The sequence below is a fragment of the Ovis aries genome, chromosome X (genome assembly GCF_016772045.2).
Source record: "Ovis aries strain OAR_USU_Benz2616 breed Rambouillet chromosome X, ARS-UI_Ramb_v3.0, whole genome shotgun sequence".
Taxonomy (NCBI): Eukaryota; Metazoa; Chordata; class Mammalia; order Artiodactyla; family Bovidae; genus Ovis; species Ovis aries.
The window spans coordinates 132317666-132378613 of NC_056080.1; the positions used below are offsets into that span (position 1 = coordinate 132317666).

Genomic DNA, 60948 nt, shown 5'->3' on the forward strand with positions numbered 1-60948 from the left:
AGCATGTTTATGTTTTTCTGTGTAATCTTATTAATATATGGTTGTATTTGTGGAAAGGCACATATATGTGTGTCAGTGAATGTAAGTGTATTTATGTCACTGAATTTGTGAGCTTCCGAGTGCGCTTTATTGTTTGTGTGCAAATGAATACCTGGGTATGTTCTTCATTGTGTCACTGTTGGCCTGCATGTGTAAATGAGTGTGTCATTGTGGGTACACAAATCTCATGAGTGTGAGTGAGTTTTTGATCCTGTGACTGGGGGCAGTAGGAGAAGGGGACGACCGAGGATGGGATGGCTGGATAGCATCACAGACTCGATGGACATGAGTCTGAGTGAACTCCAGGAGATGGTGATGGACAGGGAGGCCAGGCGTGCTGCGATTCATGGGGTCGCAAAGAGTCGGACATGACTGAGTGACTGAAGTGAACTGAACTGAACTGATGCACGTCAGTGAGTGTGTGATAATATTCATGTGAATGAGATCTGAGTATGTTTATGTGAGTGAATGTGCCAGTGTCTGCACGTGTGAGTAGTACTAATCACAAGGGTGAACATATGAGCTTGTACATGTCAGAGTAGGCTAAAGCAATGTTTGAGTGTTGAAATGCCGTTTGTGTGTGTTCAAGTGTGTACCTGGATTTGCAGCCATGTGTATGGATGTTATTAGCACTTCCCTGTGAGTCAGTGAATGTGCATCATGTTTCCTGCTGCAAACTACGTAACACGTGCAGTATTCTTGCATGAGTGAAATGTGAGCATCTGAATGGAAATACACATGGGTGTATTTTCTTTATGAGGGGATACTTGTACTTTGTAGAGGATGTGCACATGTATGTAGGAGAGCATCCATGAGAGCATGTTCCTGACTATGAGAGTGCTAATGTGCATGTGAAGGTGAATGTCTGGGAGCACCTGAGTTTATATATTCAGGAACCTGTGTGACTGTATTTTCATGTGATTGAGTGATTTTTGTGCAAGTTTGCATGGGGTGATTTTACTATAGTGTGACTAGTTATGTCTATGTATTTCTATACATCTATGAGCATGTCCATGTGAGGCAATGATGGTGTCAGCACATCTGTATTAAAGAGTGAATGTGTGAACATGTGCATGTGAATGTACATGAGTGTGTCTGCACGTGAATAATTTGTCAGCATGTTCATTTGAGTGAGTAAACAGTAAACATGTTAATGTAAGTGACTGAATGTGGAGCACGCACATACATGTGAACATGTATACTTGCACATACTACCTGTCTCCTGCGAAACCTTATGCAGGTCGGAAGCAATAGTTAGAACTGGACATGGAACAAAGGACTGGTTCCAAATTGGGAAAAGAGTACGTCAAGGCTGTATATTGTCACCCTACTTATATAACTTACATGCAGAGTACATCATGAGAAATGCTGGGCTGGATGAAGCACAAGCTGGAATCAAGACTGCCAGGAGAAACATCAATAACCTCAGATATGCAGATGACACCACCCATATGGCAGAAAGCGAAGAGGCTCTTGATGAAGAAGCAAGAGGAGAGTGAAAAAGCTGGCTTAAAACTCAACATTCAAAAAACTAAGATCATGACATCTGGTCCCAATGCTTCATGGCAAATAGATGGGGAAACAATGGAAACCATGACAGACTTTATTTTCTTGGGCTCCAAAATCACTGCAGATGGTGACTGCAGCCATGAAATTTAAAAAGACACTTGCTCCTTGGAAGAAAAGATATGACCAGCCTAGACAGTGTAATAAAAAGCAGAGACATTACTTTACCGAAAAAGATCCGTCTAGTCAAAGCTATGGTTTTTCCAGAGTCATGTATGGATGTGAGAGTTGGACCATAAAGAAGGCTGGGCACTGAAGAATTGATGCTTTCTGAACTGTGCTGTTGGAGAAGACTCTTCAGAGTCCCTTGGACTGCAAGGATATCAAACCAGTCAGTCCTAAAGGAAATCAGTCTTGAATATTCTCCAACACCACAGTTCAAAAGCATCAATTCTTCTGTGCTCAGCTTTCTTTATAGTCCAACTCTCCCATCCATGCATGACTACTGGAAAAACCATAGGCTTGACTAGATGGACCTTTGTGAACAAAGTAATGTCTCTGCTTTTTAATATGCTGTCTAGGTTGCTCATAACTTTCCTTCCAAGGAGTAAGCATCTTTTAATTTCATGGCTATAATCACCATCTGCAGTGATTTTGGAGCCCAGAAAAATAAAGTCAGTCACTGTTTACACTGTTTCCCCATCTATTTGCCACGAAGTGATGGGACCGGATGCCATGATCTTCGTTTTCTGAATATTGAGCTTTAAGCTAACTTTTCACTCTCCTCTTTCACTTTCATCAATAGGCTCTTTAGTTCTTCTTCACTTTCTGCCATGAGGGTGGTGTCATCTGCATATCTGAGATTATTTATATTTCTCCCGGCAATCTTGATTCCAGCTTGTGTTTCCTCCAGCCCAGCGTTTCTCATGATGTGTTCCGCATATAAGTGAAATGAGCAGGGTGACAGTATACAGCCTTTTCCTATTTGGAACCAACCTATTGTTCAATGCCCAGTTCTGTTGCTTCCTGACCTGCATACAGGTTTCTCAAGAGGCAGGTCAGGTGGTCTGGTATTCCCATCTCCTTCAGATGTTTCCAGTTTATTGTGATCCACACAGTCAAAGGCTTTGGCATAGTCAATAAAGCAGAAATAGATGTTTTTCTGAAACTCTCTTGCTTTTCCATGATCCAGCAGATGTTGGAAATTAGCCGCGGCAGCAACGGCGCAGGAGCGGTGGAGAGGAGCTACCTCAAAGTCAGGGACGGCGGCCGAGAGGAGCTACCATGTACCTGAGTATATACATACATATATATAACTGAGTCACTTTGCTGTATACCTGAAACTAATGCAACATTGTAAATCACTAGACTTCAAGTAAAAAAACAGGATAAAAATAAAATTTAACGTATCAAATGTTCAGCATTACACAGATGTGATTAACTAAACATTAAAAAAAAGAAGGCCGGGAGGCTGTGGCAAATTAACTTAATGACAGGGAATGTGGCTATTTTCTCATGGACTTGCAATACTCTAGTAGGTCCAGGTTTAGCTCAATCCAGCACATACATTACCATTTGAATCCAGACCTCTGCTTGTGTGGGAGGAGCTTCTGCTATCACCCAGGGCATAATAGGAATCTCAACCCATAGCGTAACTGGCTCTGCTCCAGGAGAGCTTTGAGTTTCAGTGAGGGCTCAGCGTACCTCTGGAAGCTGCCTCTCCATGGGCCAATACTTTTGGACTGAGTCTGCAAGTTGCTTACGCCAAAAACCCATGGACATGTGGGCCAGTGGATCCTAGAAATGAATTTCGGGTGGCCGAAACTTCTACCTGCAAGTCCTGTTCTCTGAGCACTAATGGGAGAGCTGAAACGATAGATTTCTTTAGTTTATCTAGTGTCTGTCGTTGCTCGGGTCCCCACAGATAAGTGGATGTCCTGAGGGTGACTCCATACACAGGGACCAGCAAATATGGGAGGTTGGCACTGGAATTCAATGTTCCTACCAAATGTTGGATCTCCTTTACCAACATGGGAGGTTGCGGCATGAGAAGCTTTTCTTCTACCAAATGCGGACTAGTTTACCCTTCTGAGTTTCAATTATAGGCCAGACATTGAACAAACTAGGAGGTTCCCTGTAGTTATGGAGGGCAATTGCCCATCCCCTCAGTGAAGTGTTTACTCACAGTGGTGACAGTGTGTGACACAGAGTCATAGCCAGGTCCAGGGACAAGGATGACATCAGTACAATGCCAGAGCTGTGTTTTTGTGGGAGGTGACTGGTGCAGAGCAGGAATCTAGATCCAGACTGTAAATTCCCTGTGAAATCCCAGAGGTATTCATGTACCCACAGGCAACTGGGAAAAGTGTACTGTTGATCCTCAAAGGGGAAGGCAAATTCTGATCAATCATCCTATGACATATTTAACAAAGAGAACATGTTAGACCAGTCTAGGACTCTGGACCATCTACCAATATTAGTTGAGTGTCTGCCGGGGTCCAGCCCTGGTGGATTCAGGGTAGTTCGAAGGGGAGACGGAGCAGGCGAGGAAAAACTTATTTATTTAGAAATATAAACAGAGATTAGGAAAAAATAGTGTAGTAGGACAATTAGTGGAGAAAAGAGGCTGAATACCTTGGTTTATGTGGAAAACCAATAAAGTTCCAGACAAGGAACTTGCACCGTCTACATTAGGCCACCGGCGCCCACTTGAATAGCGGAGGGTGCCCCGCCTTGGGCTCCTTCTCGCGTGGGTCTTAGAAGCCAGGGCAAGTAAGTAGACTCGGAGAGGCTCCACACCCCAGATGGCAATTCAGCCTGAAAAGGAGAGGGAGGGAGAGGGAGAGAGAGAGAGAGAGAGAGAGAGATTTGATATGGGGGAAACCAGTCTTTCCAGTGACTGGCCCATCCTTTATTGTCCGGAAAAGCCTTTTATACTTTTGGTTGTACATAGAGATCAATGGATAATACAAAGTTATGCAGCATCAGCAGCCCTGACTCTTATCGAGACCAGGCTTTCTCTCTGCATACCTAGCTGTATACACAAGTCTTAGGTGATTTACACCTTCTGGCCAGCAGGCCAATTAATATTTTACGGCCCTTTTCTGAGAAGGGTCTGTCAACCAGAGAACTTATTTGCCTTAATAGTGTTGTTCTTCCCAAAGTCTGGTGCCACTCTCAGAAAGCACTAAATAAAGGTACATTCTTACATAGCAAGGACACAACAATTTATAACAAAGAAAGGAGTACAGTGATTCATAACAAAGAGAAAATTAACTCAAAACGTCTAGTGTTGCTAACATCAAAACTACTGTATTCCTTTTTCTATATCCCAATTATATTGATTAATATCCTTCAGGTGCCTAAAAGATAAAGAATATGGAGGCCTGGTGGCAAACATTAACTCAACAATCAAACTAATTCTTAGCTCTAAAAGGCTCTATATCATTAAGATGTTTTAAGCTTCGTGCCTCTCACGGTTGGGGACTGTAAACAATCACAAGTTGTAAAAGTCTCCAACTGTCAGGCAAGTTAGACAGCCATCAGAGGGATTTGAGCTGAAACATTCCTTTCATATGCAGGAGACCAGTTGGAGCTCTAAGATAACTTTTTCCAGAGAAAGGTGGTCGGGGAGAGCCCCCTGTAATGTCCGAAGAGTCTAGTGTAGCAGACAGTAAACAGACAGATTTTGGTTTTGGGGTAGATGCTCAGGCAGAGGATCCCTTGAGACCGGACTCGCCTTGCCCATCAGGTCTCTCCACATGACCCTGTCATGGGTGGGATCTCCTGTGCTGGCTCCCAGCAAGTGTCATTCATTCCAGTATGAGATTCATAATGTCAATACCTAGTAGAGGGGCTCTGATACAGGGAACAGCCTCCTTTAATTCTCTCTAGTCCATAGATAGCCTCTACGCATTAGTAGTGGCTTGAGGACAGGCCACAGCAGGAAACTAAAAAGTGGGGATCCATATCCTTTCACTAACAAGGCTAAGACAGGTCATAATCCTTCAATGCTTTACTTTTAGTCAGTACCTCTCACATGGGTAGAGGAAAGTTCAGTAATTTCCACTGGCCAGAGCCTACCAGCAGAATAGAAGCCTTAGGATTGTTTCATGGGGTTATCTGCTGACTGAGGAAATCCATTCCAATAACAGGAAAGGAGGTAATTTCAGAGAGAACAACCAGGGCAGAAGCATCTTTTAGCAAAATTAAGTCAATTTTAAAACCTCAGTAGACAATCATCCTTTCATTTAATTATCCTCCCAAGCCAGTCATCTCCTGGGGGAATCCCTTTGAAGCAACAGTCACAAACATTTTCGGCACCAGGGACTGGTTTTGGATTGACAATTTTCCCGTGCACCAGGGTCGTGGGGGATGTTTCAAGTACGTTACATTTATTGTGCCCTTTAATTCTATTATTATTACATCAGCTTAATCTCAGATCATCAGGCATTAGATCCTGGAGGTTGGGGACCCTTGTTTTAAAATATGAGTGCTTACTAGGATTAGGCAGATGTGGCCATTGTATCCACCACAGCCAGCCAGTGTTGTTAATATTTGGGAGCCCACACCACAGTTCCTGTGGTAAGAGGGCAACAGTCTGCCAAAAGAGGCCTGCTTTGAGAATACTGGGTCCTGATGTGGGGGCGGCATCATGTGAGTGTGTGTGTGTGTGCACCTATGTGTGTGAAGGAGTTTGAACCCACATTTGCATGTGTGATTGAATGTGCATGTTTGTGAACAACTTGAGGAGGAGTGTGTTCATGTATGTAAATTTATGGCTGACACAGTGTATGTGAAGCATACTGAGGTGTGTGAGTGAGTGCATAACTAGTTTAGATTAAGCATATTTGTATTTGAATGAACTTGTCCATGTGTCAGCGTATCAATGAAAGGGAGTAAATCTTTGAGCATGTTCTTTGAATGAATGTGTAATTTGTGGTGTATGTGAGCTTGTCTCTGTGTAAGAGTCAATTGAGCCTGTTCATATGTCAGTGTGTTAATGTGCTTTTGTGCGTTTCTGTGTGTTCACATTTTTGAGTGAATTTGTAAGCACATCCATGATGGTAGCACGTTTACCTCTGAGTGAATGTGTAACCATGATGATCTGTGTGAGCTTGTTAATGTGTACATCTATTTCTGCATCAATGCATGGATGTATGTGTGAATGCTGATCATACTCATGGACACAACTGTTTTAATGGGTGTACTTGTGAGTTTGTGATCAGGTTCACTGTGTGTATATGTGAACATGTTCATGTTTGAGTGTAAATGCCTGGGTTTATACATGTGATCATATTCCTGTGTTCGAATGAATATGTAAGCATATCATGTACTTTCATGAATGTGAGTAGGTATGCTTTGTATTTGTGTTTTTGTACATTTGTGTTTGCGTGAATGTGAAAAAAGTCTGTCTTTAAATGCATGAGCATGTATATGTATACAGATACATATATACGTGCATATTATTAATAGACAAGCATAAGTGGATATAGGAACATGTGTGTGTTAATGAATGTGTAAACATGCTTGTGTTTGGGCATGGTGATGTATGTGTTCTTTTCTGTGAGTGAATGTGATTATGTCTATGTGTGACTAAATGTGTGTTCACTTGTGTGGAAGTGATAATGTGAGTGTGTCTATGTACAACTGTGAGCGAATATATATGTGTGTGAGAGATTGTGTAAATGAATATGAATATGATCCTGTCTAAGTGTGGATGTATTATCATGTCCAGGTCTCCGCATGAGTGATTTTGCAGTGTCTGTGAATGTGTTAATACACGTGTGTGTTTATGAGCATGCAGGCTGTGTGAACATGTGAACTTGCTCATGTGTCTGAAATTGTTCATACATGAGTGATTCACGTGTTAGCATGTTGTCTGTTAAGTAAATGTGAGAGTATGTCCATGTGTGAATGTGTGTGAGAGGTCGGAGGGAGTGGATGTAAGTGTGCAACTCTGTCAGTATACAAGCCCATTAGAATATGTGTACTTCTGTGGGAATTTAAGTGACAGTGTAGACTTGTTAGGGAGATAACACGTAAACCTGCTTTGCATGTCTGGGAATGTTCACGTTTAACTATGTTCATGTATGAGTGAACATCTGAGTGTGCCCGTGAGGGTTAGCATGAACATATGTAAATAAAAGTGGGAACACATTTGTGTTTTGAGCATGCTAATGTGCAATAGTGAAAGTCTGTGTGTGAATGTTTGTTGTGTAATCATCAGCTTAAAAGAAAAAAACTTTAAAAAAAAGTCTGTCCTTTTCTCCTCCTTGAAAACACCAGACCCCTATCTCTTCCTTGATAGCCCTAGCTAGACCCCTTTCTCCTCCTCGGGGACCCCGGACTTCTTATCAACCTACCTAGGAATTGGCTCTCTCAGTATGTTGATGTGTGTGAATGATGTGGGAGTATAAATGTACACTATTGTGTCCATCAGTGTGTGAGCACGTTCTTTGGGTGACCCATTTAATATGCATGTATATGTGAGCATATTTCTTTGTACGAACGTGTGAATTTGACATGTGAGTGATTTGAGTGTGCATAAGTGTGAGCACATATGTTTCAATGAATATGCAAATATCTCCATGTGTGAGCATGTTCAGGCTTTCCAGCTGGTGCTGGTGGTAAAGAACCTGCCTGCCAGTGCAAGAGAGGTAAGAGATGCGGGTTCAAACCCTGGGTTGGGAAGGTCCCCTGGAGGAGGGCACAGCAATCCACTCCAGTATTCTTGCCTGGAGAATCCCATGGACAGAGGAGCCTGGCAGGCTACAGTCAATAGAGTCGCACAGAGTCAGACACAACTGAAGTGGCTTAGCACACATGCATGTGAGCATGTTCATGTGTGCGTGAACCTGAGTGTAAGAGTCACCTTGTGTGTGAATGTACCAGCGTGTTCATGTGTAAAAACGTGAGCATGTCCACATGTGTTAACATGTTGATGCAAAAATGTAAGACTGTGAGTAAGTATGTTCATGAGTGAATGTGTCAGCATGTATCTGAGTGAGTGAATGTGTGAGAATTCTTACGTGTGTTACAGATTTAATGGGAAAGTGTGACTGAATGTGTGAGCATGGGTTTGAGTGTGTTTCTTCACCCTGGGTTTTTTTTTCCAGGACTGCATGTCCACATGGTGAAATGCAAGGCATTGTGCACAAATAAGCTTTTCTTCTCTATTGGCTCAAAACTGTCTATAACCAGCTGTACAGCGAGGGCACATTATTCTCTGTAAATAACATCCCACCGCTCCTATAGAAACATGTGTGACTCTCATGAGTCAACCTGCTGGCTTCACTGCAGGCTAACTGCCCAGAAGCTGACCTGCAAAGAGAGAAATAAGGTATCCCAAGTCTAACACTTTAGAAAGCAAAGTGCTATTGGGAATAATTGTCTGAATAACAACTGAGAAGTAAATGGGGCTCTGTGTTAGGTCAAATCCCAGACACTAGCATTTAGGGTTACCATGATCAAGCCCCAGCAAAGTGCTTACGGGAGTTGCTATTAACACAGCCCTTTATTACAACCATTCAGACCCCCCCACACACACACACACACATGCCTTTAGAGAACGGAAGCTATGTATGTCAGTTAACAGAATCTAGCAAGGCCAGGGAGCCAGGGACCCCACCGACCCCAAGGTCATACTTCTCATTCTAGACCATTCAGTGCCACTCAGACAGCCATCCCTTTTGGTGGGATCCAGAAGACCCTAAAGGGCCAGCACAGAGCCTGGTCGAGAGACTCCCAGTGATAAGAGCAAATGGGAGCTGAAATACAGTCCACATTCTCCTCATCAAGCTGCGTGCCCTGGCTCTCAGATGCAGCCCAAAAGACGGGAGACATGTTCTACGTCATCTTCCCAGAGAGGACGCCTCATGTGCTAGAAGGGATCTGCATGAGAGCTTAGTGAAAGTATCCATACATCTCCCAAAGGCAAATTAAAAGGGTTATGGACTGCATGTTGGTGTACTCCAAATACAAATATGTACAGCCTGGGGGGAGTGCCATTGCTAAGTGCACTGGTAAGGTGCAGCTGGTTTGCTGCATTTCAGCTCTTTAAACCTAACACAAAATTCTTAAGTGTCATGACTTCCCTGGAGGTGCACTGGCTAAGACTGCACTCCCAACGCACAGGGCCAGGTTTGATCCCTGGTCAGGGAACTAAATCCCACATGCCACAATTAAATACTATGCCACAAGTAAAGGTCCCACATGCTGCAAATAAAGATCCCACATGCCAAAACTAAGGATCCTGCACACCACAACCAAAAAGATCCTGCATGCCACAACTAAAGATCCTGCATGCCACAACCAAAAAGATCCTGCATGCCACAACTGAAGATGCCACATGCCACAACCGAAGATCCTGCGTGTTGCAACTCAAAAGTCCTTGCATGCTGTAAGCAAAAGATCCCACATGCCACAGTAAAAGTTCTGATGCCACAAATAAAAAGATCCCACATACCGCAACTTAAGATCCTGCATGCCACAACTAAAAGACCCCACATGCCACAATGGAGATCCCAAATACTAGAAAGAAAAGATCCCACATGCCACAAGAAAGATTCCACATGCCACAACAAAGATCCCACATGCCACAACAAACATCCCACATGCCACAACAAAGATCCCAAATGACACAACAGAGATCCCACATGCCACAACAGAGATCCCACGTGCCACAACAGAGATCCCACATGCCACAACAGAGATCCCACATGCCACAACAGAGATCCCACATGCCACAACAGAGATCCCACATGCCACAACAGAGATCCCACATGCTAGAAAGAAAAGGTCCTGCATGCCACAACAAAGACCCACGGGCCACAGTGAAAGTTCTGATGCCACAAATAAAAAGATCCAACATACCACAACTTAAGATCCTGCATGCCACGTCTAAAAGATCCCGCATGCCACAACAGAGATCCCACAGGCCACAACAAGGATCCCACATGCCACAACAGAGATCCCAAATGCTAGAAAGAAAAGATCACACATGCAACAACAAATATCCCACATGCCACAACAAAGATCCCACATGCCACAACAGAGATCGAACATGCCACAACAGGGATCCCACATCCCACAACAAAGATCCCACATGCCACAACAAAGATCCCACATGCCACAACAGAGATCCCAAATGCTAGAAAGAAAAGATCTCACATGCCACAACAAAGATCCCACATGCCACAGCAAAGAACCTACATGCCACAACAGAGATCCCACATGCCACACCAGAGATCCCACATGCCACACCAGAGATCCCACATGCCACAACAAAGATACAACACGCCACACAAAGATCCCACATGCCACAAGAGATCCCAAATGCTAGAAAGCAAAGATCCCAATGCCACAACAAAGATTCCACATGCCACAACAAAGATCCTACATGCCACAACAGAGATCCCAAATGCTAGAAAGAAAAGATCCCACATGCCAACAAAGGTTCCACATGCCACAACAGAGATCCCGCATGCCACAGCAGAGATCCCACATGCCACAACAGAGATCCCACATGCTACAAAAAAGATCCCACATGCCACAACAGAGATCCCAAATGCTAGAAAGAGAAGATGCCACATGCCACAACAAAGACCTCACATGCCACAACAGAAATCCCACATGCCACAACAGAGATCCCACATGCCACAGCAGAGATCCCACATGCCACAACAAAGATCCCACATGCCACAACAAAGATCCTACATGCCACAACAGGGATCCTGCATGTCACAATTGAAAAGATCCCACATACCACAACTTAAGATCCTGCATGCCACAACTAGAAGATCCCACGTGACACAATAGAGATCCCACATGCCACAACAAAGATCCCACACGCCACAACAAAGATCCCACATGCCACAACAGAGATCCCAAATGCTAGAAAGCAAAGATCCCACATGCCACAACAAAGATCCCACATGCCACATATAAAGATACCTCATGCTGCAAAAAACACCCTGCATGCCACAGCTAAAACAAACTCACATGCTGCAACTAAAAAGATTTCACATGCCCCAACAAAATGATCCCACATGCCACAAATCAAAAGATATCCCACATGCTGCAACAAAGATCCTACACAGAACAATTAAAAAGATCCCACATGCCACCACTAACAGTTCCCATATGCCACAAGAAAGTTACCACATGCTTCAACTTAAAGATACCACAGCGAAATGGTCCCACATCCTACAACTAAGATCCCATATGCTGTAAGAAAGATCCCAATACTACAACTGAAAGATCCAGCATGTAGGACTAAAGATGCCACATGATGCAACAAAGATTACACAACTAAAAATAGCCTCAGGTCAGTAGGCTCAGTTCAGTTCAGTCGCTCAGTCGTGCCACCTACATGCCACAAATCAAAGATCCCACATGCCACCAGCTAAAAGAGCCAACATGCTACAACAAAGATCCCAGATACCACAACCACGATCTGATAAATCAGAAATAGAAAAGATTGCACATAGCACAGTGATGACCCTGCCTGTCGCCATGAAAAGACTCCACATGCCACAACAGAGATCCCGCATGCCACAGCAGAGATCCCACATGCCACAGCAGAAATCCCACATGCCACAACAGAGATCCCACATGCTACAACAAGATCCCACATGCCACAACAGAGATCCCAAATGCTAGAAAGAAAAGATCTTACATGCCACAACAGGGATCCTGCATGTCACAATTGAAAAGATCCTACATACCACAACTAAAAAGATGTCACAAGCCCCAAATTAAAGAGCCCATGTGAAACAACAAAGATCCCCTATGCCACAACTAAACAGATCTGAAATGCTGCAAGTAACAATATCTTGTTTGCTGCAACAAATGATCACCCATGCTGCAACGCATATCCCACACACACACCACAGTAAAAATCACGTGTATCACAACTAAAAACATCCCACATGCTGCAACTAAAAGATTCCTCATGCCACAACTAAAACCTCCCACATGCCAGAAATAAAAAGATCTTGCATGCTGCAACAAAGATCATACATGCGACAATTTATAAGATCTGCATGCTGCAACGAAAGATCCCACATGCTGCCAAAAGAAAAAAATTCTCATGCTGCAAAAAGATCCCACATACCACAATTTAAAAGATTCCATGCCACAATAAAGATCCTGCCTGTGACAATTAACAAGATCCCACATGCTGCAGCTAAGATCCCACATCCTGCTCAAATATCCCAATACCACAACCAAAAGATCCTACATGCCACAACTTAAGTTCTCGCATGCTGCATAAAGATCCTGCATGCCACAACTAAAAAGATCTCACATTCTGAAACTAAAATATCCTGCATGCCACAAAGAAAAAGATTCCCCATAATGCAACTAAACATCCTGCCTGCCACAACTAAAAGATCCACATGCCACAACGATCTCACATGCCACAATTAAAAAGATCCCTCAGCTGCAACAAATATCCTGCATGCCCCAGTTCAAAAGATCCCACATTCCACAACCAAAAATATCTCACATGCTGCAACTAAAAGATCCTGCATGCCACAACAAAGATCCCACATACTACAAATAAAGATCCCATATGCTGCAATAAAATCTGAGAAGCTGCAATGAAAATGCTACATTCTGAAATTAAAAATACCTCGCATGCTCCAACTAAAAGATCCCACATGCAGCAGCAAAGATCCCACATATTAAAACTAAAAAGATCCCACATGGCACAACAGAGATCCCAAATGCTAGAAAGAAAAAGACCTTGCACACCACAACAAAGATCCCCCCTACCATAACTACATTTCCACATACTGCAACAAAAATCCCTCATGCTACAACTAAAGATCCCACATGTGGCAATGAAATCCTACATGCTAAAAAGATCCCGCATTCTGCATCTAAAAATACCTCGCATGCTCCAACTAAAAGATGCCACGTGCTGCAACAAAATGATCCCACATGCCACAATTATGATCCCACATGCCACAACTAAAACATCCTGCATACTACAACAAAATGACCCGCATGTCACAACAAAGGGCCCCGCTACCACAACTAAAGATCCACATACTGCAACAAGATCCTACATGATGCAATTAAAGACCCCGCATGCCATGCCGCAACAAAATCTCACCTGCTGCAGATAAGACACCACAGGCTGCAACTAAAAATATCTCTCATCCTCCAACTAAAAGATGCCATGTGCCACAACTAAGAAATCCCACATACTATAACTAAATGACCTCACATATCACAACTAAGATCCCACGTGATACAACCAAATGACCCTGCTTACCACAAGAAAGATCTCACAGCTGCAACTAATAGATCTCAATAACCACAGCTAAAAGATCCCATGTTGAGGTCCTTTAATGGACCAGAACCTGGTGGTCTGGAGTCGACTGATAAGAAAGTAAAGCAGAGAGAAAGACGCTGATATTCCCTGGTTTACGCAGAAAGCCAATAAAGCCCCTTCACGGGGCTTGCTCTGTTCACAAAGGCCTCAGGCGCCCTCTCAATGTGGTGAAGGCACAGGGTGCCTTCTCCAGAGGGTCTTAGAAGCCCGGGCAGGAAAGTGAACTCAGAGAGCCTCTGCGCTCCAGGGGATCAGCCTGAAAAACAGAGAGAGGGAGAGAGGGAGAGAGAGAGAGAGAAAGAGAAAGAAAGACACAGCGACCAAAGCTCTGATGGAGCAAAGGTGTTTTAATCAACATGGTGTGGGCATATACACTGTCTTACAAAGTAGTTATTCTCAGCAAAGATAAAGATTAAATTTCCAGACTTACAAAACATAAGCAATCCATATTAAACAGAGAGAGAGTTGTAAATAATCACTTTAACTGTATAGTTCACAAAAAGGAAGAGGGTACTTATCACCATATAGAAACACTAATGAAGGAAATGCCTGGATTTCTCTGTCCCGGGAGAAATTAATTGATTCAGGAATTAATAAGGAACAGAGAATTCCTGACAGATCCAAAACAGCACACAGGAAGCCTCCTATTAAATGCTTCTTGACAATCCCACATGCCGCAACGAAGAGATCCTGCATGCCACAACGAAGATCCTGCATGCCACAAAATAAAGATACCCCATTCTGCAACTCAAGTTTCTGCATGCCACAACTAAAAGATCCCGCATGTCACAATTAAAAAGTCCCACACCACAACTATAAATATCTCATATTCGGCAACTAAAAAGACCTCACATGTCCCAACTAAATTATCACACATGTCACAATTAAAAAGATCTGTCATGCTGCAAAAAAAAAAAAAAAAAAAAATTCCAACATGCTGCAACAAAGATCCCACATACCACAACAAAGATTCCACGAATCACAACTAAAAACACCCCATATGGCACAATGAAGATCCTGCCTGCCACAATGAAAGACTCCAGAGGCCTTGACAAAGATCCCAAATGCTACAAATAAAGATCCTACATGCCACAACAAAATCCCACATGCTGCAAAGAAGATCCTGCATTTGGCAACTAAAAATACCTCACACGATCCAACTAAAAGAGTCCACATGCCACAAGAAAGACCCCACATGCCGCAACTAAAAGGATCCAATAACCACAGCTGAAGATCCTCCATGCCACAAATAAAAGGATTCTGCACGCTGTAACAAAGATCCTGCATGCCACAATTTAAAAAGTCCCACATAACACAACTAAATAGTTCTCACATGCTGTGACTAAAAATACCTTGCATGCCCCAACTAAAAGATCCCACATGCCACAAATAAAAAGACATCCTGAATGCCACAACAAGATTCTACATGCCACAATTTAAAAGATCCCACAATCCACATCCCACATGCTGCAACAAGTATTCTACATTCCAGAACAAATATCCCACACACCACAACAAAAAAAGACCCCACATGGAACAACGAAGATCCTGCCTGCCACAAACAAAAAGAGCCTGAATGCCGCAATGAAGATCCCACATGTTACAGCTAAAGATCCCACATGCCTCAACAATATTCCAAAGGCTGCAACAAAGATCTTGCATTCTGCAACTATAAGTATCTCACATGCTCTGACTAAAAAATGCTTCAAGCCACAACTAGAAGATCCCACATGCTGTGACAAAGATCCCACATACCAAAACTAAAAGATCCTGTATGCTGTCATTTAAGATCCCCCATGCCACAATTAAATTCCTGCTTGCTGTAACTAAAAGGATCCCACATGCCCCAACTAAAGATCCTACATGCCACAACTAAAGATCCCACATGCCGCCACCAAACAGCCTACATGCCACAACTAAAACATCCCCCATGCTGCAAACAAAAAGTTCCTGCATGCTGCAACAAAGATCCTGCATACCAAAACTAAAAGATTCTGTATGTAGCAACTAAAGATGCCCCATGCCACAACTAAACATCTTGCTTACTGCAACTAAAAGATCCCACATGTCACAACTCAAAGTTCCTACGTGACACAACAAAGATCCCACATATCGCAACAAAGATCCCCATAACACAAGTAAAAGATCTCACAAGCTGCAACTAAAAATATTCCTCATTCTGCAACTAAAAGATCCTACATGCAACAACTAAAAGATCACATATGCTGTAACTAAAGATTTACATGCAACTACAAAGATCCCACACACTACAACTAAAAGATCCCCCATGCCACAACTAAAGATCCTGCATGCCACAACAAAATCCCACATACCAAAGCGAAAAGATCCCATAAGCCACAACTAAACAACCCACAAACTAAAAATAAATATCCCACATGCCCTAACTTCAGAGATGCTGCATGTAAGCAATGAAGATCCCATGTGCCACAACTAAGACCCAACATAAGCTAATAAGTTAAACACATTTTTTTAAATTTATTTACTTAAATTGGAGGCTAATCACTTTACAATATGGTATTTGTTCTGCCACACATCAACATGAATCCACCACGGGCGTACACGGGTTCCCCATCCTGAACCCCCCTCCCACCTCACTCCCCATACCATCCCTCCAGGTCATCCCAGTGCACCAGCCCCAATGATCCTGTATTAAACCTGGAGTGGCGATTCGTTTCTTATATGATATTATGCATGTTTCCATGACATTCCCCCAAATCATCCCACCCTCTCCCTCTCCCACAGAGTCCAAAAGACTGTTCTATACATCTGTGTCTCTTTTGCTGTCTCGCATACAGGCTTATCGTTACCATCTTTCTAAATTCCATACATATGCGTTAGTATACTCTATTGGTATCTCTTCCTGGCTCACTTCACTCTGTATAATAGGTCCAGTTTCACCCACATCATTAGAACTGATTCAAATGTATTCTTTTAAAATTACAATTTAAAAGTCATTAAAAATACCCTCAACTGTCTACAAATGAACTTATCTATGAAACAGAAACGGACTAGCAGACATAGAGAACAGACTTGTGGTTGCCTAGCCTGGGGTGGGGGGAGGTTGTAGGGGATGGGAACTGCTATACAGAAAATGGACAAACAACAAGGTCCTACTGTATAGCACAGGGAATTATATTCAATATCCTGTGATAAACCACAATGAAAAATAATATAAAAAGAATGTCTATATATGTAAAACTGAGTCACTCTGTTGTGCACCTGAAATTAACACAACATTGTAAATCAACTATACTTCAAAAAAAAAACAAAAACAACCCTCAAGTGCCTAGGTTTCCTCTTTTATGTGGACTAAGATGGACACGATACCCTGTCAGCAGCCTGTCAAAAATCTACACAAGCTTCATTTGCAAGGCTTTTGCTGAAACAGAGAAGTCACTGGTTATCAGTAAACATCACATAGTTTCCCAGAGAACAGACAGTAGAGAATACCCCAGCTGTCACCTTTGGGGGGCCATGCCTTCTCCGGCACACATACAGAGGTGTATAGTCGTATGTATGCACATTCTCTCCCCTGCTCCCTTCTCTTCATATGGTGAGTGAGCCAGAAGCACGCACTGAGGCAGCCTCTTCCTCTTCTCCTCTCCAGCTTTTATCCAGAGGATGGGGCACAAAGACTGGGTCAATGTCGCCAGGGAGGATGAGAGGCTGGGATAGAGTGCAGGCATTTTGGCAAGTGGAGAGGAGAGGAAGCAGGCAGAGGGCAGCCTACAGAAAAAAAGCATTACTTCAACCCCCTAAAGAGCCCCATCTGGCAGTCAGCATGGACACAGCTCTCCATGTTGGTGGGGATCCATCCAGAGGCAGCTGATTGCGCCAGGAAGAGTAATCTTCCACCCTCAGTGTCCTCCTGAGCTGAGCTAACAAGTCTACATTCTCTACACTCTCTTGCACAAAGTCACATTATCTGAGCTGGGAATTTTGTTGTCCCAGTTGAGGTAAAGAACTCTGGGAATCACTGGCCTTACAGACACACAGAATATATATCAAGATGTTATGGACTGAATCCTATTCTCTCATAATGTATATGCTGAAGCGTTAACCCCTATTTGACTGTGATTGGTGACATGGATGTCATACGCATGGAGCTCTAATCCAATAGGGGGGTATCCTTATAAGAAGAGGAAGAGATCCCACAGAGCTCTCTCTCTCCCCCCACACTAAACAAAGAAAAGGCCATGTGAGGACACAGTGAGAAGACAGTTGTCTGCCAAGGACAAAGGTCTTACCAGGGTATAAATTCTTTTAGCAGATTCTAGATTTCCAACCAGATTAAACTGTGGGTCTTTGCATCAATGTAAATTCATTCCTCCCTCTGTCTTTAGGTTTTCTGATTTGTTTCTCTCTGATCCTCTTTGCTTGTTTGTCACTGGATATACTTTCTGTGTGTGACGGGGGAGGTGTCCTCTCGACTGTGCTCACATTTATGCACTTTGTCCTTCAGAGAGCCTCAAATCAGTTTCATCAGGGTAGGGGCCTCCTCTATGACAATGGTTGCTTAATGAATTTAAAGTCTCTAGCTTGAGTTGGGTTTGAATTCATTTCATGACTGTGTCACAGAAGTGCTATGGTCATTTTCGCCTGTATCTAGGATGATCAGGGCTTTCACTACATCAGGGACAAAGGTGACAGAGTGGCAAAGCAGAAGATTGCTGGGCCCCGAGCCCGAGGGGTACAGACTGAAACCATCTTCTGCTATGTGCTGCCACTTCAGTTGCTGGATATTTTTGTCTTTTGTCTTTTCATCTGTACAAATCCCCTCAGAATATTTCACATTCCTAGCAGTGCAAATTTACAGCTTTGGATTTTTATCTCTCTATAGTGCTCCAGACCTTCTGGGTGGTTACGGGGATAGTTTGGAGACACAGTGACTCACTTCCTGGGCAGGACATATGGGAGTTGCATTCTGGAGCAGAGTGAAGCAGAAGGGGCTGTGGGAAGAGGGATTTGCACTATTTGGAGGGTGAGGTAGCCCCTGGTTCCTGAGCAAGGATGTGATTGGTTTCTTTGAATAATTCTGCTGGCTGACAAGGAAACACTATACAGCGATATTAAGCGGGAATGCATCTGGTGCATTCAATATGGAGGTTCGTTGCTACAGGACCCTATCTGGTGGAGCAGAGTCGGGAGAGAAACTTGAGACTAGGCCATTCACGGCTCTCTCAAATATACCACATGTCAACTCAGTGCAAAATATTATTTTTAGCCATCATCCCACAACTGGCCCCTCCCTGCTTACACGCACAAACACAAACACACATACACCCATAAACACAGAGGCCAGTGCACATGACTGAGGAGAACTCAGTCCCTGGACATGGATGGGACAGACCCTGGGATGGCAGTTCCCCAGCCCCCGTGACCAGGGCACTGGTAGCTACCCCAGCAACATAGGCACTAGAACAAGGGGGCTCCGTCTAAACTGCACGTCCCCGTCTTCATCACCAATTCCTCTAGGAACTGGCCGGTAGGCAGGGTGCATGGGCAAGGGTTTAAAAGCCCAGGCCCACATCTCCCCAGCCGTCTCCTCCTCAAACTTTGTCCATTCATCCACCGCACTCCCAGTTCCTGGCAGCCTGGCGACCTCCGCTTACCAATTAAAGAAGTCCAGAATGACGTCAGGAACTCAGAGGAGGCTGGGTTGGACGTCAAATTGGAGTTTCCAGGTCGTATTGCAGTTGTTGCCCCTCAAGAGCAGGATCCTGTTGAGCAGCAGGAGTACAACGACGCTCAGCACCTCTGGACGCCATAGTTCCTAGTTGGAGAACACGGCAGACAGCGGTGGACCTGGAGGAAGACAGAGGACAGGGTGAACCTGTAATCTGTGAGGTGGACGGAGTGGAGGGGGCGGGTGGGTGCGGGGGAGTAGAGCTTGTTTTCCCTCGAAGAGCCAGCCTTTAGGGTGAGCCCATCTTACCTTAGGGAAATTGGGGATGGATCAGGACCCTGAGCAAGAGTGGCAAGATCAGCAGCCCAGCAACTCCCCTCCACGAAGCACGCCAAGGACGAATCCCTCTGCTTTGGAGTCCATAGCCTCTGAAGCACTTTTGGCTGCCAGGGAGCCTTCCGGAAGCCTGACACCCACCTGGCTCCGCCCACCCCGATGGCATCACGAGGTTAGCAAATCCCGCCGATGCCAGGAGCCATTTAAAGAGACATGCGGTTCTGCCTGCTATTGTGACTCAGGCACCACCTAGCCCTCTGCTCGTTCTGGCTGCTGTGGTCATTCCTGGGTCAGCTCTAGCACCCTGGCAGCTGGAGAACTGGGCTGCATGTTCGTGGCGGTGGGGCACCCCACCCTGCCCCTTCCCTCTGCAAAAATGCAAAATCTGCTTTTCTCTTCAGCGTATGCCCTAGAGTTTGCTTTTCATTGTGAAAGGAGTAAATTGACTGTCCATGTTGAATTCTGAAAGATCTAGCCAACTTCGAGCGATCAGAAGATAGTTGACTGGGGATCGTTCTGAGATCCTTGGGCTTCCAGGGAACCCAAGTGCCTCTCTTCTGGAAAGGGTAGAAGAGGTTCAGTCAGTGTGTTTTATGATAGGGCTCTGGAGGGTCATCAGGACAGAAATTGGGCATGCGGAGTGGCCCCTTCCCATAACTAAGGGGTGCAAAGTTGACGTGAGGCTTCTTGGCTGGCATCATAGAAGGGGAAAAGAAGACAAAGGTCAGTGTTATCAGATCTTCAAGGCAGTTAGCCCCTGGAGAGCAGGCCACTCTAATGCTCCAGCATCCTGGCCCCAACGTGTAGACAGAAAAGCCTCACAGTTTTACTGTTTCAGTTTACTTACTAAGTTGTGTCTAACTCTTGGGACCCCACAGAAGTCCACCAGGCTTCTCTGTCCCAAAGATTTCCCAGGCAAAATACTGGAGTGGGTTGCCGTTTCCATCTTCAGGGGATCTTTCCAGCCCAGGGATCAAACCTGTGTCTCCTCCATTGGCAGGTGGGTTCTTTACCACTGGGCCACCAACGAAGCCTCCCTTGTCACTATGGAAATTACCAAAAGCTTGATGGCAAAAATGAATTTATTTACAGAGCTTACATCCCAGATATATATGAGAAAGATTCCAAAAGACAGTAAGGAATATGAAAAAGTCACTTTGTACTTTTTGAGTTTTTGTCTTGGTCATTTATTAGAATGTACATAGGAATCTAGATTGAATGGACTTAAACATGAATATGGTATTATGACTTAAACATGAATATCATATTATGAGATAGAGAAAATATCACTGACTTAGGAATTAGCCCATCTGTCATCTGACCCAGCTCTGTCATATGACAATGAGCATTTCAGTTTTGCTAAAGTATGAGGTGGATTGGGAGGTAAGACAGGAGGTAAATGAAGTAAGGAGCAAAAGAATAGGTAGCATCTGGCCTAGTGAGGGCCACACATTCAGTGCACAGAAAATACCTACTCAGTGAATAAATGAAGCTAAGAAAGAATGTTTTCTTTTATAAACAGCAAACATTTATTTTTCACAGTCCTAGCAGCAGATTTCTCCAAGATCAAGGCACCAACAGATTTGGTGTCTCCTGAAGTCCACTTCCTGGATCTTAAATGCCAACTTTTCACTATGTCCTCACTTGGCAGAAGGGGCAGGGTATCTCTCTGGATCCTCTTAAATAAGGTGCTATTCACATTCATGAGGACTCCACCCTTATGGCCTAGGCACCTCCCATACACTCCACCGTCTAATACCATTACCTTGGGAATTAAGATTTCAACATATAGATGTGGGGGGAATGCAGACATTCTATTTATGACACTTACACAATTTCTATACTGCCAATAAAGTGCCATGTCTAAACCCAAATAAAGTCACGTCATTTTCTTACTTTAAAAATTTCAGACTTCTCATTAACTGGCAGAGAACTTCCCTTCATGTTTTTTTCTCCATAATGTACTCCACACACTCCACTTTCCATCCACATCTCTTCTTTTACTTTTAAGTTAATTTTTATTAGAGTATAGTTGGTTCACAATGTTATATCCGCTTCTGCTGTATAACAAAGTGAATCAGTTATCCCCTCTATTTTACAATTCTTTTCCATTTAGGTCACCACAGGGTATTGAGTAGAGTTCCCTGCACTATACTTTCTCAGAAAGAGCATTTGAGATCTGATTGTCCAAACTGAGGAATTTGGTTTCTCATTTACATCTCGCAGCAAGCTTTTGGAGGATTTGTGCAGGAAAATAACACCATCAGGAAGAAACTTTCAGTTACTTTCTAGAGGAGAAACTGGATGAAAGATAGACTGGTGACAAGGAGAGAAGTGAGGAGGGTGGTGAACACCTCTGCTTACAGTAATGGCAGGCTTAGTAATTTGGACTAACCATCCCAATGAGGACAACTAAAAATTACTGGATGAAATGTATAAAGAAAGTCTCTTTGTTAAGCACTAAGAAACTATGAGACTAAACTCTTGAAGAAGACAAGAACCCAAATAGGAAAGCCCACCACTCAGAGCCAGTTTTTCCTGAGGGCATTAGCTGAATCTAGAAGAAAGAATTATGGAACTGATCTGTGGTTTTGGTGGCCTCATGGGAAAAGAAAATGAAAGTCAAATCTCACAGCTCCAGTGAGTAAGTCTGATGAGCTCTGCCACCACTTTAACCTGAAAATAAGTGACTACCCCCAGAAGTAACAGGCGCTGGAATAAATTGCAGCCTAGATATACATCACTGCAGTGATCCAAGGAACTTCAAACGCTGTACCTTATGTAGGTACATAAGGAAAAAAATATATTGTAAGTGACTGCCAGAATGAAAAGTAGACTATAATCACTATGGCCTATGTTTCAAAAAATTAAAAGTATGTTTTAAAGTATCTTCAGGGAACAGAAAATCATAAAAAGAGAGTGAATTCTCTTGGTCTCCAGCCATTAGGATTCATGGTTTCACTGTGCTTTGCAGTGGCTTGGCTTTAATCCCTGGTCAAGAAAGGAAGATCCCACAAGCCATGAAGCTCAGCACAAAATAAATAAATAAATAAATAAAAATAGGCATAACCATTAGATGGTGATAAATGTAATCAAGAAAAATAAACTTAAGACAATTATTGAATTGGAAGATAGAAATCATCCAGAATTTGGCCTGGAGAAATAAATTAATATGAAAAAAGTAGGATAAGAGATACAAAGTATTTGTTTAATTCAAATCCCAGAAAGACAAGAGAGAGAAATGGGGAAGAAAATGATGGCCAAGGATTTTTCAGAGCAAGTGAAATGCACAGATTCTAAAAGTTCATGAGTTCTAGGCAGGATAAAAAACAAAAATTCACTCCTAGACACATCATAGTGAAAGTGCAGAAAATCAGAGAGAATGAGGCTGTTAATGATCCAGGTTAGAGATAATCAATCTGGACTTTGGGCAGGAGCAGAATAAATTGAGACAAAGGGATGGGCCTCTAGACACTGGTCTTTAGAATACCTTTTTCTCAAACTTATCATGAAAGACTATTTTATAAACATGTTATCCATTTCATTCTTAATTAAGAAAATACATTTGTTAACAAATCTGTTTGTTAGAGCAACCTGACACCTAGGAGCTGTTCAAATTGTTTTCGTTATACGTGGAAGGTCATCATCCTGTAAATATGTCATCTCATGGGCGATGGACAGGATGAGTATTCTCCACAGGAATTATGATGGTTAATTTCACGTGTCAGCTTGACTGGGCTAAGGGAGAATTTCATGTGTTTTGCTCAAAATTTCCTGTGTTTCTACAACCTACCCATCTGGCTTGCTCCTCTCTGCCCTTCATGTCGTGGACACTCAGTTCCAACCTAAAGAAGCTACTGGCCTTTCACTGAGCAAGGCTGTCCTGCAGATACTTAGTTTTTTTTTTTTTTTCCTTCGCCAAAATCCCATCCTTTTTAAAAAGGCTTATGATCCTTTCCCCAAAGCAAACTAGGAGGGCTCTAACTGCATATGCTGTGCAGTTCTGTTTATGCCCTGGTTACATGGCACCTTTTATTAAAATCTGTCTGTGTGTCTTATTTCACTTTAAAGTGTGTAAGTTCACTTTTTTGCATCAGTTACTGCATAATCCTCATATTTATTCTCATTAAAAAAAAATTATTGGGGCTTTCCTCGTGGCTCAGTGGTAAAGGATCCACCTGCCAGTGCAGGAGACACACGTTTGATCCCTGATCTGGGAAGATCCCACATGGCTTGAGGCAACTAAACCCATGTGCCACAACTCCTGAGCCTGTGCTCTAGAGCCCGGGAGTGGCAACTGTTGAGCCCACATGATGCAACTAACGAAGCCCAAGCGCCCTAGAGCCCATGCTCTGCAGCAAGAGAAGACACCGCAATGAGAAGCACACACACCACAGCTACAGGGCAGCCCCCACTTGCTGCGCCTAAAGAAAAAGCACATGCAGCAACAATGACCCAGCCCAGCCGAAAATAGATAAATAAGTGAAATTATTTTTAAAAATAGAATAAAAAGAAACTGTTTTTGTCCACAGTGATTTATTCTCTGAATCCCTACACCTCTTTAAAAAATAAATATAATCATGGTTTGTGTAAGTTATACTAAAAAGCAATTTTAACACCTTACATCCTAGAAGACAAATTAGAGAAGTCATTTTAGGTAATTGGCATTGTAGAAGTGGGAGAAAATCAGGTTACAGTTGACCAGTTCCAAGGTATGTTGCCTAGGTGTTCTTAATCAGCAAGAAGCCACATTTGCTTCCTTGGTGGACCTTTCTCCTTTTTAGAAATGTCAAACTCAAGAGAGAATGTTATTTGAACTAGTTATTATTTTCTTAGCTTGCGAGCCTGACTAACTTGAGCAACTGGTTTGTTTTGAGGTACTATGGAGTTTTAAAGAAATGAGCTATTCACTAGTTCACTTTTCAGGATTTGGACATATCACATTCATTTAATACCTTGACTTTATAGCCTGGGCTAACATGGAGACCAGTATTTACTGGGCAGCATCAGTTTCCATAAAACAAGATCTGATCCCAACTCAGCTCTTTTGTCAGCATCCATGTTCCTGATGTTGTTGATAAGAACACAGCTCATTATAGTGAACTGATTCCCCTAGTCTTTATTTCTTCCACATGAAGTATCCTGAGTTGAGTTGGAACAAAATGGGTCAACATGCTTTAGCAGACAAACAGCCACCAAGGCTGTGTTTGGCAATACTGACATAATTGAAGTAAGGCAAGGGGCATTTGGAAAATGGTGCAAAAGTATTCAAGTGTATAAACTTTTCCAGGAGTTGTTAAGGCTGGAAAAGCGTCACTGTGGACTTGTACATCCAATTTAGTAGTCAACTATGAAAATGGAGTCAGAGTGACCCTCAGTTCAGTTCAATCACTCAGTCGTGTCTGACTCTGGGCAACCCCATGGACTGCAGCCTGCCAGGCTTCCCTGTCCATCACCAACTCCAAGAGCTTACTCAAACTCACGTCCATCGGGTCAGTGACACCATCCAACCATCTCATCTTCTGTCATCCCCTTCTCCTCCTGCCTTCAATATTTCCCAGTGAAAGGTTATTGTTAACCCACAAAAAGACACCAGGATTCTTGGCCTCCAGCGGAGAAGAATTCAATCAGGGGCCAGAGAGGAGGCTTGATCACTCAGAGCTTTTGTGTAATAAAGTTTTATTAACCTATAAAGGAGATAGATAAAGCTTCTGACATAGGCATCAGAAGGGGACAAAAGAGTGCCCCGCTGCTAGTCTTCAGCTGGATGTTATATAGTAACTGCTGCTGCTGCTGCTGCTGCTGCTGCTGCTGCTGCTGCTGCTGCTGCTGCTGCTAAGTCACTTCAGTCGTGTCCAACTCTGTGTGACCCCATAGACAGCAGCCCACCAGGCTCCCCCATCCCTGGGATTCTCCAGGCAAGAACACTGGAGTGGGTTGCCATTTCCTTCTCCAATGCATGAAAGTGAAGTCGCTCAGTCGTGTCCGACCCTCAGCGACTGCATGGACTGCAGCCTTCTAGGCTCCTCCGTCCACGGGATTTTCCAGGCAAGAGCACTGGAGTGGGGTGCCATTGCCTTCTCCTCCCAGTTTGTTAATGAAAGAAAGGAATGTCTTACAACTCAGAATGGCACCAGGGCCCTCATCTATAAGATGCATTTTGGGATAATCTTGGCACCAGATGATTCATCCTGGGCCATAAAACGATTGACTTGAATCTTGTTGAAGGGCAGATTACAAAAGGATTGACGTGAATCTTGCAGAAGGGCAGATTACCATACAAATAGTTTCATTTACATAGGTTAGGGGAACAATGTCTGAGTATAACATACTGGTTTGTCAAGTAGGTTCTGAGCCAATAGAAGGAACCAAACCCACTTGAAGACAGAATTTAGCATAAATGCATAGTACATTAACATAGCTTAAGACAAACATTTCCATCATAAAAATGCATTGGTTAACTCAAGGTTTGAGAAGAGTTCACTTCAGGTGAGATCAGGTGTCATTATGGCAACACAGTATTTTAAGAGAAACCTTCTTTTAAATGTGTATAGAGAAGGAAAAATATATGCCTAGTTTGTTTCCTCCTGCCACTTAAGAAAGATAAAAATATCTGACACTTGCAGCCTATTTCCTCCGTTTGGAGACCCCCGGCCTTCCTGCCCGTTACCTTCTCACCAGCACCAGGGTCTTTGGCAATGAGTCAGTTCTTCACATCAGTTGGCCAAAGTATTGGAGATTCAGCTTCAACATTCGTCCTTCCAATGAATATTCAGGACTGACTTCCTTTAGGATTGACTAGTTTGATTTCTTGGCAGTCCAAAGGACTTTCAAGAGTCTTCTCCAGCATCATTTCAAAACCATCAGTTCTTCGGTGCTCAGCTTTCTTTATGGTTCAACTCTCACATCCAACATGACTACTGGAAAACACTTTGATTATATGGACTTTAGTCATCAAAGTAATGTCTCAGCTTTTTGATTCACTGTCTAGGTTTGTCATAGCGTTTCTTCCAAGGAGCAAGCATCTTTTAATTTCATGGCTGCAGTCACCATCTGCAGTGACTTTGGAGCCCAAGAAAAGAAATCTGTCACTGTGTCCATTGTTTCCCCAGCTATTTGCCGTTAAGTGATGGGACCAAGTGCCATGATCTTAGTTTTTTGAGTGTTGACTTCTAAGCCAACTTTTTCACTCTCCTCTTTCACTTTCATCAAGAGGCTCTTCAGTTCCACGTTGCATTCTGCCATAAGTGTAGTGTCATATGCATATCTCAGGTTGTTGATATTTCTCCCAGCAATTTTGATTCCAGCTTGATCTCCATCCAGCCCGGCATTTCACGTGATGTACTCTGCCTAAAAGTTAAATAAGCAAAGTGACAATTTACAGCCTTGACATACTCCTTTCCCAATTTGGGACCAGTCCACTGTTCCATGTCCGGTTCTAACTGTTGCTTCTTGACCTGCATATAGATTTCTCAGGAAACAGGTAAAGTGGTCTGATATTCCCATCTCTTTAAGAGTTTCCCACAGTTTGTGGTGATCCACACAGTCAAAGACTTTGGTGTAGTTATTGAAGTAGAGTGACACTACTTGTGTTCCACTTGATGCAGACATATTTGAAGATCAGAGAGCTTCTTTCCAATGAAATGAATTAATACGATACCTTGCTTATGTAGAACTTCACTTTAAATTTATTAAAAATAAACGAAGATGGCTATTTTGGTCTGAGGATTATGTGTGGATCTAAATTACAAAATATACTCTCTGTCCCAGCCCACTGATCAGAAAGTGGCCACCTTCCTCCACAGAATTGATAGTAATCATTTAATTCTCACTTCAGCTCTCTAAGATAGGTATTATTCCTCACATTTTCCATCCAGGAGGGGAGATGATGTAGTAGAAGTCAGAGCTTAGACTCTGAAGCGAGACTGGCTGGGTTTGAATTTCACCTGTGCCACTCACTAGCTGTGGAATCTTAAGCAACTTACACAGCTCTGCTTTGCCTCAGTTTCCTCATCTGTACAGTAAGATAGTAATAAGACTTCCTTGTAGAAGACAATGAGGTAACTGATGGAAAGCACCAAAATTATTATTGCCAAATATACAATCAATGCTCAAAAAATGGAAGATACTCTGGAATTAAGTGTGCTTTTTCTTTTGGCCAGTTGATAGGACATATGAGAAGGAAAAATATGGATCACTGGAGCTACTTAGAAGAAAAAACATACGTCATGGGAGCCACCTGACCTTATCCATAGTTCCTGAGATGAGTTCTGTAACTCTGACTGGAGTAGGTAGCCATTCCATTCTCCAGAGGATCTGCCTGACACAGAGATTGAACCCAGGTCTCCTGCACTGCAAGCAGATTCTTTACCATCTAAGCCGCCAGGAAGACCCTTAAAAATGCCTTCCTATAGTATATATTGTTGGGACTTCCCTGGTGGTCGATGGTTAAGAACCTGCCTGGCAATGCAGGAAAAGCAGGTTTGGTCACTGGTCAGGGAACTAAGGGGCTTTCCCGACAGCTAGTGAGTGGCTAAAAAGAATCCTCTTTCAATGAAGGAGACACAGGAGATGCAGCTTCAAGTCCTGGGTCAGGAAGATCTCCTGGAGGAGGGCATGGCAACCCACTCCAGTATTATTGCCTGGAGAATCCCAATATTTGGGGATTTAGGAGCCTGGAGGACTACAGTCCAATGGGTCTCAAAGAGTCAGACACAACTTAATGACTACTCATACATGCACACAGGGAATTAAGATCCCTCATGCTGCTGAGCAGCTAAGCCCACGTCTCACAACTAGAGAGCTACAACTACTGAGCCCACATGCCACAATGTGCACTGAAACAAAGATCCCACATGCCACAACGAAGACCCAATGCAGTCAAATCAATATTAAAAACAAAACAAAAAACTTATGACTTAAAAAAGATAATGACAGTAATTATGCTCTAAGTAGCCAAGAATGCAGAGCAAGTAGAATTCTCATGTTCTACTATTGGGAATATAAACCGGTATAACCATTTTGAAAGATAATTGAGATTACCTAGTAAAGTTGAGGGGCTTCCTTGCTGGCTCAGCAATAAAGAATCCACCTGCCAAATCCAGAGATGCAAGTTTGATCCCTGGGTCAGGAAGATCCCCTGCAGAAGGAAATGGCAACCCACTCCAGTATTCTTGCCTGGGAAATTCCATGATCAGGGGAGCCTTGCAGGCTACAGTATATGGGGGTCACTAAAGAGTTGGACATGACTTAACAACTAATCAACAACAGGTACAGTTGAACTGTTCCTAAGCCCAAGCTTGCTCTGCACCCTTCATGATGGGCCAATGAATCAGAAGTAAGCTGTTGAGGAAAGGAATACGATTTTATCTGGAAAGCCATCTGACCTATCAGATGGCAGACTAATGTCTCAAAATAACCCTCTTATCAGGGTCTGGATACAAGGTTCCTTTATAGATCAGATGGGAGGAGGCGAGGAAACAAAGTGAAAAGCCCATAAATGTTCTAAATATCTCTTAGAATGGCAGGCCTCAGGAAGGAGATGTTTAACTTCTTCCTTTCAGTCATCCACATGTGGATAGGGTCTTGAACAAAAGCAGTTTAATGTAACAGTTACGCAAAGGGGCAGGGTTCTCCGAGGCAGCCATTGTGTATGACTATAATAACAAAAGCAATGAAAAACAAGTCAACGTAACAGTTCCAACATGGGGTCACAATTGGCTTTTCCCTGCAACAGAACTTGGGCACACACTATGATCCAGGACTTTCATGTCTATGAATGTACCAGAGATCAGGGCTTCTCAACTGTTGACATTTTGGAAAAGACAATTCTGCATTGTGGACTGTCCTGTCCATTGTAAGAAGCTTAGCAGTGTCTCTGGCCTCTACCCACTAGACGCCAGGAGCACATCCTCAGTTACGACAACCAAAAATGTTTCCAGACATTATCAAATGTTCCTTGGTTGGGGGGCATGGTGTATAAAATTGCCCTCAACTGACAATGTAGAGAAACTCTCATGGATCGGCACCAGGGGATATGAATGAGAAAGTACACAGCACAATAATTTGCAAAAAGATAAAAATGAAAACAACCCATATGTCCACAAACAGGAAATGGACACATTGTGGGATTTTCATATGATGGATAACTGTACAGCAATGAAAACTGACTTAGAAGTTATACACATCAGTATACACGAATCTCACAAACACAGGGTGATGGGGGAGGAGAGAAACACAAGGAATACATCTAGTATAATTATATTTGCATACAGTCCAAAATGGACAAGAAATAATGGAATTTGAAGGAACATTTCCATGCAGTGAATGTATAAAGAAGTGAATTATTAATAAAGTTCAGGATAGTTGTTACCTCTGGGAACGAATGAGAAACTGAGTCAGAGTGGGCACAGGTAGGATTCAAAAGCATTGCTATGTTCTAATTTTCAAGCTTTGTGATGGGTAGACAGGTTTTTATATTATTATGATAGACCTTACATATATGCTCTATTCTGTATATAAAAAATAGTTCATAATTTATAAAGAACTGATGGGGACTAAAATACTGTGGGAAATGGAAATAAAGCTGAGCACCGAAGAACTGATGCTTTTGAACTGAGGTGTTGGAGAAGACTCCTGAGAGTCCCTTGGACTGCAAGGAGATCCAACTATTCTGAAGGAAATCAGCCCTGGGATTTCTTTGGAAGGAATGATGCTTAACCTGAAACTCCAGTACTTTGGCCACCTCATGCGAAGAGTGGACTCATTGGAAAAGACTTTGATGTTGGGAGGGGTTGGGGTCAGGGGGAGAAGGGGATGACAGAGGATGAGATGGCTGGATGGCATCACTGACTCGATGGACGTGAATCTGAGTGAACCCCGGAAGTTGGTGATGGACAGGGAGGCTTGGCGTGCTGCGATTCATGGGGTCGCAAAGAGTCGGACATGACTGAACGACTGAACTGATCTGAACTGAGAGTAAATAACAAATTGAATGAGAGGGAGAGAAAAAGAGCTAGGTTGTAGGTGCCTCTTAGAATAGTTTTAAACTGATTTTCTTCATGGATTCGGTGATGAAATCAATTCGTCATCTAAGCACACATAAACCATTGCTTAGACTTTAAAGAAATGTAAATTTCATGCCTCAAAACCTATGCTATACTATGTGATTCATATCACAGAGGACTTAATAATACCACATTTCACAAAACATCATTTTCCAAGAGTCATGCCGTGTTAGAGTTTTAAATGTGTACTCCTTTGTATTCCTTGGAGTTATAAGCATCTGAAAATAGGGGGCTTAGAGTACAACAATTGTTCATCACTAACTTTAGTATCCTTAAAATATCCCTAAGTGGTAACAGAGAATCATTTCCATCTCTGGCACCCACCATAGCCCTTTCTTTCTCTCCCAATGGTCATCTCCCAGGTAGTGGAATAAAGGAGAGCTTTGGATCACCTCCTTTCAGAAGACGGGGCCATAACCAAGGAAAATATCAAAACACCCTAACCTTTCCTGGGCGAGACAGAGAAGTCCAAGACAGGTCTTATCCTAAAGAAGCCCGAAATTTTCAAGGTTGAAGGACTCAGTGAGACTCTATTCAATACATGTGAAAATAGGAAACCCCCACACACCCAGACTAACAGAAAAGGGTTTGTCTCTGACCTGATTTAGGGACCACCTCTCAGAGATCCAGAGAAGCCCGATATGTTAGAGCTTCAGCAGCCTTCAGTGAAGCAAGCCTGAGCTTCCTCCCTCACCATGAGAGGCGTCACATACATCTATGTGGATAATGTGGCCCACTTGTCCGTTGGCCTGTATACAAAGCCACCACCTCTTAGATTCCTCTCAGTCCTGAGAGTATAGCACTGACAGTGCCACTCAACCCTGAGAAGCACGGACTCAGTGAAGAGGAACACACATGCCTCTTGGGGCTGGGGACATGGGGCCACTTGGGGAGGAAATTCAGGATCCTAGGTACCTGGACCATAATGAGAGGCAGGGACATGGACTCAAGAGGATGCACAAAAAAAGGCTTATCCCAAAAGAGGTATTTTGTGTTTAAATTGAACCTGCAAATATTCTTAAGCCTGCATGAGGGCCTTTCATATTAACTACGGTTATACATGGGTGGCTCAGTGTTAAGCAACTGCCTGCAATGCAGGAAACCTGTGAGACGTGGGTTCAATCCTTGGGTCGGGAAGATCCCCTGAAAGAGGAAATGCCAACTCATTCCAGTATTCTCACTGGGACAGTGAGACATTCCTATGGACAGAGGAGCCTGGAGGCCTATAGTCCACAGGGTTGCAAAGAGTTGGAAACGATTGATTTATATTACATTAACTATATTAACACAGAAATACACACACACACACACACACACACACACACACACAAACACACGCACACATACACATGCTCCTAGCATGGCATGAGCCAACCAACCAATCTGAAGCCTTTCAAGTAACACTACATGGAGAAATTTCTACTTGGACTGTTATTTCATTGAACATTAAAAAAAAGTTTTGTGCCTTTTTTCTTTGTTCTAGCCATAAGTAATACCCTGCATTACTATGTGATAATACATTTTTAAATGACAAAACCAGAGTCATGGAAAAGGGTTGTGGATACCTTATACTAACTTCACTTTAACAAACCTTTATCAAGTACCTATGAAGAAGAAACCAAAGTGCTTTAGAGGAGACGAATAGAAGCCTATAAGTTCTCAACTATTCAGAAGCTCACACTTCAGGGAGTCAGGGAGAAGCATTAATAAATAATGTTAATATACTCATGGATATGAGATGAACTAGCACAGAACATAGGAAAAGGTATTGCTGCGAACTAGCGAGCATTCAAGTGGCCTAACTAAATATAGAAATAAGGCCTTCTACCCTCAAACCCCTGGTACTCTCCTCTGATCCTCTACTCTGCTCAAATAGCACTTTACATTTTTCCTTCAATCAGTTCCAGCCAGATATTAGGCCCATTTCTCCTTTCAATTTTCTTTAGATGAGGAGATATTTCAGACCTAGACAAAGGTACAGAGATTACTACACCCATGCAACCATCACTCATCTTAAAAACAAAATATTACAAATAAACTTTAAACCCATTATACCTCTCCCCAGTTGAATTCTCCCTCTATTGAATAAGGTGTACCACTGTCCGAAATAAGGTTATGGTTTTCATACACACCTTTCTGCAAGCTATATATGTATGCATCCCTCCTATGTATACATTTTACTACAAATATATGAACCTATCATCAATATAAGAACTGTTGCATGTTTTTAAACTTCACAGATGTATGGTATCATAATGCCTTTGCGCTTTCAGAAGTAGGTTTTATCTATTTGTCAGTTGCATCCCTGAATCTTTGCCCCTTGTTATAAGCTGTATTTTGTCCCCCTAAAAAACAGGTTGAAGTTTTACCCCTTGAACCTGTAAATGTGACTTTCTTTGGAACTAGGATATTTGCAGGTATAATAGTTAAGATGAGGTCATACTGGATTAGGGTGGGTCCTTCATTCAGTATGACAGATATGAGAAGAGAAGGGACAAAGAAACAGACAGGGGAAGACGCTATGTGACGATGGAGATGCCAACGATTGACAGCAACCACCAGAAACTAGGAGAGAGGCGTGAAACAGATTCTCCCTCAGAGCCTCTGGAAGGGACCACCCTTTCCTATATATTGACCTCAGATTTCTGGCTTCCAGAACTGGGAGAGAATTTATTGCTGTTGTTTTAATCCATCTGGTTTGTGGTAATTTGTTATGGCAACCTTAGGATACTAACACACCCCCCAAGAGTGCTGTCTGTCTCAAACCCCTGAGCATTCTAGTGTCTTCCTAAGTCCAGATCTTACCACCTTGTTTAGTTTACCTGCAACAGTACCAAGTCAGTGAACTAAGGATGATCCTGCAGTGGGTGTAGCAAATCTTTCCCCCACTGCTCTAAAGCAGTGGTTCTGAAACTCCAGTGTGCTTCAGTAGCACCTGGAGGACTGTAAAACCCTGATGGCTAGTGCCCTACCCTCAGAATTTCCAACTCAGTAGGTCTGGAGCATGGTCTCAGAATGTGCATTGCAAACAAGTTCCCAGCTGATGCTCATGCTGCTGTTCCAGGCAAGCTAGGTCATCCAGCAGTTTCTTTCAATAAAATATAGTAGAAGCTAGGGCACCATCACACAAATTATTTACAACCTTATATTTTAATTTATTTGGGGCTGCAATAAAAGGATTTAAACAGGCTTGACAAATAGCTGAAAGAAATCCCTTTCAACGACAGTAAGCTGGGCCAAAATAAATAGAAAAATGATAGATTTGAGTCAGTGATATTTACATGAAAACAAACAAACAAACAGTGAAGCTTATTTTCAAACAAGCTTTTATTTCCAATGTGAACAATACTATCAAATTATCTGTTAAAAGGTAAGAGTAAAGTCAGACGTCAGTAGTTAGTATCATTTTGAGGGGTTGAAACTTTGAAACAAAATTAGTATTTCAGGCTAATGAAAACAAGAATATCCATGAAGAACAAATGCATCTTTCCTTTGCTGTCTGCTTCTTTCTATGCCTTCCCACTGTAGGATGAAATAAGAGCCAGTTAACCATTGTACCTCAGCAACATGCACCAGTGACTTTCTAAATATGAGTCAATGCTATGTACATCTATTTTCTCAACAAGGAAACCCAGACCCTTGGTGATCAGGGTGCACATCATTTCTCACGCAAAACTTATCTCCCTCTTGCCCACCACTATAAATGCTTGCTGTTTCCTTGAAAGGCCACACTGTGATTTAAATAAGTCATTCCACCTTAAACTGGCGTTCCCTTGCACAAATCATAAATCCCTTAGATTTCCAGACCTTCAGTTTCCACATGTGTAAAATGAGAATGAGGGTTTCTCAAACAACCACATGCATGAAAACTAAGAAAGAGTGAGAGAGCGAGTGAGAGAGACTAAAAGATGAGTGAATAGAGGAAAGAGAAACAGAGATTTATTTACCAACTCAGGGATAACCAGTAATATTACTAGGACTAGTTTTCTTTTCTTTTGAATAAAACATCTAAATTCAACTAATATTTGTGAATTAATCCTGAAATGCAGTTCTCTTGAAACCCTTAACATCTTACTACTTTGTAAGGAATCACTTTCTCAAAGTCACTGTCAGGACAAGAGACTACAATTCTGTGGCCAGGCGATGATGACACAGCTAATGCCTGGCCTAGTCACTTTAGCTGCTGCTTCTGGTGACTCTTTTCCAGAGAAGCACTGGTCTCCATTTCCAGGTCTGATAGAGTTCCTATCTGCAGTAGACTTAAAGCTACAGGACAAAGGACTTGTGGCTCTAAATGAAATACACTTCAGAACATACTGCCTCCTACATTATCTAGAATACATTATTAACAATAAACTCTTTTTCCAGAATTTAATTTCAACCATTTTCTTATTTACTTTGCAGAAGAAAAATTTAAAACTATAAAGCTGTTAGTAAGATGTATGTGTCAGGAATGGTTATGTCATACTAAAGCCTATGCAATAATACCTGTATTATCCAGAGCTGCTCTTTGCTGAGACCACATCCATTTAGAGTCCTTCAGGTTTTTCATTTTCATCCTCTTCCTCTTCATCAGCCATTTCATACTGATCCTCACCCTCATCATTAGGGCAGAATGATGCAGACATTGGGGTCAAAAGTTGGCAGGAAAAATATCCCAACTTAAAATCAGCAGCAGAGTCTAGGCCTGAGAGAAGAGAAATAGGTTTAATAAAAGAAAAAAAATAATACCTGGATACATTTCTACCCCCCATCATGTCTGCTGCTTGACAATTTTCACAAACGTTTTTCCCCTCTTTCCAGTAGATCTCACACAGATCTCTTTGATTATCTCTGGCCCCTTTGGAGAACGGATCCAAATCATTTGATACTGATACCATTTTCTATGTGTATTTCAGAACCTCAATGGAAAAAAAAAATGTTTGTTTAATTTAAAGGCAAACTCTATCGGGACACTCACAGATTCCTCAATCGCTGAAAAGTGCCCCTGTGCTATGTCATCATTTTCTCGGATCCTCCTACCGAGAATATTCACATTTTTTAAAGCCGTTAACCAAAAGGGACGGATGCCACTTGTTTGCCTCTAGGTTGGTAGAAGGCAGCATGCTTTTTCTCGAGACCCTGAAGGTCTATAAAACCGGGCTTCCACTTGTGCTAATTGTGCCCGGAGGTTTTTGAGCGTTTTGACCCACTGCGTGACTGCTAGAGACCTGCCTTTGAGCTCAATGGCCCCACAAGGGCCTGAAGGCTCAGCCACCACTTGCCTGCCTTGGCCCCTCCGGGACCACAGGCCTCAACCTCCCAGTCTCAGAGGCAGCAGTCAGGGCTTCCTCGCCCAGAACTCGGCCTCCACCGCTGGTTCCTCTGTCTTCTAGGATGCAACCCCCTCCACAAGATCCCGCAGCTCCCAGGGTGGAGCGCCCTCCACCGGCTACTCACCCTGCAAGCCTCTGTCTCCCTCTCCCAGGTCTTCCCGCTCCTGAGGAGGCACTGGACCTTCTCCAGGGTCCGAGGGTGGCGGGGAGCAGCCCCCGGCCATCAGGCCGTCAGTGGGAGGCGGGAACAGGACATGTGTGTTGGTATGGAAATTGCGTAGAATGGAGTCAACCTGACTCCAGAACAGGGGCCCAAATGTCTCCATAGAGAACCCAAGGCCTGTAACCGCTGCCGCACCCTCCTGCTCATTCTCATCCTCCTCTTCCTCGCCCTCTCCAGACAGAGGCGCCTCCTCCTCCACGACTTCCACCTCGAAATCAATCTCCCCCTCTTCCTCGTCCTCCTCCATCTCCTCTACATCTTCCTCCATCTCCTCCTCCTCTAACGGCTCTCTACCACACTCCTCTTCCACTGCGGCCTGAGGCAAACCCTGCTCCCCAGGACGGGCACTGGAGACCTCCAAGGAGGCCAGAAGAGCCGTGGCCTCCTCGACTCCTTCCATCCCCTCCGAAGCAGATGCTTGGACCCCAAGGAGACTGGGGTCGCGGCCCGCCCCGCCACCAGCTCTATCCGGGCCACCCGGCATCCAGTCGTGCTCCTCTGTGGCAGACATGGCAGGAGAGACGTGCCAGACAGGGATCGTCCTGCAGTGACGCCTGCGGGGAAGATGGCGGCCGCTGAGTGTCACGCTGACGAGACGCTGTTGGCCGCGGGACTGCAGGGTGGGGGTGGGGACAGCGGAGACGTCGGCTGCACAGGGAACAGGAGTCTGCGAGCTGCTGGTGTGGGCCCCACAACAGGAATGGTGAGGGGGTAGCCCGCACACCCGCCCACCAAGGCCGAAGCTGAGCTGGAGGCGGGAAAGGCCCTGATGGGCTGGCGACGGTAGGTGGAGCTGGGTCAACCAGGACCACTTCCTCCAGTCCCAGCTCTAAGCTCATTTGCCAGGAGGCATGGATTGGCATGACTGCCGTCCAATGAGTGATCAAGGCTCTCAGGTTTCATGGAAGCATTCCAGCCCCAGGTCATATGTTGAGCCCACAAGAGTCCCTTCTTTTCCATTGGTGCTGCTGCTGCTAAGTTGCTTCAGTCGTGTCCAACTCTGTACGACCCCATAGATGGCAGCCCACCAGGCTCCCGCATCCCTGGGATCCTTCAGGCAAGAATACTGGAGTGGGTTGCCATTTCCTTTGATGCATGAAAGTGAAAAGTGAAAGTGAAGTCGCTCAGTCGTGTCTGACTCCTAGCGACCCCATGGACTGCAGCCCGCCAGGCTCCTCCGTCCATGGGATTTTCCAGGCAAGAGTACTGGAGTGGGGTGCCATTGCCTTCTCTGTCCTTTACATTGCACCATTGCAGAAACAAAATGGCAATGTCCCTCTAGGCGGCACCCTGAGGTATGGGAAGCTGGGTGTGCTCCCCAGTTGCCACCTTGTGTCAGCTCAGGTCATCAGAGATACACTGATTTTAAAAAGTTAATAAAGGCTTGAGAAAGAACATCAAAAGTAAGAGATGGAGAAATTGGAAAACATAAACTGAATTAAACGGGAGCACTGAAATTGAAATAGAAAAAATGAAACAAACTAGATAAAACTAAAAGATCATTTTCGTCCAGTCGATTTTAAGCATGGCTGCTCATTAGCAACATATCTGTAGCTTTGGAGAATAAAAGCAATACCTTGGCATTCTTCAAAAACTTCTAAGATAATTCTGATGTGTGTCAGGTTTTTCTATTAAATGGTAGCTTTGGTGATATTGAATTCTCTTACTTTTCTGTTGACCACTCATGGTACAACAGTATTAAGTGAATAATAGTTACTCACTAGAATGTATAATATATATTTTAGAAAAGTTGTTAATGTTTGCCTAACTAAAAATTATGACATTTTGATTCCACTTGTTTGACTTAGTATGAATAGAATGCTAGATTTCTAATTTTAAAAAAAGATGGGCAACAACCAACAAAGTTTTACTATATAGCACTGGGAACTGTAGTTCCTTTGTCAATCTCTTGAAATACCTATAACAGAAAATAAACTGAAAAATAATATATGTGTGTATGTATAACTGAATCACCTTGCTGTGCACCTGGAACTTTGTAAGTCAACTTTGTAAGTTGCAAGTCTCTCAGAAAAATAAAATAAAGTGTATAGATCACATATGAGCAACTGTTTCAACCTCCTGTGAGAGACAGAAGGAGAATTTGGAGGGTTAAATGTTGCTAAAGTTTCTTAGAAAAGAACAGACAAGTTGACCTGGATGCCTGGAGAATGGAGACTGGAGAGCGGAAGGAGTAAAACTAGGGGCTGAAAGGGATTCTTCAGGGCTCCCCAATTCACTTCAAGGCTCCAAGAAATGAAGACAGACTTCTTTTCATGACTGAGCTAATCACCTGGTCTACACTAACCAGGGACACCCCGTCCCAAATTCATATATTTAAATGTTTACCCACTCCATCGCCCAGGTGATGGTGTTTGAGAGTTGTGGCCTTTAGTAGGAGACACAGTGAAGATAATCAACCTTCCCCTATATAGAACTTATGCATTATAGATTTCACCCCTTATACCGGCCTTGTTTTGTTTTACCTAACTCATACTCAGTATTTTCAATGGGGATAGTCCACTGGGTCCCAAGCTGTCAAGCCCATTTCTAAGTGACAAAGACTCAATTTAACTTTATGAGCCATATGTCTGAGTGCCTATGCCCACTACGGGATATTTGAGGAGAATGGCTGCTATGATCTGGAGCACTGAAACACCACAATAATAAAATTCTTGAGGCAAATACATCTATCGGCTATCTTCAGGAGCTCCCTTAACACTCTAGGGGCATCTTTTAAAAATTTAGTGATATCTTCAAGTATTCCTCTATTTTGTTCCCGGGTATTATGTTCAAAAAGTTTTCCTAAAGAATGCATTTTAGCATTTGTTGAAAAGTGGAAGTCAAAGTCACTCAGTCATGTCCGACTATTTGTGACTCCATGGACTACATAGTCTGTGGAATTCTCTGGGCTAGAGTACTGGAGTGGGTAGCCATTCCTTTCTCCAGTGCATCTTCCAAATCCAGGGATCAAACCCAGGTCTCCCACATTGCAAGCGGATTCTTTACCAGCTGAGCCACAAAGCCCAGCATTTGTTGAAGTCAATTCCCAATCTATTTGCAGAAGTCTTAAGCCAATAAGCACTTTTTATGTTTAAAAACTATTATTGCACTATTGTGGTGAATGTCACAGGCATATAGTACAGTCACAATGCTTTTCAGCCATTCTCTCTGTTGTCCCTAAATAAATCATCACTCCTAAAGGAAACCCCATGCCAGTAATCAGTCCTTTTCCATTTCCCCCTCACTGCAACCAGGCTCTGATAACTACTAATCTCCTGTTTACCTCTATGAACTTACATTTTCTAGATAGCTGAGAGAAATAAAATCCTACAATATGTGACCTTTTGTGTCTGGCCTCTCATTCATTTTTGCGGCTGAATGCTATGCCCGTGTACAGAGCGTCACTTTTGTTTATGAATGTGAAACAAGATGAGGACAAGTTGGTGGATCCTTGGGATGTTTCCCATTTGGGTTCCCAGTTCGGTTAGGGCTGCTATGAACATGGGGATAGAACTTTTTGTTACCTTTTGTTTGAACAAATACCTCTAGTTCTTTGGCTTATATAGCTAATAGTGGAATTGATGAGACAACCATGAGGCTTTTAACTTTTTCGGGAGCTTTCAGACTCTTTTTGACAGCTACTTGCTGTTGTTCAGTTGTTCTGCCGCTCAGCTGTGTCTGACTTTTTGCAATCCCATGGACTGCACACGCAAGGCTTCCCTTTCCTTCACCATCTCTCGGAGTTGGCTCAAACTCATGTCCATAGACTTGGTGATGCCATCCAACCATGTCGTCCTCTGTTGTCCCCTTCTCCTCCTGCCTTCTATCATTCCCAGCATCAGAGTCTATTCCAGTGAGTTGGCTCTTCCCATCAGGTGGCAAAAGTATTGGAGCTTCAGTTTCAGCATCAGTCCTTCCAGTGAACATCAGGATTGATTTCCTTTAGCATTGACTGGTTTGATTTCCTTGCAGTCCAAGGGACGCTCAAGAGTGTTCTCCAACACCGCAGTTCGAATGCATCAATTCTTTGGCGCTCAGCTTCCTTTATGGTCCAACTCTCACATCCATACATGACTACCGGAAAAACTTTGACTGTATGGACTTTTGTCATCAAAGTGATGTCTCAGCTCTTTGATTCACTGTCTAGGTTTGTCATAGCTTTTCTTCCAAGGAGCAAGCATCTTTTAATTTCATGGCTGCAGTCACCATCTGCAGTGATTTTGGAGCCCAAGAAAATAAATCTGTCACTATGTCATTGTTTCCCCATCTATTTGCCGTTAAGTGATGGGACCAAATGCCATGATCTTAGTTTTTTGAGTGTTGACTTCTAAGCCAATTTTTTCACTCTCCTCTTTCACTTTCATCAAGAGGCTCTTCAGTTCAACGTTGCATTCTGCAATAAGTGTGGTGTCATCTTCATATCTCAGGTTGTTGATATTTCTCCCAGCAATTTTGATTCCAGCTTGATCTTCATCCAGCCCGGCATTTCACGTGATGTACTCTGCCTAAAAGTTAAATAAGCAAAGTGACAATTTACAGCCTCGACATACTGCTTTCCCAATTTGGGATCAGTCCACTGTTCCATGTCTGGTTCTAACTGTTGCTTCCTGACATCCATACAGATTTCTCACGAAACAGGTAAAGTGGTCTGATATTCCCGTCTCTTTAAGAGTTTCCCACAGTTTGTGGTGATCCACACAGTCAAAGACTTTAGTGTAGTTATTGAAGTAGAGTGACACTACTTGTGTTCCACTTGATGCAAACATATTTAAAGATCAGAGAGCTTCTTTCCAATGAAATGAATTAATACAATACCTTGCTTATGTAGCACTTCACTTTAAATTTATTAAAAATAAACAAAAATGGTTATTTTGGTCTGAGGATTATGTGTGGATCTAAATTACAAAATATACTCTCTGTCCCAGTCCACTGACCAGAAAGTGGCCACCCTCCTCCACAGAATTAATAGTAATCATTTAATTCTCACTTCAGCTCTCTAAGATAGGTATTATTCCTCACATTTTCCATCCAGGAGGGGAGATGATGTAGTAGAAGTCAGAGCTTAGACTCTGAAGCGAGACTGGCTGGGTTTGAATTTCACCTGTGCCACTCACTAGCTGTGGAATCTTAAGCAACTTACACAGCTCTGCTTTGCCTCAGTTTCCTCATCTGTACAGTAAGATAGTAATAAGACTTCCTTGTAGGATACAATGAGTTAATTCATGGAAAGCACCAAAATTATTATTCCCAAATATACAATCAATGCTCAAAAAATGGAAGATACTCTGGAGTTACGTGGGCTTTTTCTTCTGGCCCGTTGATAGGACATATGAGAAGGAAAAATATGGATCACTGAAGCTACTTAGAAGAAAACACATAGGTCACGGGAGGCACCTGACCTTATCCATAGTTCCTGATCTCAGTTTTGTAACTCTGACTGGAGGGAGGCTCCGGTGTACAGAAGGGTTGGAAAATGCTGTCTAGGGGGAGTTAGAGCCTAGGATATGTTCCAAATGTGTCTGCCTCAATCAGAAGCTCCTGGAATCCAGGGGATCAGAAAAGGCTCTTTCTGACACAGGCTCCAGGAAGGCTTTAGAGCTCCAAGGAATACAGGAAGTTCCCATGTTCAAATCTTCAAGTTGTGTGCTTTCAAAGATGCAAAAATTGCAGCTTTCCCTCCATCTCCTATGGCTGACAATCTTCCAGCCATACCATCTCCCACTTCCTTTCTGTCCTCCCGTCAGTAACTCTTCTTGCCTATTCATTTGATGCCAGCCCCTGTTATACTGTACTAGTATACTTTGCAAGGTACTGTACACTAAGACTAAAAATGTTTTCATTATTTTCTGTTTGTTTGTTTATGTATTAGTCATGTGTAAAGTATTATAAACTTATTACAATACAATACTATACAGCCAATTGTGTTAATTGTATATCTAGGTTAACTTTATTGAACTTAACAAATAAATTGGACTTCTGAAAGTACTCTCAGAATGGAACTCATTCATATGTAGGGGCTTAATATATATACAAACTACTATGCTCACTGAATCACAATTAATTCATTTTAAACATGCTGCTATCCTGTTAATTTAGAAGTGGCAATGTACAAAGCAACTGATTGTTCATGATGGCTTTTCTTTGGGAGACCTGAAGTGTAGTTCTGGCTTACCCAGTAGGGGTGATAAACCCTTAAGTTACATGGAACCAGCTTATTGCCTTACTTTATACTTTTGAATGACTAGACTTAGTGTTTTATTGTCATCACAGAATTTAAATGGTTTCACATATAACATTATTCAAAGCTCTTAGTCCATATCAAGTTAATGTTTCAGCTTTCCTTTTCAATGAGACTCTCAAGTACTTCCTATAGCAGAAGCTTCAGCAGTTACACCTTTCTGTCAGCAGCTTTGTCTAGATATTCATGTGGACATGGTCTTCTTCACAGTGGAGCACAGGACAAAAGAAAAAGAATTTTCCCTGTGGTTCTGATTTACTATAACGAGGGATAAGTGGGCTTAGGGTAATCACTGTCATGGAGAGCAAAAGGGAAATTTAGTTGAACACAATGTGAATTGGCAGGAATAAGCCTCAGTTGCACGCCCCTTACTTGGGTTTGGATCTCAGTTTTTGGCTACTAAAATGTGTTCACAACACGCACTGGAAGATGTAGCCCCATCTGGCAACACTGGAAATAAGCAAGGAGTCATAGGTCCCCTTAATACAGAGAAATTCACCATCACTGAGCTGATGAACTCAAGGTGATCCAGTATTCCTTCATTCATCATTATAACAGTATTTACTGAGAGAACACCATGCCAGCCACTGTGCCATGCACAGCCACACATATATCGACCCCTGGGGAAATGACTGTGTAGTAGAAATACAGATGATGAAACAGGAATTCCCAAACACATGATATGGGGATATACATCAGAGGGGTTCCTAAACCAGGCATGAAGTTTTGCCAAGAAAACTGGATGTCTAGGACAGGAGTGAAAGGAAGTATTAATCCTCAGACTTTTATATCTTTCCCTCAACCCTGCCAGAATGTACGGGCAAGTCCTGTTTTCTGAGTAAAATGTAAATCCAAACACTTCCTAACACCTTTGCTTTTGTCACTCTGATCCAAGACACCATCATCTCTCAGGTGGACTACTACAATAGCCTCCTAACTGGCATCTCCACCTTCAGGTTTACATCCTGTGGCAAGTGTCATACATCAGCTCACCTGATTCCATCCCAAACCCAATTACACCAGGTAAAGCTTGATAGAGGTTGCAAGCCAAGTCTACCTTTCCTGAACTCTTGCCCTGATGACCTGGATTCCATGAATAGAAGCCTCTGCCAAGCACATAAGAAACACCCATGAGACTTGGAAGGAGAAGTGAGGTGTAGTCCGTGCTGCTTCTGTGGTTTCTGTTTTCTGTTAGTGAGTGTGGGCTCATAAAATTTCACTTCTTTTGCATCAGTGATAATAGAGGTCCCAGGGTACAGTTCCTAGCTTTGTGGTATCAAAAGGCAAGGCATGAGACATCTACCTTGACTGTATAGGTGGAGAAGGAGTCAGTGTGGTCTCACAGCCAAAATCTGCGATGGTCTCAGCAGAAACAGAGTAGTCCAGGGGCTTCCTCGCTTCCCACCCTCCTGATTATGCCAGTTATGTGGTATTATTCAGGAAAATAGTTCTATAATTTGTAACTACCCAAATATATAAAAATGACCACTCCAAAAGTCTCTCATTCTTTTTCTCATACCCCCAGTTGTTTTGTATACTCTTCTCATCTGTTTATGCATGCCTGTTTTTTAATTTTGTAAATTCTCCAGGCAAGAATACTGGAGTGAGGTTGCCATTCCCTTCTCCACTGGTTCTTCCTGACCCAGGGATCAAACCCAGGTCTCCCACATTGCAGGCAGATTCTTTACCATCTGAGCCACCAGGGAAGCCCCAGGAGCACTGGAGTAGGTAGCCATTCCCTTCTCCAGAGGATCTGCCTGACACAGAGATCGAAAACAGGTCTCCTGCACTGCAAGCAGATTCTTTACCATCTAAGCCGCCAGGAAGACCCTTAAAAATGCCCTCCTATAGCATGTATTGTTGGGACTTCCCTGGTGGTCGATGGTTAAGATCCTGCCTGGCAATGCAGGAAAAGTAGGTTTGGTCACTGGTCAGGGAACTAAGGGGCTTTCCTGACAGCTAATGAGTGGCTAAAAAGAATCCTCTTTCAATGAAGGAGACACAGGAGATGCAGCTTCGAGTCCTGGGTCAGGAAGATCTCCTGGAGGAGGGCATGGCAACCCACTCCAGTATTATTGCCTGGAGAATCCCAATATTTGGGGATTTAGGAGCCTGGAGGACTACAGTCCAATGGGTCTCAAAGAGTCAGACACAACTTAATGACTTCTCACACATGCACACAGGGAATTAAGATCCCTCATGCTGCTGAGCAGCTAAGCCCATGTCTAACAACTAGAGAGCTACAACTACTGAGCCCACATGCCACAATGTGCACTGAAACAAAGATCCCACATGCCACAACGAAGACCCAATGCAGTCAAATCAATATTAAAAACAAAACAAAAAACTTATGACTGAAAAACAGATAATGACAGTAATTATGCTCTAAGTAGGTAAGAATGTGGAGCAAGTAGAATTCTCATGTTCTGCTATTGGGAATATAAACCGGTATAACCATTTTGAAAGATAATTGAGATTACCTAGTAAAGTTGAGGGGCTTCCTTGCTGGCTCAGCAATAAAGAATCCACCTGCCAATGCCGGAGATGCAAGTTTGATCCCTGGGTCAGGAAGATCCCCTGCAGAAGGAAATGGCAACCCACTCCAGTATTCTTGCCTGGGAAATTCCATGATCAGGGGAGCCTTGCAGGCTACAGTATATGGGGGTCACTAAAGAGTTGGACATGACTTAACAACTAATCAACAACAGGTACAGTTGAACTGTTCCTGAGCCCAAGCTTGCTCTGCACCCTTCACGATGGGCCAATGAATCAGAAGTAAGCTGTTGAGGAAAGGAATACGATTTTATCTGGAAAGCCATCTGACCTATCAGATGGCAGACTAATGTCTCAAAATAACCCTCTTATCAGGGTCTGGATACAAGGTTCCTTTATAGATCAGGTGGGAGGAGGCGAGGAAACAAAGTGAAAAGCCCATAAATGTTCTAAATATCTCTTAGAATGGCAGGCCTCAGGAAGGAGATGTTTAACTTCTTCCTTTCAGTCATCCACATGTGGATAGGGTCTTGAACAAAAGCAGTTTAATGTAACAGTTACGCAAAGGGGCAGGGTTCTCCGAGGCAGCCATTGTGTATGACTATAATAACAAAAGCAATGAAAAAGCAAGTCAAAGTAACAGTTCCAACATGGGGTCACAATTGGCTTTTCCCTGCAACAGAACTTGGGCACACACTATGATCCAGGACTTTCATGTCTATGAATGTACCAGAGATCAGGGCTTCTCAACTGTTGACATTTTGGAAAAGACAATTCTGCATTGTGGACTGTTCTGTCCATTGTAGGATGCTTAGCAGTGTCTCTGGCCTCTACCCACTAGACGCCAGGAGCACATCCTCAGTTACGACAACCAAAAATGTTTCCAGACATTATCAAATGTTCCTTGGTTGGGGGGCATGGTGTATAAAATTGCCCTCAACTGACAATGTAGAGAAACTCTCATGGATCGGCACCAGGGGATATGAATGAGAAAGTTCACTACACAATAATTTGCAAAAAAATAAAAATGAAAACAACCCATATGTCCACAAACAGGAAATGGACACATTGTGGGATTTTCATATGATGGATAACTGTACAGCAATGAAAACTGACTTAGAAGTTATACACATCAGTATACACGAATCTCACAAACACAGGGTGATGGGGGAGGAGAGAAACACAAGGAATACATCTAGTATAATTATATTTGCATACAGTCCAAAATGGACAAGAAATAATGGAATTTGAAGGAACATTTCCATGCAGTGAATGTATAAAGAAGTGAATTATTAATAAAGTTCAGGATAGTTGTTACCTCTGGGAACGAATGAGAAAGTGAGTCAGAGTGGGCACAGGCAGGATTCAAAAGCATTGCTATGTTCTAATTTTCAAGCTTTGTGATGGGTAGACAGGTTTTTATATTATTATGATAGACCTTACATATATGCTCTATTATCGTCTGTATATACAAAATAGTTCATAATTCATGAGGAACTGATGGGGACTAAAATATGGTTGGAAATGGAAATAAAGGCACTAAATAACAAATTGAATGAGAAGGAGAGAAAAAGAGCTAGGTTTTAGGTGCCTCTTAGAATAGTTTTAAACTGATTTTCTTCATGGATTTGGCGATGAAATCAATTCGTCATCTAAGCACACATAAACCATTGCTTAGACTTCTAAGAAATGTAAATATCATGCCTCAAAACCTATGCTAGAATACTATGTGATTCATATCACAGAGGACTTTATAATACCACATTTCACAAAACATCATTTTCCAAGAGTCCTGCCATGTTAGAGTTTTAAATGTGTACTCCTTTGTATTCCTTGGAGTTATAAACATCTGAAAATAGGGGGCTTAAGAATACAATGATTCTTCATCACTAACTTTAGTATCCTTAAAATATCCCTAAGTGGTAACAGAGAATCATTTCCATCTCTGGCACCCACCATAGCCCTTTCTTTCTCTCCCAATGGTCATCTCCCAGGTAGTGGAATAAAGGAGAGCTTTGGATCACATCCTTTCAGAAGATGGAGCCATAACCAAGGAAAATATCAAAACACCCTAACCTTTCCTGGGCGAGACAGAGAAGACAGGTCTTATCCTAAAGAAGCCCGAAATTTTCAAGGTTGAAGGACTCAGTGAGACTCTATTCAATACATGTGAAAATAGGAAGCCCACACACACCCAGACTAACAGAAAAGGGTTTGTCCCTGACCTGATTTAGGGACCACCTCTCAGAGATCCAGAGAAGCCCGATATGTTAGAGCTTCAGCAGCCTTCAGTGAAGCAAGCCTGAGCTTCCTCCCTCACCATGAGAGGCGTCACCTACATCTATGTAGATAATGTGGCCCACTTGTCCGTTGGCCTGTATACAAAGCCACCACCTCTTAGATTCCTCTCAGTCCTGAGAGTATAGCACTGACAGTGCCACTCAACCCTGAGAAGCACAGACTCAGTGAAGAGGAACACACATGCCTCTTGGGGCTGGGGACATGGGACAAATTGGGGAGGAAATTCAGGATCCTAGGTACCTGGACCATAATGAGAGGCAGGGACATGGACTCAAGAGGATGCACAAAAAAAGGCTTATCCCAAAAGAGGTATTTTGTGTTTAAATTGAACCTGCAAATATTCTTAAGCCTGCATGAGGGCCTTTCATATTAACTACGGTTATACATGGGTGGCTCAGTGTTAAGCAACTGCCTGCAATGCAGGAGACCTGTGAGACGTGGGTTCAATCCCTGGGTCGGGAAGATCCCCTGAAAGAGGAAATGCCAACTCATTCCAGTATTCTCACTGGGACAGTGAGACATTCCTATGGACAGAGGAGCCTGGAGGCCTATAGTCCACAGGGTTGCAAAGAGTTGGAAACGATTGAATTATATTACATTAACTATATTAACACAGAAATACACACACACACACACACACACACACACACACACACACACACACACACACACACACACACACATACACATGCTCCTAGCATGGCATGAGCCAAACAACCAATCTGAAGCCTTTCAAGTGACACTACATGGAGAAATTTCTACCAGGACTGTTATTTCATTAAACAATGAAAAAAGGTTTTGTGCCTTTTTTCTTTGTTCTAGCCATAAGTAATACCCTGCATTACTATGTGATAATACATTTTTAAATGACAAAACCAGAGTCATGGAAAAGGGTTGTGGATACCTTATACTAACTTCACTTTAACAAACCTTTATCAAGTACCTATGAAGAAGAAACCACAGTGCTTTAGAGGAGATGAATAGAAGCCTATAAGTTCTCAACTATTCAGAAGCTCACACTTTAGGGAGTCGGGGAGAAGCATTAATAAATAGTGTTAATATACTCATGGATATGAGATGAACTAGCACAGAACATAGGAAAAGGTATTGCTGCGAACTAGCGAGCATTCAAGTGGCCTAACTAAATATAGAAATAAGGCCTTCTACCCTCAAACCCCTGGTACTCTCCTCTGATCCTCTACTCTGCTCAAATAGCACTTTACATTTTTCCTTCAATCAGTTCCAGATATTAGGCCCATTTCTCCTTTCAATTTTCTTTAGATGAAGAGATATTTCAGACCTAGACAAAGGTACAGAGATTACTACACCCATGCAACCATCACTCATCTTAAAAACTAAATATTACAAATAAACTTTAAACCCATTATACCTCTCCTCAGTTGAATTTTCCCTCTATTGAATAAGGTTTAACCACTGTCCTAAATAAGGTTATTGTTTTCATACACACCTTTCTGCATGCTACATATGTATGCATCCCTCCTATGTATACCTTTTACTATAAATATATGAACCTATAATCAAAATAAGAACTGTTGCATGCTTCTAAACTTCACAGATGTATGGTATCATGCCTTTACTCTTTCAGAAGTAGGTTTTATCTATTTGTTGCTTCCATCCCTGAATCTTTGCCCCTTGTTATAAGCTGTATTTTGTCCCCCTAAAAAGATAGGTTGAAGTTTTACCCCTTGAACCTGTAAATGTGACCTTCTTTGGAACTAGGATATTTGCAGGTATAATAGTTAAGATGAGGTCATACTGGATTAGGGTGGGTCCTTCATTCAGCATGACAGATATGAGAAGAGAAAGGACAAAGAAACAGACAGGGGAAGACGCTATGTGACGATGGAGATGCCAACGATTGACAGCAACCACCAGAAACTAGGAGAGAGGCGTGAAACAGATTCTCCCTCAGAGCCTCTGGAAGGGACCACCCTTTCCTATATATTGACCTCAGATTTCTGGCTTCCAGAACTGGGAGAGAATTTATTGCTGTTGTTTTAATCCATCTGGTTTGTGGTAATTTGTTATGGCAACCTTAGGATACTAACACACCCCTCCAAGAGTGCTGCCTATCTCAAACCCCTGAGAATTCTAGTGTCTTCCTAAGTCCAGATCTTACCACCTTGTTTAGTTTACCTGCAACAGTACCAAGTCAGTGAATTAAGGATGATCCTGCAGTGGGTGTAGTAAACCTTTCCCCCACTGCTCTAAAGCAGTGGTTCTGAAACTCCAGTGTGCTTCAGTAGCACCTGGAGGACTGTAAAACCCTGATGGCTAGCGGCCTACCCTCAGAATTTCCAACTCAGTAGGTCTGGAGCAGGGTCTGAGAATGTGCATTGCAATCAAGTTCCCGCCTGATGCTGATGCTGCTGTTCCAGGCAAGCTAGGTCATCCAGCAGTTTCTTTCAATAAAATATAGTAGAGGCTAGGGCACCATCACACAGATTATTTACAACCTTATATTTTAATTTATTTGGGGCTGCAATAAAAGGATTTAAAACAGGCTTGACAAATAGCTGAAAGAAATCCCTTTCAATGACAGTAAGGTGGGCCAAAATAAATAGAACAATGATAGATTTGAGTCAGTGTTATTTATGTGAAAAAAAAAAAAACCACTACAGCTTATTACTTTCAAACAAGCTTTTATTTCCAATGTGAACACTACTATCAAATTATCTGTTAAAAGATAAGAGTAAAGTCAGATGTCAGTAGTTAATATCATTTTGGGGGGTTGAAACTTTGAAACAAAATTAGTATTTCAGGCTAATGAAAACAAGAATATCCATGAAGAACAAATGCATCTTTTCTTTGCTGTCTGCTTCTTTCTATGCCTTCCCACTGTAGGATGAAATAAGAGCCAGTTAACAACTGTACCTCAATAACATGCACCAGTGACTTTCTAAATATGAGTCAATACTATGTACATCTATTTTCTCAACAAGGAGAAAACAAAATGTTTTCTTCTTGAAACCCAAACCCTTGGTGATCACGGTGCACATCATTTCTCACGCAAAAATTATCTCCCTCTTGCCCAACACTATTAACGCTCGCTGTTTCCTTGAAAGGCCACACTGTGATTTAAATAAGTCATTCTACCTTAAAAACTGGCGTTCCCTTGCACAAATCATAAATCCCTTAGATTTCCAGACCTTCAGTTTCCACGTGTGTAAAATGAGAATGAGGCTTTGTCGAACATCCACATGCATGAAAACTAAGAAAGAGTGAGAGAGCGAGTGAGAGAGACTAAAAGATGAGTGAATAGAGGAAAGAGAAACAGAGATTTAATTACCAACTCAGGGATAACCAATATTACTAAGACTAGTTTTCTTTTCTTTTGAATAAAAAAATCTAAATTGAACTAATATTTGTGAATTAATCCTGAAATGCAGTTCTCTTGAAACCCTTAACATCTTACTACTTTGTAAGGAATCACTTTCTCAAAGTCATCATCAATACAAGAGACTACAATTCTGTGGCCAGGCGATGATAACACAGCTAATGCATGACCTAGTCACTTTAGCTGCTGCTTCTGGTGACTATTTTCTTAAGAAGCACTGGTCTCCATTAAAGCTACAGCACAAAGGACTTGTGGCTATAAATGAAATACATTTCAGAACATACTGCCTCCTATATTATCTAGAATACATTATTAACAATAAACTCTTTTTCCAAAATTTAATTTCAACAATTTTCTTATTTACTTTACAGAAGAAAAATTTAAAACTATAAAGCTGTTAGTAAGATGTATGTGTCAGGAATGGTTATGTCATACTAAAGCCTATGCAATAATACCTGTATTATCCAGAGCTGCTCTTTGCTGAGACCACATCCATTTAGAGTCCTTCAGGTTTTTCATTTTCATCCTCTTTCTCTTCATCAGCCATTTCATACTGATCCTCACCCTCATCATTAGGGCAGAATGATGCAGACATTGGGGTCAAAAGTTGGCAGGGAAAATACCCCAACTTAAAATCAGCAGCAGAGTCTAGGCCTGAGAGAAGAGAAACAGGTTTAATAAAAGAAAAAACAAATTATACCTGGATACACTTCTACCCCCCATCATGTCTGCTGTTTAATGATTTTCACAAACGTTTTTCCCCTCTTTCCAGTAGATCTCACACAGATCTCTTTGATTATTTCTGGCCCCTTTGGAGAACGGATCCAAATCATTTGATACTGATACCATTTTCTATGTGTTTTTCAGAACCTCAATGGAAAAAAATGTTTGTTCGATTTAAAGGCATACTTTATGGGGACGCTCACAGATTCCTCAATCGCTGAAAAGTGCCCCTGTGCTATGTCATCATTTTCTCGGATCCTCCTACCGAGAATATTCACATTTTTTAAAGCCGTTAACCAAAAGGGACGGATGCCACTTGTTTGCCTCTAGGTTGGTAGAAGGCAGCATGCTTTTTCTCGAGACCCTGAAGGTCTATAGAACTGGGCTTCCACTTGTGCAAATTGTGCCTGGAGGTTTTTGAGCGTTTTGACCCACTGCGTGACTGCTAGAGACCTGCCTTTGAGCTCAATGGCCCCACAAGGGCCTGAAGGCTCAGCCACCACTTGCCCGCCTCGGCCCCTCCGGGACCACAGGCCTCAACCTCCCAGTCTCAGAGGCAGCAGTCAGGACCTCGCTCGCCCAGAACTCGGCCTCCACCGCTGGTTCCTCTGTCTTCTAGGATGCAACCCCCTCCACAAGATCCCGCAGCTCCCAGGGTGGAGCGCCCTCCACCGGCTACTCACCCTGCAAGCCTCTGTCTCCCTCTCCCAGGTCTTCCCGCTCCTGAGGAGGCACCGGACCTTCTCCAGGGTCCGAGGGTGGCTGGGGGCAGGCCCCGGCCATCAGGCCGTCAGTGGGAGGCCGGAACAGGAGATGTTTGTTGTTACGGATATTGTGTAGAAAGGAGTCGACGTGACTCCAGAACAGGGGCCCAAATGTCTCCATAGAGAACCCAAGGCCTGTAACCGCTGCCGCACCCTCCTGCTCATTCTCATCCTCCTCTTCCTCGCCCTCTCCAGACAGAGGCGCCTCCTCCTCCACGACTTCCACCTCGAAATCAATCTCCCCCTCTTCCTCGTCCTCCTCCATCTCCTCTACATCTTCCTCCATCTCCTCCTCCTCTAACGGCTCTCTACCACACTCCTCTTCCACTGCGGCCTGAGGCCAACCCTGCTCCCCGGGACGGGCACTGGAGACCTCCAAGGAGGCCAGAAGAGCTGTGGCCTCCTCGACTCCTTCCATCCCCTCCGAAGCAGATGCTTGGACCCCAAGGAGACTGGGGTCGCGGCCCGCCCCGCCACCAGCTCTATCCGGGCCACCCGGGATCCAGTCGTGCTCCTCTGTGGCAGACATGGCAGGAGAGACGTGCCAGACAGGGATCGTCCTGCAGTGACGCCTGCGGGGAAGATGGCGGCCGCTGAGTGTCACGCTGACGAGACGCTGTTGGCCGCGGGACTGCAGGGTGGGGGTGGGGACAGCGGAGACGTCGGCTGCACAGGGAACAGGAGTCTGCGAGCTGCTGGTGTGGGCCCCACAACAGGAATGGTGAGGGGGTAGCCCGCACACCCACCCACCAAGGCCGAAGAATCCGACTCTTTATGCCAGCATGGAATATAACCCACTAGGGTCCTCTGCCTATGGAATTTTCCAGGGAAGAATACTGGAGTGGGTTGCTATTTCCTTCTCCAGGGAATCTTACTGACCCAGGGATAGAACCTGTGTCTCTTGCATTGGCAGGCAAACTCTTTACTGTCTGAGTACAACTTTCTTAACAGTGTGAGAATTTATTTGGTTAATTGTTCTGCAGTTTGTGGGTCATCTGCTCAGCAGCTCTAAGGTGGGGTTAATGGCGGCCTCCTCCAAGAGGGCTTATGCCACACGCTGTGTGACCCAGGTCTGCTGCACGCAGAACCCCTGCCCCTGTGGCAGGCCACTGCTGACGTATGCCTCTGCAGGAGATACTCAAATACTCAAAGACAGATCTGGCTCAGTCTCTGTGGGGTCTCTGGATCCTGGTGCACACAAAGTTTTGTTTTTACAAAAGCTGGAGCATTTACAGTTTACTACAATTTGAGGTGATGTGAATAGAAGCAGGAAATCTATTCACAAGACTGTGAATCTTGTTACAGTCAAACAAGATTGCATGTTATCCACCTTGCATCAGGTACCTGAGTCAGAAAAACTGGTTACAGACTCAGTCTACCAGTGCCCACATACTTACATATATTAGCACCTGGATAGTGATGGTGAGGGAATAAGTTCATTTTAATAAATGAAATTTATGGGGGAGCTTGTCAAGGGAGAGATATATGCTATGGGCTCTAAAATCAGGTTGGCAGAAGAAAGTCCAGAATGTGGTTAAATCTGCCATTTTATGTTGTTACTGTGACTAAGGCCAGTTGCAGGCTTGTTTTAGTAAGCAATTATATGTGCCTTCTAGTTCAGATTGGTGTGATTACTGCCTGAGTTTCCTGCCAACTACCAGTAACAAATAGGCAGGAGGGCCAAGTTATCTCAAAAATACAAATCAACTATATTATATATTTGGCCCATTTATGTCCCTGTATATCACAATGTTCCTTTATTTCAGTGTGGGACTACCTATTCCATTGCTTCCATTCTGGGGGAATTTTTCCTTGGCAGCTGCTTGTGTAACTTTAATAGCCTCAGAGATGGCTACTTGGGAGGTAATCATGTGACTATACCAAAAGATTTCCTCCAAGGTTAACTTTGCTACTGGGCTTATCATTATTGTTCTGTAGACATGATGGTTATGATTTAATATCCCCAAGAAGAGTAACATTGGGCTTCAATTTCCCTGAAGCTCTTCCCAAATCCTTGTTAATGATGCTTGGTAAGCCTGATGAATTTTGTAATAGTTGTAAACAAGTAGCTGTAAATTTGGATGGAAAAACTCCCATATAGAGAGTGGTTAGATTTCTCAATGGGATCAAATATGTTTCCATGAGAATTTTTTTTGCTGACATCCTCAAAAGCTGTGATTGTTTCCAGTGGGCAGTAAGTGTGGCAGTTGTTGAAGAGACCACTTCCATTGAGTGTGATGTAACCTTGAAGTTGGTATTAGAAGACACATTAGGAAAGAATTCCCAAACTGGATGTATTTCCTGACTCTTCAATCATGACTTCTCTGTGGTATTTTGTTGTATACATTCCTTTCCCTGTATATATACTGTGTATATGTCTATAAAATATAAATTCTTAATCAGGGAGGAAATTCATTGTGAGTTGCCCTTGGTCACTTAGTGGAACTTTTTTTAGTGCAAGCTTCAATAAATGGGACTTGTACTAGAGAGAGAGAAAAAAATTATAACTTATAAGAAAAGTAACCAATAGATGTAAAGATAAAAATTTCTGGCAGGGTTTACATTCCACATTTATACCAGGGATTAGTAAGACCTCTAATTTTATCTAATTGTAATTGCATAGAGTTTGTTGGTATGGCTCTGCATTATAGAATTTTTAATATGATCGCACCATCACAAGTATCCTGATTTTAATATTGGGTGCATATTATCTCTGGTCATTCCTTACATAAGACTCAAGACACAGTGGCTCTATGTAGTTAATGGCACTACTTAAAAACAGTGGGTCTCATCTGACTTGGGTTCAAAGTTGGCCCTGAGGGTTTAGAAGGCTAAAGAGTCTGGCTTAGTAAAAATGGGTTTTGCTAATAGTAGGAGACCAACATAGACAGCATATAAAAAGGCAGAGACATTACTTTGCCAACAAAGGTCCATTTAGTCAGAGCTTTGGTTTTTCCAATAGTCATGTATGGATGTTAGAATTGGACCATAAAGAAAGCTGAGCACCAAAGAATTGATGCTTTTGAACTGTGATGTTGGAGAATACTTTGAGAGTCCCTTGGACTGCAAGGAGATCTAACCATCAATCCTAAAGGAAATCGTTCCTGAATATTCCCTGGAAGGTCTGATGATAAACCTGAAGCTCCAGTACTTTGACCACCTTAAGCGAAGAACTGAGTCATTAGAAAAGACCCTGATGCTGGGAAAGATTGAAGGCAGAAGAAGGGGATGACAAACAACATCACCGACTCAATAGACATGAGTCTGAGCAAGCTCTGGGAATTGGTGGTGGACAGGGAAGCCTGGCATGCTGCAGTCCATGGGGTCACAAAGAGTCTGACATGACTGAGTGAATGAACTGAACTGAACTGAACTGAATAGTACAAGAAACAGAAGAAGATTGCTAGCTTCAGTGTTGGTATCTGTGGTCATTTAGTAGGACTGACAAATGTGAATAGCCAACATCATGGTTCCCATTGTCCCCAATCAGAGCTCTGTTGTAAGACTCCCTATTAATTCCATGTGGTATGGTTTCCAGACAGATCATGTCAAGTTGTGTGTAGATTACTAGGGATGAGTCGACCACCAATAGACATAGAGTCAACACTGGCGAGGGTAGGGACTTCTCAGGTGAGAAAGGGCTATGTAACAGCATAGGGCTTAAAGTGTGAGGTCACCTGTAGCCAGCAGTAGAGGATCTGACTGTCCCTAGATATTGTTCACATGGTGTTACCTGGTCTGGTAAAGGTTTAGGTCCACCTCTTCAGTGGACCAAAGTACATGGATGGTGGATAAGGTCAATTCTGTCTCAAGAAAGTGGTGGGTAGTTTGTTTGGTTTATACTGGATGACTATGAACACAGGCTTAGGATGGTTTCACAACTATTAGTCCATGTCAGGTTCTCATCAGGATCATGAAGGATGTGGCTAAGCTCTGGGTTTTCTATGAGGGAGAAAGGAAAGATGAAAGTACCAGGTGAATGTTTCTTTTTTGTATGTGGCAATGCCTGGGCTCCCATGTCTGTGAAAACCAATAATTGGGTTGTGTCTGGTGGGAATGTTATACCAGTAGACACAGAAATACCTCTGTGGGGTCTTTGTCATTAGTTGTGAAGTTAAACGTGGTGGAGTTATGCCATATGGACATGAATTTAATATAATCTAAACTATGGGCAGTATTCTAGACCATTTGAAGGACCACTGCTCTCCAAATTCTCTTACTAGCCCTTGATTTAAAAGTCCTTTATGTCTTTCATGATACCTGCTACTGGAGGATGACAGGATAGGTTAAAAAAAAAAACAAAAAGCCATTATAAACAAACCAATGTTTATAATGCCTGCTGTTCTTTTGCTTTACCATGAAGTGGGAACTTTGGGTTGACTGTATAATTTGTATGGCAGTCCCAAGGACTGTAAAATCTGAATCACTGTATGTACACCTGAAATTAATGCTATATTATAAATCAACTGGAGCTCAATAAAAAATAACTAAAGTAAAAATTAAATGAAAAGTATAAAATGTTCAGTATTATACACATGTGATTATACACATTTTTTAAAAAGCCTGGAGGTTATGCAAATTAACTTCAGTGTCAGGGAATGTGGCTATATTCTCATGGAATTGCAATTCTCTAGCAGAGAGAGGTTAAGCTCAATCCAGTAGATACATTACCATTTTAATAGAGACTTCTGTTGGTATAGGAGGAGCTTCTGCTATTCCCCAGGGCACAATAGGAATCTCAATCCATAGCGTAACTGGCTCTGCTCCATTAGAGACATGAGTTTCAATAGGGGCTCAGTGTAACTCTGGAAGTTGCCTCTCCATTGGCTGATACCTTTGCATTGAGTCTGCGCATTGCTAAAGTCCATGGAGATTTGGTCCAGTGGCTCCCAGAGTGAATTTTAGGGTCACCCAAACTTCTACCTATAAGGCCTGTCCTCAGAGCATTAGTTGTAGAGATGGGACAATAGCCTTTATTAGTTTATTTACTGCCTGTTGTTGCTTGGGTCCCCACAGATAAGTGGAAGTCCTGAGGGGTGACTCCATACACAGGGACCAGCAAATATTAGAGGCTGGCAGCAGAATCCAAACATTCCTACAAAATGTTGAATCTCCTTTACCAACATGGGAGGATGGGGCCCTAGGAGATTTTCTTTTACCAAACTTGGACTAGGTTACCCTTTTGAGATTCAATTATAGCCCAGGTATTTAACAAACTAGGAGGTGCCTTGTACCTTATGGAGAGCAATTGCCCATGCCCTCAGTAAGGTGTTCACTCACAATAGTGATGGTGTTTGACACAGAGTCTTGGCCAGGCCCAGGGATGAGCATGACATCAATACAACGCCAGAGCTGAGTTTCTGCAGGAGATGCCAGTACAGAACATGCATCTAGGTCCAGAATGCAAATCCAAATACAATTACAGAGGAATTCATGTACCCAGCAGGCAACTGGAGAAAAATTGTACTGTTGATCCTCAACAGGGGAAGGCGAATTGTGACCAATTATCCTATGACATATTTAACAAAGAGAACATGTTAGCCCAGTCTTGGACTCTGAACCATTTACCAATATTATCTGAGTGTCATTCATTGAGGTATGAAATTCATAATGTCAATACCTAGTAGAGGCACTCTAATACAGGAAGAAGGTAGACAGGTAGACAGCCCCTACCTGTTACAAGTGGCTTTGAGGACATGCCATAGCAGGAAACCGAAAGGTGGGGATCCATATCCTTTTACTAACTTGGCTATGACAGGCCATAATCCTTGGGTGCTTTACTTTTAGTCAGTACCTCTCACACGGGTAAAGGAAGGTTAACTCATTCCCACTGGCGAGAGCCTACCAGTAGCATAAATACGTTAGGCTTATTTTATGAGGTTATCTGCTGACTGAGGAAATCCACTTCAAAAATGGGAAAAGGAGACTCAGAGAGAACAACCAGGGCAGAGGCATTGTTTAGCCAAATAAAGTCAATCTTAAAAGCTCAGTAGAGAATTATCCCTTCAAATAATGTTCCTCTCAAGCTAGTCATCTCCTAGGGGAATCCCTTTAATGTAGCAGTCCCCAGCCTTTTTGGCACCATAGATGGGTTTTGTGGAAGATAATTTTTTCCATGGACTGGGGTGGTAGCAGGGATGGTTTCAGGATGATTCAAGTGCATTACATTTATTGTGTACTTTATTCCTATTTTTATTACATCAGCTTCACCTCAGATCATCAGGCATTAGAACCTGGAGGTTGAGGACCCCTGCTTTAAAATATCAGTGCTCCCTGGGTTTTGGAAGATGTGGGCACCTTTGTAAATCAGAGCCAGGCAATGTTAATATTTTTGAGCCAACACTGCCAGGAGCCAGCCAGCACGGGAGATCCCACCCATGACAAGGTCATGCAGAGAGGCCTGATGGGCAAGGCAAGTCAGGCCTCAGGGGTTCCCCCTGGATTTTCCTGAACATCTACCCCCCAAAAACCACACTCTGCCTGCCTTATTGTACTGTGCTTTTCCACTCTTCTGACACTCTCTGGAAAAAGTTAACTTAGGCTTCAGTCTTCTGCATTTAAAAGGAATGTTTCAGCTTAAACCCCCTCTGATGCCTCTCTAACTTGCCTAACAGGTTCCCCCAGACTTTTTACAACTTGTGAATTGTTTACAGCCCCTCAACCACGAGAGGCACAAAGCTTAAGCATCTTAAAGATACAGAGCCTTTTCTAAAGAGCTAAAAATCATATTGGTGATGGGTTTTCACTGTTGAGTCAATAACTGCTGCCAGGCCCCCATATTCTTTATCTTTTAGGCACCTGAAGGATATTAATCAATGTAATTGGGATATAGAAATAGGAATATAGTAGTTTTGATGTTAGCAACACTAGACTTTTGAGTTAATTACTTTTCTTTGTTATAAATCACTGTACTCCTTTTCATTGTTATAAATTGTTGTATCTTTGCTACGTAAGAATGTAACTTTATTTAGTGCTTTCTGAGAGTGGCACCAGACTTTGGGAAGAACAACATAAATAAGTCTTCTGGTTGGCAAACTCTTATCAGAAAAAAGACTGTAAAATGCTAATTGGCTCTCTGGCCAAAAGATGATGTAAATCACCTAAGACTTGTGTATACAACTAGGTATGCAGAGAGAAAAGCCTGGTTTTGAAAGGAGTCAGGGCTGCTGATGCTGCATAACTTTGTATTACCCATTGATCTCTATATACAATCAAAAGTATACAAAGCCTTCTGAACAATAAAGGATGGACCAGTTTCTCAGACTAGTCTCTCGAACTAGTTTCTTGGAAATCTGGCTCCCCCCTTGTCTCTTTCCCCCTCTCCCTCCCTTTCCTTTTCTGGCTGAATTCCCATCTGGAGCGAGGAGGCTCGCCAAGTCTACTTACTTGCCCTGGCTTTTAAGTTCCGTGAGGGAGAGAGCCCAAGGCGAGGCACTCTCCGATATTCAAATGGGCGCCAGTGGCCCAACATAGATGGTGCAAATCTCTTGTCCTGAGATTTTATTGGCTTTCCCCATAAACCAAGTTATTCAGCCTCTTTTCTCCACTAAATTTTCCTACTACACTATTTCTTCCTAATCTAATCTTATATTTCTAAATAAATAAGCTTTCCTCACCTACACCGTTCACCCTTCAAATTTCCCTGGATCCACTGGGGCTGGACCCCAGCACAACACTACAGTTTATATGGTAAGAAGTCGACTGCCTGCCAGAAGAGGCCTGCTTTGAGAACACTGGGTCCTGATGTGATGTCTGGTCCTTGGTACTGGCAGAGGTCAAGGGCAGACATGGAAGGTAAGGCTGTCACTGAAGGAAAAGCCTGGCCAGGTTGGAATCTAGCTTTAGTAACTATATTAATTGATATACAGATTTATCAGAGAACATCTAATATCTCATGGCTCCTTATCCCTTGGGGTCCAATACAACCAACTTCTCTTTTTCATTTCAGAGTTCATGTTTAAAAGGGGACCTGGTGTTAAGTGGTTCATTTTGCCAAGGAAGGGGACAATCACTTTATGGACAGTGATTTTGAATTAGGCCAGGTAGTGTATTGAATGTACACTTGACAGGCAGCACTTGACTCTGAGTTTGTCATTCATGAGCTTCTATTAAATATAGGGAAGCTATGTCCTTTTGAATTGTCTGAGCATTAGACATCACTACCTGTAAAGAAGCTGACCCTCACCCCAAGAAACAACCTGATGGTCTCACGACTGAATTCAGCCCCCTCAAGACTTGGCTAATCACTATGCTGCATGATGTCTGTGGTCTGAGAAGCCCATTCCATCAACCCATCCATCTGAGAAGCCCCATCCATCAACCAGTTGATGGATACTAATGTCCTTTGAGAGTCTGCCAGGATCAAATGTTGGATCTCCTTTACCAACATGGGAGGTTGGGGTACTAGGAGCTTTCCTTTTACCGAACTGGGACTAGTTTACAAGTGTTAATAGCCTTGATAGGGAGGCCAGAGGTCCCCAAGCTGCGGGAGGAAATAAAGTACAACTGGCAGATGTCCTTTTTTCTTTTCTCTTCTAATCCTGTGTTGCCATGGCATGGCGACACTTGGTTCCACCTGAACTTAACTTTATCTCAA

At 42.9% G+C, this 60948-nt stretch overlaps 2 protein-coding genes across 2 annotated transcripts; both read right to left on the bottom strand.

The window, feature by feature from the left end:
* Positions 1 to 34246: 34246 nt before the first annotated feature.
* On the bottom strand, positions 34247 to 38830 carry LOC132658813 (ryanodine receptor 1-like). Its single transcript, XM_060408001.1, has 4 exons — positions 38822 to 38830; positions 36377 to 37268; positions 35426 to 35624; positions 34247 to 34459 (listed from the first exon to the last, which is right to left on the bottom strand). The coding sequence occupies exons 1-3, from the start codon at positions 38828 to 38830 to the stop codon at positions 35467 to 35469; spliced, it is 1059 nt and encodes a 352-aa protein (XP_060263984.1). The 3' UTR covers positions 34247 to 34459; positions 35426 to 35466.
* An 11320-nt stretch (positions 38831 to 50150) lies between these two features.
* LOC105605644 (proline-, glutamic acid- and leucine-rich protein 1-like) lies at positions 50151 to 52951 on the bottom strand. The gene is made up of 4 exons (XM_060407954.1): positions 52272 to 52951; positions 51321 to 51519; positions 50625 to 50739; positions 50151 to 50366 (listed from the first exon to the last, which is right to left on the bottom strand). Exons 1-2 carry the CDS (start codon positions 52879 to 52881, stop codon positions 51362 to 51364), a joined length of 768 nt encoding a protein of 255 aa, XP_060263937.1. The 5' UTR covers positions 52882 to 52951; the 3' UTR covers positions 50151 to 50366; positions 50625 to 50739; positions 51321 to 51361.
* Between the last annotated feature and the right edge of the window lie 7997 nt (positions 52952 to 60948).

What these genes read in the sequence shown, in the direction of transcription:
- LOC132658813 (XM_060408001.1), bottom strand. An exon ending in GGGAGACAGAGGCTTGCAGG is followed by an intron (nt 35,625 to 36,376) that starts GTGAGTAGCCGG and finishes CTCTTCTCTCAG; the next exon opens with GCCTAGACTCTGCTGCTGAT.
- LOC105605644 (XM_060407954.1), bottom strand. Translation starts at nt 52,881, where the DNA reads ATGTCTGCCACAGAGGAGCACGACTGGATCCCGGGTGGCCCGGATAGA. An exon ending in GGGAGACAGAGGCTTGCAGG is followed by an intron (nt 51,520 to 52,271) that starts GTGAGTAGCCGG and finishes CTCTTCTCTCAG; the next exon opens with GCCTAGACTCTGCTGCTGAT.